The 72089-nt window shown below is 41.8% G+C and overlaps 1 long non-coding RNA gene across 1 annotated transcript; it reads left to right on the top strand.

Moving 5' to 3' along the window:
• Positions 1-16017: 16017 nt before the first annotated feature.
• On the top strand, positions 16018-48254 carry LOC115100901. The gene is made up of 3 exons (XR_003859205.1): positions 16018-16141; positions 45950-46130; positions 47430-48254. It is a non-coding gene; the product is annotated as an uncharacterized LOC115100901 (long non-coding RNA).
• The last annotated feature ends 23835 nt before the right edge of the window (positions 48255-72089 follow it).

The following is a 72089-nucleotide window of genomic DNA, read 5'->3' as shown; positions in this document are numbered from 1 at the left end:
CTGAGCAACTGGCTCCAGATTTTCTGGACACTTTGATCCAGTCCTGGTTTTATCCCATTGCATTCTCTAAGAAAAAAGCAAGACTATAAATACCTGCATGTGGGGGGGAGGGGGGAGAGTAAAACCAGGACTGGATCAACCTGACCTGAAAGCCACTTGGCAACCTTATGGCCAACTAATACAAACTAAGCCTTTCTCATGAAGAAAATATTGCTTTATATTGCCTGAAGAGCTTTGAAATTAAGTCGGAGGGTGTACAGAAAAGCAGTTTTTTCTGCTTTTCTGTACACTTGCCCGGTGCTGGCCGAAATTAACAACCTGCCTTTGGGCAGGCATTAATTTCTAATAGTACAATGTGCGGCTTGACTGCACATTTTACTTTCTGTATCATGCGGGACTAACTAATAGGCCCATCAACTTGCATTTGCATGTTGAGGGCGCTATTAGTTTCGGGGTAATAGCGCGCGTGGAAAACGCATGTCCAAACGGGAGCTAACGGTGCGCTCGACCTGAGCACACCGTACTGAATCGGCCTGATTGGATGGAAGAAGGAAGCTCTGATGCTGGCATTGCAACAAGGTGGAAATGACCTGGATGAGTGCTGATTGTGTAAAAGACGATATATCAAGTACATATATAATGCATGGAAAATTCAAGTGTTTTATATGAGCGCAGGCTGAGTTGTTAGAACTATGTTTGCACAATTGGATAATATTGTCTAGTCTCATATGAGATTTTAGCTATTCAGCAGCAGTACAAGTTTCTTTCATGAATAAAAAAGACTTTATAAGTACATTCATATGTTAATCTTCTTTTACGACTTATGCTTGTCAGAATATTCCTGGAAACTAGATTTCCCATGCTAATTTTCTCTATGTGCTAGAGAGCTTCACCAACTCTGCATCTAAAAAGGAAAAATGCTGTCATCTTGCAAATATTAAATACATACTCATAGGCCTTATTAAATATGTGAACATATCCTGAAGCTCCTCACGAATTTCAGATATTAGATCCAGCTCCCTCCTCCAGACCTTCCTAAATTTGGCCTTTAATTCCTCTACTGAACAGGAGGTATAGAATCGCCTGGAACATACAGCATGATTTATAATCAAATTAGAAAATGCCACCATCATGCAACATGTTGCGCTTGGAGGTGGACCCTTGTTCTGGAGCAGTGTAGGGCGGCTCCCTGGTCGGACCCAGGAAGCACCTGCCACCGTGGTGGAGCACAGGAGGAGACAGAGGTTAGCTGGAGCTTCACCATTGGAAGCCTGCGGTCCCCCTGGGTGGAGCCCTTGGGGATCCGGGCCGCTTGGACTTAGGTGGGCCTCGCAGGGTCTCCCAGAAAGGAAGTTCAAAGGTGTGCCCACCAGGATCAAGGGTGCGCGGTCGATGTCTAGACTGGAGGCCTGAGGAATCAAGGAAGGCCAGTACAGTGTCTGCAATGACAAGGCTAGGAGCAGGGCCAGAACCCAGGAGGCGTGGTCAGTAGTCGCAGAGGTCAGGTTCCAAAGATCAGTCCTAGAGTAGTCAGCCAAAGCAGGGGTCAGGTTCCAGAGATCAGACATGGTCAAGGAGGCAGGCAGAGGTCAGTATCTGGGCAGCGATCAGTGTGGTCAAGAGCAGGCAGAGGTCAGTACCAGAGAGTCAGTCCAAGAGGTACTACCTGGGGGGACGCAGGAACAGACAGACGCTGGAACAGGAGGATGCTGGAACAGGACTGGAACAAGACTGGAACAGGCGATGAGACACGGAGGCAAACTAGTACACACACGGTGTTGACCCGATTGCCAAGGCAAGGAAGTGCAGGCAGGCACTTCCTCTTGTTCTCCGTTCAATCAGGGCGTGCAGCGGAGCTTGGACCCGCCCCTGGCCCTATAAGGGACCGGGCGGTCCGCGCGCACCAAGGGGCGGGGTCGACACCACGGAGGACACCGAGCCCTGCCATGAGGCTTGGTCCGCTGAGGAAGACCTGGCGACCGCCGCTGCGGGACACTGAGGCCTGGGGGAGCTTGCGGCTGCTGCTGGAGAGGCCGACCCGGGACCTGCAGAGGAGTTGGAGAGGTGAGCAGGCCCATGCATGGGCCGAGCGCGGACAGGGCACGCAACACAACATTGATCATTTCTTCTAAACATCTACCAATATAAACTTTGTTCATGTAAGTTTAAATGTTCTGCTACATATACCACTATCGCATTAACAGATCTTTGGAGTTTACATGTCCAAATAATTTCCACATTGTTATTCTCCCCCATGCAGCAGATTTCTCATCACCACTCCTCTAAGTAACACAATGTATTTATTTATTTACTAAATTTTCTATTCTGCACATTCCATTTCAGTTCTAAGCAACTTACCCTCTTAGTAGATAAAAAAGTTTGTACATATATAAAAAAAATAATACAATCATATACAAGTACATAAAAATGAACACGAACATGCTCAACATGAACATGAACACCAGGGATTTCCAAACTTATCCTGGGGATATCCACAATGAATATGCTTAAGAGAAATTACTGACTTTCCATGATATGCAAATTTATCTCTGACATCATCATTTTGATTATGCAGAAAACCTGACTGTCTATGGGGTCCTGCATAGCTACTTCAGAATGTTCTATTTGTTACCCCTGTCTGCCAGCACACATGCTCTTCAGAACAAGCCTCACCTCTGTTACACTCCAGATGCACATGGGAACATATGGCCAACTTTTGATCACTGACACATCTTGCCCCTTCAACACCTTTATGTCTTCCCCTGATGCCACATCTCCTAACATGCAAGCATTTTCCAACCCCTTCCCTAAAATTAACTAGCCCATTAGAATGCAGATTAACTGGTTGTAAGCCCTGGAATTCATCTCCCCTACAACTGACACTCTGCCTTTTCCCACTGTGTCATACATGTACCCCTGGAAGTACTAGATCCTTACCTATTAAAAGCCTTCTTTATTTGATTCCAGGCTTTAGTTCTGTCCTGCAGGATCCCTCTGCTGGGACTAGGAGAACAGAGGATTTGCTCCTCAGGAAGAACCAGCTGAGCCAAAAAGTCTTTCTCCTCATCAAAAAAGTTAGGTTTTCAACTTCTGGCCGCCATTTTGGAAAATGATAACACATTCAGCAGAGGGCATGCATCTTACACATTTATCTGGCTATGTAAGTGAGTTAACTGACTATCTGGCAATATGCACTACATAGGCGTACAGGTGACTTATCTGGCTACCCGGCGATATTCGCTACATAGCCGGATAGATTAGTTATCCGGCACCTGGTGATGTTCACTACATAGGCAGACAAGTGAATTATCTAGCTATATACAATATCATTGTTTAAACGCATAACTTGCATATCCGTCTATGTAGTGAATATCATCGGGTAGCCAGATAACTCACCTATCTGGCTATGTAGTGAATCGCCAGGTAGCCGGATATATCACCTATCCGGCTATCTGGCGATATTCATTATATAGACGGATAAGTAACTTATCTGCCTAGCTAGTGCTGTTCATAGCACAAAATAGCCATCTATAGTTTTATCCAGCTAAAGCAAGATAGTTACACATATCCAGACAAGTTTTGGGGTTTTAAAATTGTTAGCTCTTCTTTGACCATTTTATTTTATCTGGATATGTCAGCATTAGCCGGCTTACTGAATATTGACCTCTTTAAGATCTGGTAGGGTCACTGCACTGCAAATCTAGTACGTGAGAGAGCCTACCCATGCAAAGTTTTGACCATGACTTCTGGTTGCCATCTGAAACTGTACTGCTCAGAAATACATTTGAAAGATCAACACTTCATATTTTATTTGCAGCAAAATATGGGAGTCAGTATAATTCTGCTTTTACTTTCCTTCTGAAATTATAACTAATAGGGAAAGTCATAAAAGGCATAGTGCCATGAATAAAAATGCAATTCTCCTCATGTGATGAATTAACCTTGATAATTAAAAATATTTCCAATATAAAGAAGAGTGAAGCCCTGTCAAAACCATGTGTAACTTTTAACTGGTTTGAATCTTCAGCAGGCAGATATTTGAGTTAAAAAAAAAACCAAAAACCATAAATTAAAGGGAAAACCACAATTATCAGTTAATAATTTGAGGATCTGCCTGGCTCAGTAGAAATGATCACAAGAGGGCAGCAGAGAGCGTCTCATCCCCTGTGAAGCTAAAGCATATTATTGCATTTCTTTGCGTTTAAAAGAAAACTCAGGCTGTTGGCATTAACTCTGACTAATTGACTTATGAGTGATCACTGACACATCTTGCCCCTTCTTATGAGTGATCTTGCCCCTGACTGATGAGCGATAACCTCAATTTATTAATCAATCAATTAGTACTTATATGTTTTCTTAAACTATATTTAGGATATTTAGTAATTCAGCAAAAGTAATTATTCACCTTTATTTTCTGAATATAATAAGAACTTAAAGTTTTCATCTCAGCAAGTTGCTATAAATCAGGAAGAGTAAAAACATCTCTGCCTATTGCAAAATCTTCCTCTCCAAGAAACCCCAAAAGACCCATTTATGAAACTTTTTTTTTTTTTCAGTAAACAGCCCTCTTTTCATACGTCTCTGTCCCACAGTCGCAGCCCTTTAACTAGGCCCCTAGATTCCTGCAGCAGCTTGGGGAAGAGTCTGCAAAAAGAGTTAGGAAATCATGCCGCAAGCCTGTGGTACATTTCCATACATTTATATCACTTTGCATATTAAATTGTGTCAATTCACATTTGCATAATAAAAAGTTCTTTTCCAAACTTTGTTTGTGCATAATTTATTTTGTTCTTGTAAGCGTCTTGTCAGTGGCAGATCTCACGTATGGATGCGGGGAAAGAGAAAAAGGAGATCTCAGGGATGGTGAGAGGGGAGCAAGAGAGGATCGGAGATAGGGAGAAGAGGGGGCTTGAGAGAGGAGGGATGATTGGGTTAGAGCAGGGGTGGGCAAGTCCGGTCCTCGAGGGCTGCAAACCACTCGGGTTTTCAGGATACCCCTAATGAATATGCATGAAATAGATTTGCATACAACTGAGGCAGTGTGTATGCAGGTCTCTCTCATGCATATTCATTAAGGATATCCTGAAAACCCGAGTGGTTTGCAGCCCTCGAGGACCGGAATTGCCCAGCCCTGGGTTAGAGGGAAGCTCGAGGTTAGGAGAGGGGAGAGGATAGGAGAGGGCAGGGGATGGGGACAGTGACGGATTTAGGATTTTGCCACCCCTAGGCACTAGTGGTGCTGTCACCCCCACCCTCCCCTGGATAAGGAACAACAGAACAGAAGGTCTAAGGCACAGCCTTCTTTGTTATACTTTATCTGCTTCATGCTCCCGTCCTCCCCTAATGTTTCTGAAGGACAGGGAAAGAGGGACTGGTTTAGGGAGCAGAGTGGCTTTTCTTTATTCCCTGGATGGAGATGAGGGGGCGTGGGGTGGTGGAGCCTACAACAGGGAGTAGAAAAGTGTTTCTTTGTCCTGTCCCTTCCAGCCTCCTGTTCTCTGCTGATTGAGATTCTGCACAGAAACCTTCAGCCGGCCTGCTGCCTCACAGATTTTTGCTGCCCTAGCCCAGGCCTAGGGTGCCGCCTGGACAGGGAGGGTTAAGAGTAAGGGAAGGAGGTTCTGGGCTCTTGGAAAGGGATTCATAGAGGGAATTGTTCCTACCCAGACTCTGGCACTGTTCCCCCTTGCATTCCCACACCAGTCCTTTCTCTCCCTTTCTTTCCATACCCCAAGTGCCCATATGCACATACCCCATTCTCCCCTCAGCTACTCTTCATATACACTCCGATTCCCACAGCCCACTTTCACTTAAGCCCCTATATTCTCTTTCACGAGACACCTATCCCCAGTTCCTCTTTCACATTGAATCCCCTCTTTCAGATTCTATTCCTTCTCCCATAAACACATCCTCAGTTCCTCTTTCACATCCGATCTCCCACAAAAAAGAACCCTATCCCCCAGCTCTTTCACAACCCTCCCCCCATAAATTGCCATCCACAGGTTCCTGTTTCTCTGACCTTCCCACCTCTCCATCCCTCCATAGGCAGAACTGGATTTTGCAGCCTTTCACATGGCATTGCAGAAAACACAGGGCCTTCCCTTTAATAGATGTACCTTAATCAAAACAATAAAATAAGGCTACCAGATATTTAAAAACTCAAAATATTGCATATCAGTATTGAGAGAAATAGCTTTGAAATGAAAATTGTATAAATTGTATTCCATGTGCCAGATCAACAGCAACCTGTATCAATTAAACATTCAAATCTCAGTAGCTAATGTACTAATATCAAGCATGCATTTTTTTAGAGTGAGTAAACTAGTTTTTCTAAAGGTCAAGAGAAAGCTGATTCAACAATGAGTGCTGACGTTGCCAAAATGAACAGCAAAGTGCATAATGTGAAATGTTAGAAGTGCTAGTGGAAGCAACAATGCTCATGTAGACGAGTCCATCTGGCAGGCTATGCAGGGACCTATGAGGCTCACTAGTAATGGGAGCTATGTAGAGTAGGCTGTGATGATAGAATCAAACTAGTAGGGTCTGATTTGCAGGCTCCAAGTACAGAAATATCTAGCAGGCACCAAGGCACTCATGTAGCCAGATCTGTCTGTCCGGCTAATCAGAGGAACTAAGAAGCTGAATGTTCAGGCAACAACTATGCTAGTATTTCTCGCTATTTAGACTGTTATGGAGCTTTGAAATTATACAAAGCTGGGGGAAATAAATGGCAATTATGCTCATCTATCCATGCTCATCTATCCAAGATGATGACGTACAAATGGCAATTATGCTCATCTATTATGCTCATCTATCCAAGATGATGATGTACAAATGAGAAATCAAAAGACTGTCCTGGGTAAGGCGAGATATATTGCAGGAGATCATACTCTGTGACTAGTAGCTGAAATATACCCTTAGCAGTGTGGCTAGAATAACCTGGTAGAGAGGATGGGCTGATTAGACTTTTTCTGCTGCCATCTACTATGACGCTATGTTACTATTGAATTGATGCGGTAAACTAATGAGATGCATAGCGCACTAATGCGTGAAACACGTGCTATTTAAAGTGTACCAAGCATAACACTGGTGCACGATGCATAGGGACAAAAAAAAAGTAATCACTCTACTCTCCAATTCCCGCATCTTGATCTGCAAAAGAAATCTCACCTCCAGCCCTGCCCTCCCCACCCACCTGATCAAAGAACAAGACTCTGCACCATCAATTTCATCTCTTACCCCAAGGTGGTACAATAATACCCCCATGCCTGATCTCTTCTCCCATCCCCAGGATCCCACAAAAGTTTTTAACACCAGCCTAACAAGAGGAGATGCCTTACCTTCCACTGGACCAGTATCCAACAATGCTGCAGGCAACTTACTAGGGTCCAGAACTCCAGACACCCAGTAGGCAGGGTCAGGGCACTGCTGAACAATGGGAAGATGCACCCAGCCTCTGGCACGTCCAGTAGTGTCAAAGCAATATTCACAATGTATTAATAAATTAATAAATATAAAACAACATAAAAGCAAAACTCACAGTTATGAAACTAATCTACCCAAGGGAAGCACATGAAAGGAGGGCAAATTTCTTCCCAATGCGTGAAGGAAGGGCTCATCAAGGAAATGAATGGCACCTCAATATAGGCAATAGGAATATAGTTAAATGGAACCCTTGTTGAGGCAGAAAAAAAGTTAGAAAGGTTGTCGGCAGCCTTTGTTCATGCAGGAATTTAAAAAAAATTGCCACCTAAATAAATAAATTTTACCAAAGACGCAATTCAATATTTAAACTGAAAATACATTTTTCTTCCTTTGTTACCTGCACTTTTCTCCTCACAGACAGTTCTCTGATTCTCCTGTTTCTTTTTTTTGTCTTCTCCATGTCCCCACCCCATCCTCTGCACACACAATTTAAAATTAGGCATTTATAATAACAGATTTTACATTAAAAAGGATATTCTGAAGTAAAAATATAATATACGGTATATATTGCTGTGAGAGTTACATGCACTGCTGTAGAGCTAACCAGAAAACTCTGCAAAAAAAGTCACTTAGAACCCATATGGTATTAGGCATATTGTAATATGTTGGGTGTGGGTTTGGCCCTCCCATACCAAAACAGCACTAATTGCCAGCACTCAAACAGCAACAACCCTACCTATGAAAAGGTACCTGCAAATATTACACCAGATTGTAAAACACCAATACACCTGCTATTAGGAAAACAGAACAAGCCAAACTGCTATAGCTCCTTACACAGAAACTACATGCTAGAAGAATACCTTATCTCACCAAACATGGAGAACACAGACCCTCACCAAATGCGGAATAAAAATACCATAATGTATAAACAGAAACATGCAGACAAAAACTGAACTGGAAACCGTAACAAGCCAGTCTCCGAATCTATACAGTACAGGAATGGAAAAACAGAAACATTACCATTCCTCATAAAACATCAAGCAATAAAATCAAGAAATATAAATCATTAATCATAATTGTAAAATCATACTAATAAAAAGAATATTTCAAAACAATTGATAAATATGTTTCACCCATCAGTCGCAGACAGCTGCGACCGCTCTTGCTCACCTATTTCTTTATAGCATTGACTCCGTTGGGTAGACTTGTAGCCTCCGCCAGCTATCTCCGGCCTGCCTACCACTCTCAGGTCTCCCTGGATGGCACGGACGCTGACGACCACCATCTTGCCCCTGGAATCCCTTAGGCGTGCGCGCAAGCGCGCATGGGCCAGTCTTAAGCACATCATGGTGGGAACCTCGGGGGCGTCCCCTCGGATGACGTCATACCACCAGGATACTTAAGCCGGCTGGCCCTGCTTACCAACGACTTGGCAACAAGTTCCCTCATTGCTGAATCCGCTTCGCTCACTACAGACTTCTCGTTCCTGTTGCTGACTCTTCAGCTTGAGATGCTCTGGGTACCCGCTCCTCAGGGGCCCTTTCCTTGTCTTTGGCTAATCGCTCCTCCGAGGGCCTAATGCCTTGGATTGCTACCTGCCCCATTCCCCGGGGTTTCTCTTAGAACCTTCGCTACTGTGAGTACCTCTGCTCTACGGACCATTACCATACCATCTCTAGTGCGGAACCCTCATCAGTGTACCCCACGCTGCGGACCACTACCTTACCATCTCTAGTGAGGAACCCTCATCGGTGTACCCCGTGCTGTGGGCCACTACCATATCACCTCTACTGAGGAACCCTCACTGACATACCCTGCTCCATGGACCTCTACTGTATCATCTCTACTGCGGAACCTCATCGGTGTACCCCGCTCTGCGGACCATTGCCATGTCTTCACTACAGAGGTATTCCCTTTGGGTATACCCCGTCGCACAGACTCTGAGACTTTCTCCTGCACTTCCCACTCCACGCCTCTCTATCTCTTAATAAAGACTCTAATCTATAGCTGTGTCTGACGTCACTGAGACCTCACTTCCCAACAGTGAGGCTCACAGGGCTCCTCCCTGTGGGTGGCTCCATCTCTCACCTCGGCCCAGGGGCCCACATACCTACAAATCCTAGCAGAATACAATACATTCCAATAATTAAAGGCTCATACAAATTTTGAAACATTTCCAAATACCAATAAAATATTTCAAAACAGCAGAAAATGCCCCATATGTAGCACTGGAACCAGTCACCTAGAAACTTACGCTTGCAGTATAATCATCAGTTACGGCTTCCATCTGTTAAAACTTTTCACCATGTTAAGATGCAAAACAGATTGTTTTCTATGGTGATCTCTAAGTTATGGCTTGATCTACCTTTGTCAGTTAGAGAGGAAATGGATCTAATTTGGTTTTGATGAAAAGTGAAGACTTGGCTACTGATGTCTGAGGTAGGTACAGTTAGATCTAGAGAAGGAGGGCATGTTACAGAGGAACAATACTGTACATATAGGTTATTGTTTTTTATTTTATCTTGTTTTTTTATTTTCTTTTATTTTTACTGTATGTGTGTTAGGATTGTAGATTATATGTATTATATTATAATACTGCTGTGTACATTGCTTTGAGCAATTTTATTGTAAAATCTGGCAAGTGACTTATACATTTTAATAAATAAATACATTAAAAACTTTCTCCTCTCTCTCTCATATATACACACTCTCCAATACACATGTTCTCTCTCTCACCCATATGCCCATATGGTCTCTCTCTCACACACACACACACACACACAAACACACACACATATATACATGCACTTTCACATGCTCACACACACAAATGCTTTTATTTTTCTTCCTAGAAACATGCTGGCAGCAACAGCAACTTTCTTCTTGGGCCCTCATTGGAAGACATCCTCTTTCTTCCTTGTAGAACAGACACTGCTCCTCCGCTCGATCGTGTGAGCCTGGCTGCCACTCTTCTTCACTTCATCTATGCGGCCTTACCACTGCTGCTGCTGCTGCTGCTGCTCCTCTCTTCAGCCAGGTAGGCTTGCCAAAGCTTCTCCTGCTTCTCAAAGCTAGGTGGACCAGGTCAACATTGCAATGCTGTGATCTCAGAGTCCCTTCTTCCAACTCTGTGGGACCTATATCTATTGCTCCTTCCAGCTGTGATATTCGGGGCCTCCTTCTACCTGCCCAGGTGGGCCCACAACACACTTTCTCTTCTGACCCCCATAGGCAGGAAGGAGAAGGCTTAATTGCTATGGTCTTATGGCTGCCACCAATGTCAGGAGTCTTGCTTCTACAATTCGGAGGAGGACCCATGGAAGCAGTAGGCAGCCATCTCCAAATCCGTGGCACTCAAGGCAGTTCAACTAGTGCTTCTATCAGCCCTGCTCTCTAGATTCCTTTTCTCATTCTTTTTTTGGTTGTTGTTGTTATCTTTTCTTATATGCATTGCTCCTCCTTTCTTCATTTCTCCTTTTCATCTCTCATTTTTGTTTCTCCCTCTTTTCTCCCTCTCCACATATTTGTTTCTCTCATTGCTCCCTATTTCTTGCTCCACCTTTGTCTCAGTCTTCCATGGCCCTTTCTCTCTCTCCGTCTCTAGCTCCAATTCTCACCCCTCTGTCTCAACCACATTCCGTTTCACCGTCTCTCTCTGTTGCTGCTTCTCTTCCTTCCTCTTCCTTCAGGCTGCTGCAGAAGCATCTACAGCCATCTCGGAGGCATTCCAGCAGCAAGATCAGGTAGAGAAACTGTAGGCAAGCCACAGTCATGGCAAGGGGACACACCTAGAGATTCCTACTCCCTGAATCTCCTCCTCCTTCTCCTCTTCTCACACACTTCCTGTTTAGAGAGGAAGCACATAGCATTGGGAAGGAGGAAAAGGGGCAGGGACAGGGAGTGCTACTCTTTAACTGTCCTGAGCTGGCAGTGACAATTTCTGCTCCTCAGTTCTCCCACTGATCTGGGGCTATGGGTCCCAGTCAAGAAATCAAGAGGTGAGGGGAAAATGAAACAGCCCAAGAGCCGTACAGAAAATTCACAAGACTGTCTGAAATGACCTCTTGTTCATATGTTTAGTTCTCTAGAATGGGAGATTTCCTGTTAAAGCAGTCAGGCTTTAAAGCCTATTTTTAAACATACATTTCTTGTCAATATCTAAATTAAATCAAGCACGATGATTTGCTTTTACTAGGAGTGAACTCTGTTCTGAAAGTGAGTGTTAAATAATCCTTATGCTTTCATTTGTGCAATCACGTTGATGACTTGGATATTAAATATGGCTTGTTCAGATGTCACATATTGATATATGTGTCAGCATTTGGACTGGGAATAATTGGATTCATATCTATGTTATGTTTTCAAATTGCTGGGTCAGATCTGGGGCTCCTGCTATAAATTCTTCAACCCTGGTCCAAGTAAAAGGAATGTGACAGATTTAATACCCAGAATAAGTTATTAACTGCAAGGATGTATAAAGCAGTGGCACAGTTGAACACAGACTGACGCCTTTCAGAGTACTGAAAATTTAGGGAAGGAATTTACTTTTTTCATTTGTGAGTCTAAGAAAGGAATTATTTAAATTATCCCCAAGAAGTATTCTGTGTCCATAAAATACAATTCGTTTCCTTTCTTTTCTCATAGCAGTTTTCTTCTGTTGATGTTGACAGCTTCCCTTACAATGCTAATAATTGATATTTATTGAGGGGTTGCACTCATGAAAAGTACAATTACAGATGGTGCCGTGCATTAGAGGTCAGTTACTGAGTAAAACTTTGGCCCGTGAAAGGCGAGGGATGGGAATACAAAAGGCCAGTCCAAAATGAGTGCGCTCCTGTGAGCACATAGACATCAAGAGCCAAGATTCTCCATGGCATTTTTTTATTTTCAGTTGTTACAATAAAAAGTTTTGACATCTCAGACTTTCCTTCCACTAAAGAATTTGGCAGAATCCGTGCCCAATCACCTTACAGGATGGTGCCCATTCATTGAATACAAGCGGAAATCAGGGTTTCAGTAGCAGCACAAGGCCTTGTTACCCTGAGTCAAAGCCACAAATGTAGACCTTCAAAATAAATTGGAAGCTTGGGGGAGGAAAAGCTAAAATACTTGACAATGGCCGTCTTGTACTGGCTAAGGGGCCCTTTCTTTCTCCATTGCCCGTTCTGGTGGTTCCTTCCCTACTGGTGTTACAGTGGTAAATGGTGCCAGCAGAATGAAGTCGGCACGATTATCAGTGTCTCCCATTCAAGAAAATGCCACCAACCTGAGTTAAACATCAGTCGTGCTGAACTTAAAAGGAAAAAAGAGGAATTGTAAAACTAATGGTTAAAACTAACTGAGTTTCAGAAGTGACTGCCTATACAGAGCATTAAAAATCCAATCAGATCTGAACTGTAATAATTTGGGGGTTGATTAAAAAAAAACCCAAAAAAACAGTGAACAAAATGTGCTCGTATGAGCCACACATGAAGTACTCCTGAGAACCTATGACAACAAAGAAAGAAAGAAAACGTATAAGGAGAATAACATTGTTCTGAAATGAACGCAAATCAGTTATGCGTATTTTATAGAAATAATAATTACCGAATATCAGTTTTTCCTTTGCAGTTGTCGTCCAGGAAGTGTTTGTTTATTTGTGTTCTCTTTCGGACACTACACTGAAGATGGGCAAACAAATAAATATAAGGAGAAAACAGGCACAAAATAAACAAAATGCCTATCAAGGAGAAAAAAAATACATAAGAATTAAATAATGAACAACTTGTGCATATCTTCTAAATATTTCCCTAAATCCTCCGTGTCTTGACATAAACCTATCAAACCGAGTAAAAGAAAAGAAAAAATAGAACCAACTGTAATGGAGTATTTATTCCTCAGGGAAGGAAGATGAGAGATGAGAGGGGAATTGTGGGCAGGGCTCACCTATAAGGATTGGCAGAGGGCTCTGAGGGAGAAGTCCCAGGAACAGGAGGGCAGGGCGTGCCAACTCAGAAGTGAAGAAGGGAGCTGACGGAAGTGGAGCAGAGAGGCTGCAAACTCTCAGACTGGAGATTATAAATTGCCCTAAGGATTTACACGATTGATTACAAACTATGGTTTTGCACACTGTGCTAAAGGAGGTTAAAGACAAACAGCAATGGAACAAAAGCTCCACAAACTAGAACCTGGGACACAGGTCAGAAATACAGACAACTCCACAGGAGGAAGGAAGCAGAGTCCTGCAGAGTGGATCTGGCAGAGAAAGTCAAGCCTGTGTTTGAGGATCATTAGCGTGAGGAAGGCACCTCACCACACCAACCAATCATAAAAATAAACTCTTTCACCTAGCAGGTTTTTCAGCTGTTCTTGGAAAAATAAAATAAGATTCAATATCATAAACTGCTGTAAGTTAATACTTGTAGAAATGAGATATAATATCCTGGCCAGGTTCCTTTATATTGTGAATCAATTGAAAAGAATAGACCCAATCTACCTGAATGTACTTGCTTCATCTGTTAATTTTCCACTCCTGTCTTTCTCCCTAATCTCTGGGGACGTTATTGGTTGGGTGGGTCATTCCAAATCCTCAAGAACACAGTAGAAAGGTTGGGTTGCGGTACGGTGTAGCGATTCCCCAGGTTTGTTTCCATTAAGGGGGTAACTGCGATCAGCTTCTTAAATAAAGTATAATAACCTCATACTTACTTTGCCAGCCACCATTGAAAATGAGCTTTCAGTTAATCTTCCTTAAATTAGGATTCATACTACATAAACACAGAACTCTACTGGACCTTTTCCGTTCCCCACTGGGAGTTAGTGGTTAGTCCTAGTCAGATATAGCAGCATGCTCAGTCCTAACTGAATTTCTTGCAGCTACCACAAGCACACGTTTGAGGAAACCTGCAAAAAGTAAACTTCATAGGCATTTACTAAATAGTTGGTTTGCAACACAAACAACGAACAGATGAATAACAGTTTGCATAAGAAGCATGATCTATTACCTTGGTTTCCAGAGCAAAAGGTATATATGAATTCTTTACTGGCTCCTTAGAAACTCTCTCCAGTAAACTTACCTCAAAGCCTCAAAATTAAGGTGTCCCAGCCTCATACCGTATATCTGTTTGCTAAAAAATATAGTATCCCCCTTGTTTGGTAAGACAGTCTCCTTTATGTCAAAACTACAGTTGAAAAAGTAAAAGGAAAAAAAAGAAAAATCCCACATAAAAGTGATATCAGAGAAGTCAAGTGGTTTAAGATAAATCTGGTGCCTTTTGCCCACAAAGGGCTATAGATATTACCATCTGCAAGCACAGCAATTAAATCATTTACCAATCAAAAAGGTATTCTAATGTCTTTTCATATTTTTTTGTTCTATCAAAAATCATGGAAAACTCCATTGTTACATACAAAACAAATCTCAGTTAACACCAACCAGTAAATAAAAAATAAAGAATAATATTTATCACAATACAATTAAAGATTATCAATTCTTGATGTGGTATAAAAAAAAAGGAGGATATTCCTCACGCCTGTAATGAAACCAGATATAATCATTGTCCACAAATAAAGAGTTTGCATGGTAGTAAATACTTATTACAATGCAGTTCTTGATGTAATATGAAAAAGGGAGGACTCGTGCCTGTAATGAAACCAGATATTATCATTGTCTAAAAAAAAAAAAAGAGGCTTGTGAAGTAGTAAAGGCATCTGACGATAGTGACAAGCTTGCAAAAAACACTGCCGCTTCCTGAAACCGGTCACATCTGCAAAAACAAACACCCATCCATACCTGCCTCACGGGTCACAAAATAAATGTAACTAGGAATCCCCCCCCCCCCAATAGAAATACTAATGTCCAAATATCAGCAGATGCCTTATTATCACACAGTTACTCATTATTTTTTCGTTTACTGGTGGTGTTAACTGAGATTTGTTTGGTATGTAACAGGGAAGTTTTCCATGGTTTTTGACAGAAAAAAATATATGAAAAGACCTTAGAATACCTTTTTGAGTGGTAAATGATTTAATTGCTGTGCTTGCAGATGATAATATCTATAGCCCAATGAGGGCAATAGGCACCAGATTTATCTTAAAGCACTTAACTTATCTGATACCACGTAGGAGGTGGTTTTATGTGGGTTATTTTGGGGTTTGTTTGGGGGGGGGGGGGTTGCCATTTACTTCTTTGATTGTAGTATTGATTCATGATAAAGGTTTGGTGGTTTTTTCGCTTTTGTTGTTGTAGTCTCCCCGTATGTGGAAATGTACCAAAAGATAAGATGTGCCATTCTCCCCTGGGTAGTGCTTCTTCCTCCTTTCACTGATCCAAGCTCTGTTCCCAAAGGTTTCAACTTATAGCATTCCACAACCTTCCGAGGACTTTCTTGACTACTTTTTTTTTTTTTTTTTGCTGGACTGTGGACCACTGGGGTCAGCTGGCTATACTCCAAACCCTTCCATCATAGCAGCAGATTGGAGAGGGGGACCCTTTCCCTACCTTTTCTGCCAGTCTCTGTTCACCCTTCTGCTTGCCCCCAGTATAATTCTCTCCCACGCTCTGACCCCACCTCACTTGGAACACTTTGAGCTTTACTCCCAAGTCAGTCCCAGCACTGCCCCCATGCTCTGACCTCTCTCCCATTGCTGGTGGATGTTACTGTTCCCTCTTTCACTGGCTCCTGGCTCTCCGCTACAGAACTTTTATCTCTGCACTGGCATCCTGCTACTGTCTCAGGTCAGTCCATTATTTTGTGACACACTGCACACTGATTTGAATCACTGCCTTGAATATGGCTATTCTTGGCTGTTCCTCTGTCTCTCATTAACTATTATGGTGGATTTATATCTTTAAAGAAAAAAAAAAAAAAGCACTCCATGCTTTCAACTCGACAACTTCTTTTCATAGATTAACTAAAAGAAAGAAAGTTGTGAACCTTTCAGTAATGCTTTTGTGTGTTAAGTATCAGAGCAGGGGTCTTTAGTTCTGAGAATTTGAGGGAGGATCAGATGTACTTAAGCCTAAGCGTCAGACACTGAAGTGCTACATTTTATCTTTTAATGGGTGGAGAAAAAAAAATCTTTGCATATGGTTCCTTTTCATGTGTTTACTGCAGTTTTCATGATGTCATCCTAATAGTTTAAATATTTTTCAGAAGGTTAACAAGCTTCAGTGGTTAGGGAACCTGTGTGGGATTAGGTGAAAGCTAATTTGATCAATTACTTGGAGTTGTAGAGGTCTCTGGATGAGACAGAAGCCAGTGTACACACTTTGGCAGATGACGAATCATTGTGCAGTCAACACATGCCACAAACGTAATGAACATTATTTCAGACTTCATTTTTCATCCAGAGGAGAGCAGAACAGAATTAATCCACATAGCAGCTACTTTAAGCAGTGGTGCTGATAACTGGGCATGTAATACAGATTTTATATATAGTAACACAGTTAATGACGGCAGATAAAGATCAAAGATCCATTCAGTTTGCCTAGCAAGTTGCTTATTGTAATAACTGCTGCTCCGTGCAGCTTACCTCTGCACCCAATGTTAAGGATAGTAACTGCCACTCCGTGTAGATTACACCCTTTCCTTCTGTTAAGGGGGGTAATAATAACTGCTGCACTAGGCAAGTTACTCCCATGCAGAAGTGTTAAATCTAAAGTTAGCATAGGTTACCCCATTTTTTCATTTCCATTCTCTAGCCCACCTCTGGTGGTATCATCCAGCTGTATAATAAAAGACAAATCTCTGTGTTTGCGTGTCTCGAGTCTAGCCTAGTACTGCGGTTCCTCACGAAGCTCCTCCCCATGGGAGTGGCCATCACTGCAGTACCCAAAATCCACTCCAACACCTCAAAACCATAACAGGCCCTTTTTTGTCACCAGCCGAGCACCTTACAGAGCTACACATGATTTAGTGTGTCGGTATAGCCTATCTGGTATAATTTATTTAATTATGTATTTAAGAGTTTTTATATACTGCGGCATGTTTGGAACATCACCTCGGTTTACAAGAAACATAATGCAGCAACAGGCTTTACAAGAAACACGTAAGAGATATAAAATAGCAACAGGCTTTACAATGCAAATTCATAAGTTAACAGGAACTGAATAACAACGGAAATATGTACAGAACAATATGGTGATAATAGAATTGCTTTACCAGGTGGGGTTACAGTAAGAGCTATCAGGGGAGAGTAATACCAGTGAATTAACAATTTGGGAGAGTTGAGTTAAGTGTTAAGTGCCAGGAGGTCCGATATGAGGGGGGAGGGGGGGGGAGTGCGGGTGCGTATAGATCAAGTGTATGCCTGTTTAAACAGCCAGGTCTTGAGGTTCTGTTTGAATTTTCTGGGGCACGATTCCTGGAGAAGACTGGGGGGCATCTTGTTCCAAAGAGCTGGTCCTGCTATGGAGAATGAGCGTTCTCTCGTGGATACAAGTTTAGTGAGTTTAGGCGAGGGTGTATGTAGTTTCGCTTGATGCTGAGTTCTGGTGGGTCTGTCAGGTTTGCGAAATCTAATTTGCTCTGTGAACCAATGCATGTTTTGATTGTGTAGGGATTTATGTATGATGGTGAGTGACTTATATATTATCCTGGAGGTGATAGGCAGACAGTGTAGGTGTTGGAGGACAGGTGTGATGTGATCATGATGGTGGGTATTTGTGAGGATATGGGCAGCTGCATTTTGTAGCATCTGCAAAGGTTGTGTTGCATTTTTTGGAAGGCTTAGGAGGATGGCGTTGCAGTAATCAACTTTGGCTAGAATAGTGGCTTGGAGAATAGTGCGAAAGTCATATAGGTGTAAAAGAGGTTTTAATTTTTTTAGAATATGAAGATTGAAAAAGCCATCTTTAAGGGTGGTGGTGATGAACTTTTTTAGATTGAAGTGGTTGTCCAGGTTTACGCCGAGTCTGTGTATATGCTGAGAAGAGGTGGTGGATAGAGATTGTGTGTAGGGTATGGGTGGGTTGAGGGTGATATTGTGGGGTGAGATGATAAGGAGCTCTGTTTTAGTAGTGTTAAGTGCCAGGAAGTTGTCTGAGAGTAGGGTGCTGATGTCTGCGAGGGCTGAATCCCAGGTCTTCATGGCATTAGGTAAAGTGTCAATTATGGGAATGAGGATCTGCACATCGTCGGCATAAATAAAGTGCAGAAGACCAAGTTTGGAAAGGAGATGGCAGAGAGGGAGGAGGTATATATTGAAGAGGGTAGAGGATAGTGAGGAGCCTTGCGGTACCCCTTGCGGTACCCCTTGCGACAGGTCAATAGGTTTTGATTCCCAGATATGATTGGAACCAGCGGAGGGGGAGTTCCAGAAATGCCGATTTCTTTAAGGCGTTTTATTAGGATATTATGATTGACTGTGTCAAATGTGGAAGAAATGTCCAAGAGGGCCAGAATGTAAGATTGCCCTTTATCAAGAGCTTTCAGTATGCATTCGGAGAGGGAGATGAGAAGGGTTTCGGTGCTATGGTGTCTGCAAAACCCATATTGTGAGGGGAAAAGAATGTGATGATCATCAAGGTAATCCGTCAGCTGTTGGTTAATAATTTTTTCTAGGATTTTTGAAAGGAATGGAAGGTTGGAGACAGGGCGATAATTGGCAGGTTCAGAGGGATCAAGAGAGGATTTTTTTAAAATTGTTAAATGTTAAATGTAACTGTACCTTCCGTCACCACAGTTCTAGTTTTTGTATATAATGCACTCCTGTTCTATGTAAACCAGCAAGATATGTCTTCATGATTGCCGGTATATAAAAATCCTAAATAAATAAAAATAAATAAAATAAAAAATAGGTTTTATTATGGCGTGTTTAAGTTGGGTTGGGACTGGGCCGAGAGATATAGATTTATTAATGATGTTGGCTATGGGTTTGGATATAATGTTGGGAATAGTGAGAAGGATCTTGGTGGGGATAGTGTCTAAGGGATGCACTGCAGGTTTGATTTTCTTGAGGGTGGATTCTATTTCCATAGGGGCGGTGGTCTCAAATAAGTTTAGTATAGCAGTGGTGTTTGCTGCTTGGGTAGTACTGGGCATGTGAGAGGTGGACGTGGTGCTTGCCGATAGGGTGTTGGTAGGTGTGGGGGTGGAGGAGAAGCGTGACATGAGTTTCTCTATTTTGCTGTGGAAATATAGGGCCAGTTCTTCGCATTTGGTTTGGTTGTCAGTGTCGGGGGAGGGAGTGTGAGTGGTTTTAGTTAGTGTAGAGACATAGGGGTAGATTTTAAAAAATTGCACGATTGCGTACTTTTCTTCACGCACCAGGCGCGAACAAAAGTACGCTGGATAGCCGCACGTATAAAAGTACGCTGGATAGCCGCGCGTATCTTATAAAATCCGGGGTTGGCGGGAGCAAGGGGGAGCACATTTGTGCAACCTGCGCGCGCCGAGCCCAGCGCGCGCTGCCTGTTCCCTCCAAGGCCGCTCCGATCCTCCGCCTCCCGGTCTGCCCCAAGGAACCCTCCTTACAGGCCGGTCCAAGGGTCCACCCTCTCTCTACTTTAACAATAACACATTCACATGCACATAGGACCTTCCATTATAAAGGAAAATGACTACATAAGAACTGCTGTCTATCTTCAGGGAGCAGGAACATTTGGGCCAGGAGCACACATGACAGGGTTCCTTCCGCATGTGAGGTTGAAAATGCGGGGCGCTGTTGATGTTTTTAAGGCCTCAATGTGGTAGAGATGGCACTGAGTGTAATAGCAGACTTTATTAAATGTCTGTTAATAGCTGGCACAACACATGGTGGCAGCCACATGTGTAGCATGTCTTTATAACTGTCAGTACTTTATTAGAAGTACACTGTTCACCTCCAGTTGAAATGAAAATCATCTGCATCCATGTCTGTTACTATGGTACATGCTGACAGCTGACATGAGCCCAGAATTGACAGAAAGGCAATGGAAATACACGACATCAGCAGCTAAATGCCCTAAGCTGCACAGAGGCTTGAGAGGCTTCACCTCTCAAGCCTCAATCTGGTGCTCAACACTTCCAAGACTGAACTTTTGCTAATCACTCCAGAAGGTAGTCCCTTCCAACACCATCTGCAAACTAACATACAAATATCCCACGCCAGAGACCTGGGAGTCTTCATTGATAGCCACCTGAACCTAAAGCAATTTATAAAAATCTCCACAAAGGAGTGCTTCTATAAGTTACAAGTACTCAAAAAACTAAAACCGCTCCTATTCCATTATGACTTCAGATCTGTCCTCCAAGCCATTCTGTTTTCCAAGATCGACTACTGCAATTCCATTTTGCATGGTCTCCCGGCGTCCACTATAAAACCCCTCCAGCTGCTCCAAAATGCAACTGCGAGAATTTTGACGAATACCAATCGGAGAGCGCATATCTCTCCTATTCTATAAGATCTTCACTGGCTCCCAGTACACTTCAGGATTCTCCATAAATCACTCACAATTATACACAAATACATTCACCAGCAGACCCCTCTTGATCTGCTACACCCTCTCAAACTGCATTCGACGGCCAGACCTTTAAGGGATGCCTACAAAGGTTCCTTACATGTACCTTCTATCAAAGTTGTGCACCACTCAAATATCAGAGACCGGACATTCTCTATCACAGGTCCCTCCATCTGGAACGCCATGCCTCCGGACCTTAGGCAAGAAACTTGTCTACGAACTTTTAAAAAGAAACTAAAGACATGGCTGTTCTGTCGAGCCTTCCCCGCTTCTTGTCCAACAGCGTGACTTAAATTATGACAATAGTATTTTTAAACAACTCAGGATAGCTGAAAATCAGAAACTGTCAAAATACAAAAGGATCCAGCTATGTATAGAACTCAATGTAAACTTACTTTGCAACCGTCATACATAGCCTCAGTAGTATAATGGCTTATAGTGTCAAGCCCTTGCAACTCTGGGCTTGAATAATCATAGGTTGCTGTAAGAATTTAAGAAACAAACACTGTGTCAACACTACAAATGTTTGCTCTTGACGTTTTCCACCAGCCAGGGGAGTAATGTCTTACTTCCTGAAGTGCACGCTCCAACACGGCAGTGTTTCGGAGTGTCAGACTCCTTCCTCAGGGAACTTCAGGGAGGTGATTTGCTGGTGTAATTCTGTGTGGAAATACAATAAAAGAGTTCTAAAGATGCCAAAGGCTAATGGTTCAAACAAATGGCAAGGATTTGGAAGCAATGAAAAACTTACTTTGAAATGATGTTTCTGGTCAGTCAAAAAGCGGTGCAAGACACTGGCTGAAATCGCTAAAAAGACAATGCATGAGAAAAAAAACGCATATGGGGTACAGACAAAACCTCCTCAATAGGAAAACTAGTACGTTGAAAAATGTAATTTAACATCTGTATCAGTCTCAGAGTCTCTCAGTGTTGTCATTGCAGTAACCAGGTAAAAAAGTTAGAAACTTACGTGCCCCAAAAGTGAGCAGCCTTGCCGAGATTCTTGCCGCTAAAAGTGACAGAGAACCGCGGGTAAAAACGCCGGTTTTAAAGGGGACCTGTCGACTGAAGTCAGTGCTGGCAGGAAATGACGAATGCACCTCCAAATTTGGTGATGACCATATTAGGTTAATGACGTATGTGGGAAAATACTAGCCCAGCTGAAGTCCATATATGGGCAATGACGTCATGCGGCGGCCATTTTGAAAAAACGAAACAGATGCAAAATGAATCAAAGATGCAGGGCATCGCGTGGGGGAAACTCCATACTTACTAGGTAAAAAAATTTTCCTGGATGGCCCATAATAGAATTAAAAGGCCTGTGCATGGCTCATGTAATATGAAAAGGAAACCGTGTTATAGTAGTAACTGTATAGTCAAAATTGAAAACCATACACAGATTGTGGTATTTAAAAAACACCTTATGAAGTATTGAGAAGGAAAGAAAAATCCATGTGAAATGTAATATTAAGTGAGGGAAAACCATTCTACTCTTTCATTTAGTCCCTGTGGTTCTGTGGAACGCAATTGAAAAATCCAACGATTTTCTTTATAGTTGAGCTGAGATGTTCTATCGCCTCCTCTCCAATGCTGGGGAATGTGTTCCAGGATAGCCCATTTGTATTCATCAAATGTGTGTGTGTGGGCTATGCTATGTTGGACTAATGGAGCTTTGATGTCCTGAGTGTTGATCCTACTCCGGTGTTCCACAAGTCTAATGCGGATCTTGCGTCGAGTGCGTCCTATGTAAATTTTATTACAGGGACACTGAAGTACATAAATTACAAAATCTGTGTTGCAATCAACATGATGTTTGTGAACAATCTTTAAACCTGTATGAGGATCAGTCCAATGGGAACCAGTCAAAGCTTGATTACAACAAGAGCATTTTCCACATGTTGTAAATGACCCTGGTGAAGAACCACATTGAGAGCGTGGCGCTGCTCTGACAACCTTCTGTTTGATGTTGTGTCCTCGAGAATATGCAAACATGGGGGGTTCGTGAAACAGCGAATGGGGACTGAGAACGTGCCAATTATTCATAATGGCTTGTTTGACGTGAGTAGTGAGTTCTGTGTATGGCAGAACGCAGATGATACTGGGAGATTCATTACGACGTTTATATTGTAAAAGCTGAGATCTGTCAGAACAAGTGGCCCTTTTATAGGCTCTTCGAATAACTCGGGTGGGATATCCTCTTTCTAAAAACCTGTTGCGGAGATGTCCAGCCTGTATATGAAAGTCTCCAATGTCAGAACACAGTCTTCGAAGTCTGAAGAATTGGCCCACTGGTAAACCTTCTTTAAATTTTCTAGGGTGGTGACTCTGAAAGCGAAGGTAATTGTTACGGTCGGTGGGTTTCCTAAACAGCGTAGTGCTAATACCTTTTGAATCCTTCATAATCTTAATGTCTAAAAATGCTAATGAATTTTGATCATAGACAATGCTGAATTTTAAATGTGGATCAATGTGATTGAGAAAATGGTGAAACTGTAGCAATTGTGCTTCTGTGTGAGTCCAGATGAAAAATATATCGTCAATGTAACGTGACCACAATTGGACGAATTGGAATTGAGGAGATGGATAGACATATTTTTCCTCGAATTGAGTCACATATAGATTAGCGACGTCTGGTGCTATAGGTGAACCCATGGCTACTCCATGGGTTTGGAGATAAAACTGCTGTTCAAACGAGAAAAAATTGTTATAAAGAATGATTTCTGTCAATTCTACCAGAAATTCTGACGGAATGCGCTGCGGTCTCATCCTGTTTTCAACAGTCTCTTGGACAAGCTTGAGTGCGTCCAATTGCGGGATGTTTGTGTACAAAGACTCAATGTCTAAACTGACTAGGAAATAACTACTGGGTATGTGACTGACCATAGATAGTTTATTCAGCATGTCTGAGGTATCTTGTATATATGAAGTGGCATTTTTGACTGAGACTCGAAGAAAAATGTCCATGAATTTGGCTAAGGGTTCCAAGATGGAGCCGTTAGCTGAGACTATGGGCCGACAGGGCGGGTGTACTAGAGTTTTATGGATTTTGGGAACCCCATAAATGACAGGGGTATGTGGATATTCTACCTTAAGAAAATTGTATTCCTTAACAGTAAGGAAACCTTGTTCAAGTGCAATCTTAAGCAGGTTGCCAATCTTGAGAGATAATGGGGGGGTAGGATCATCTTGTAATAACTGATAATATTTTTGGTCATCTAGTTGCCGTAAGATTTCTGTGCGATAATCCTGTTGATCCAGAATGACGGTAGCTCCGCCTTTGTCAGCAGGTTTGATGATTATTTCCGGATTGGTGGATAATGCCTGGAGAGCCCGATTTTCTGTGGATGAAAGATTGAAAAAAGTGTGGTAATGTCTTGATTCTATATCCGACACTTCTTGGAGAACAAAGGTTTGAAAGGCCTTGATTTGTTCGTCAACCATACCCGGTGGTATCCAACTGGATTTTTTCTTGATAATAGAGGGATCCAGAGATGTATGTTGTGGGCTTTTAGAAAAATAATGTTTAATCATGAGGAATCTGAAAAATTTGTATAACTGGATACGGCAAGCAAAAGAATCATGACGATTGGTGGGAACATAAGACAGCCCTCGGTTCAACACCTGTTCTTCCGCTGTTGTCAAATGATATTTTGATAAGTTAATTATCGACGATTGTTCTGGTTTTGTGACCGTGTGAACGGTTTGTGCCACTGTGCATCCTCTTCGGGAGGAGGTTGTTGATGACGTTTTCTGCCGTAAGGTCTTGGGGGACGGGATGGATAACGGCGTTTTTCTAAAAAAGTAGGCATTGGAGAGGAGGCGATAGAACATCTCAGCTCAACTATAAAGAAAATCGTTGGATTTTTCAATTGCGTTCCACAGAACCACAGGGACTAAATGAAAGAGTAGAATGGTTTTCCCTCACTTAATATTACATTTCACATGGATTTTTCTTTCCTTCTCAATACTTCATAAGGTGTTTTTTAAATACCACAATCTGTGTATGGTTTTCAATTTTGACTATACAGTTACTACTATAACACGGTTTCCTTTTCATATTACATGAGCCATGCACAGGCCTTTTAATTCTATTATGGGCCATCCAGGAAAAATTTTTTACCTAGTAAGTATGGAGTTTCCCCCACGCGATGCCCTGCATCTTTGATTCATTTTGCATCTGTTTCGTTTTTTCAAAATGGCCGCCGCATGACGTCATTGCCCATATATGGACTTCAGCTGGGCTAGTATTTTCCCACATACGTCATTAACCTAATATGGTCATCACCAAATTTGGAGGTGCATTCGTCATTTCCTGCCAGCACTGACTTCAGTCGACAGGTCCCCTTTAAAACCGGCGTTTTTACCCGCGGTTCTCTGTCACTTTTAGCGGCAAGAATCTCGGCAAGGCTGCTCACTTTTGGGGCACGTAAGTTTCTAACTTTTTTACCTGGTTACTGCAATGACAACACTGAGAGACTCTGAGACTGATACAGATGTTAAATTACATTTTTCAACGTACTAGTTTTCCTATTGAGGAGGTTTTGTCTGTACCCCATATGCGTTTTTTTTCTCATGCATTGTCTTTTTAGCGATTTCAGCCAGTGTCTTGCACCGCTTTTTGACTGACCAGAAACATCATTTCAAAGTAAGTTTTTCATTGCTTCCAAATCCTTGCCATTTGTTTGAACCATTAGCCTTTGGCATCTTTAGAGCTCTTTTATTGTATTTCCACACAGAATTACACCAGCAAATCACCTCCCTGAAGTTCCCTGAGGAAGGAGTCTGACACTCCGAAACACTGCCGTGTTGGAGCGTGCACTTCAGGAAGTAAGACATTACTCCCCTGGCTGGTGGAAAACGTCAAGAGCAAACATTTGTAGTGTTGACACAGTGTTTGTTTCTTAAATTCTTACAGCAACCTATGATTATTCAAGCCCAGAGTTGCAAGGGCTTGACACTATAAGCCATTATACTACTGAGGCTATGTATGACGGTTGCAAAGTAAGTTTACATTGAGTTCTTTACATAGCTGGATCCTTTTGTATTTTGACAGTTTCTGATTTTCAGCTATCCTGAGTTGTTTAAAAATACTATTGTCAGAATATTCTCATTTCTGCAAATGGCTTCATCAGATTGGAAGGACATTTTCAGCTATTCAGCAGAACATGTTTCTAATATAGCTCAAGAGACATCTCTTTTTTCAGACACTACACCAGCAACCACTCCACCCGATAATTTGGGTGATTTATTGATTCTACACAAAAGGAATACCCGCGCAGAGCTTCATGGCATTACGATGATAGAGTATGTCAAGCAACAAGTCATCCCACGAGGACTTCGCATTAACAAAGCACCACTCATGTTTACAGACAGGCCTGACTTTCTAGCCAAATGGGCCGCAATTTTGAATAAGTGTTCTTTAGATTTAATGCTTTTAATCATCGAATACACGAAAGTTATCACTGAAGAAATCCAAGCAGAAATCATTGTGGTGGAAGATGACTTTAAAGCCTCTACGGATGTGGAAACGGCGCAACAGTCCTTGGAAGAATTACAGGGCACCATTGAGAAATTCAAAACTGACATCAAACGCAACAAAGTCACTAAATTTAAACGCCACAAAAGTGACTATGACAATGGCAGTATTTACACATGGCTCCATAAGAAGGATGACAAAGATACTGCTTCCAAAAAAGTTGCCTTCGCATCATCGGAAGACTCCTCTAATGGATCAGAAGACCATCCAGTTTCCCGTGGTTCACGCCCGCCTACTTTTTTAGAAAAACGCCGTTATCCATCCCGTCCCCCAAGACCTTACGGCAGAAAACCTCGTCAACAACCTCCTCCCGAAGAGGATGCACAGTGGCACAAACCGTTCACACGGTCACAAAACCAGAACAATCGTCGATAATTAACTTATCAAAATATCATTTGACAACAGCGGAAGAACAGGTGTTGAACCGAGGGCTGTCTTATGTTCCCACCAATCGTCATGATTCTTTTGCTTGCCGTATCCAGTTATACAAATTTTTCAGATTCCTCATGATTAAACATTATTTTTCTAAAAGCCCACAACATACATCTCTGGATCCCTCTATTATCAAGAAAAAATCCAGTTGGATACCACCGGGTATGGTTGACGAACAAATCAAGGCCTTTCAAACCCTTGTTCTCCAAGAAGTGTCGGATATAGAATCAAGACATTACCACACTTTTTTCAATCTTTCTTCCACAGAAAATCGGGCTCTCCAGGCATTATCCACCAATCCGGAAATAATCATCAAACCTGCTGACAAAGGCGGAGCTACCGTCATTCTGGATCAACAGGATTATCGCACAGAAATCTTACGGCAACTAGATGACCAAAAATATTATCAGTTATTACAAGATGATCCTACCCCCCCATTATCTCTCAAGATTGGCAACCTGCTTAAGATTGCACTTGAACAAGGTTTCCTTACTGTTAAGGAATACAATTTTCTTAAGGTAGAATATCCACGTACCCCTGTCATTTATGGGGTTCCCAAAATCCATAAAACTCTAGTACACCCGCCCTGTCGGCCCATAGTCTCAGCTAACGGCTCCATCTTGGAACCCTTAGCCAAATTCATGGACATTTTTCTTCGAGTCCCAGTCAAAAATGCCACTTCATATATACAAGATACCTCAGACATGCTGAATAAACTATCTATGGTCAGTCACATACCCAGTAGTTATTTCCTAGTCAGTTTAGACATTGAGTCTTTGTACACAAACATCCCGCAATTGGACGCACTCAAGCTTGTCCAAGAGACTGTTGAAAACAGGATGAGACCGCAGCGCATTCCGTCAGAATTTCTGGTAGAATTGACAGAAATCATTCTTTATAACAATTTTTTCTCGTTTGAACAGCAGTTTTATCTCCAAACCCATGGAGTAGCCATGGGTTCACCTATAGCACCAGACGTCGCTAATCTATATGTGACTCAATTCGAGGAAAAATATGTCTATCCATCTCCTCAATTCCAATTCGTCCAATTGTGGTCACGTTACATTGACGATATATTTTTCATCTGGACTCACACAGAAGCACAATTGCTACAGTTTCACCATTTTCTCAATCACATTGATCCACATTTAAAATTCAGCATTGTCTATGATCAAAATTCATTAGCATTTTTAGACATTAAGATTATGAAGGATTCAAAAGGTATTAGCACTACGCTGTTTAGGAAACCCACCGACCGTAACAATTACCTTCGCTTTCAGAGTCACCACCCTAGAAAATTTAAAGAAGGTTTACCAGTGGGCCAATTCTTCAGACTTCGAAGACTGTGTTCTGACATTGGAGACTTTCATATACAGGCTGGACATCTCCGCAACAGGTTTTTAGAAAGAGGATATCCCACCCGAGTTATTCGAAGAGCCTATAAAAGGGCCACTTGTTCTGACAGATCTCAGCTTTTACAATATAAACGTCGTAATGAATCTCCCAGTATCATCTGCGTTCTGCCATACACAGAACTCACTACTCACGTCAAACAAGCCATTATGAATAATTGGCACGTTCTCAGTCCCCATTCGCTGTTTCACGAACCCCCCATGTTTGCATATTCTCGAGGACACAACATCAAACAGAAGGTTGTCAGAGCAGCGCCACGCTCTCAATGTGGTTCTTCACCAGGGTCATTTACAACATGTGGAAAATGCTCTTGTTGTAATCAAGCTTTGACTGGTTCCCATTGGACTGATCCTCATACAGGTTTAAAGATTGTTCACAAACATCATGTTGATTGCAACACAGATTTTGTAATTTATGTACTTCAGTGTCCCTGTAATAAAATTTACATAGGACGCACTCGACGCAAGATCCGCATTAGACTTGTAGAACACCGGAGTAGGATCAACACTCAGGACATCAAAGCTCAATTAGTCCAACATAGCATAGTCCACACACACACATTTGATGAATACAAATGGGCTATCCTGGAACACATTCCCCAGCATTGGAGAGGAGGCGATAGAACATCTCAGCTCAACTATAAAGAAAATCGTTGGATTTTTCAATTGCGTTCCACAGAACCACAGGGACTAAATGAAAGAGTAGAATGGTTTTCCCTCACTTAATATTACATTTCACATGGATTTTTCTTTCCTTCTCAATACTTCATAAGGTGTTTTTTAAATACCACAATCTGTGTATGGTTTTCAATTTTGACTATACAGTTACTACTATAACACGGTTTCCTTTTCATATTACATGAGCCATGCACAGGCCTTTTAATTCTATTATGGGCCATCCAGGAAAAAATTTTTACCTAGTAAGTATGGAGTTTCCCCCACGCGATGCCCTGCATCTTTGATTCATTTTGCATCTGTTTCGTTTTTTCAAAATGGCTGCCGCATGACGTCATTGCCCATATATGGACTTCAGTTGGGCTAGTATTTTCCCACATACGTCATTAACCTAATATGGTCATCACCAAATTTGGAGGTGCATTCGTCATTTCCTGCCAGCACTGACTTCAGTCGACAGGTCCCCTTTAAAACCGGCGTTTTTACCCGCGGTTCTCTGTCACTTTTAGCGGCAAGAATCTCGGCAAGGCTGCTCACTTTTGGGGCACGTAAGTTTCTAACTTTTTTACCTGGTTACTGCAATGACAACACTGAGAGACTCTGAGACTGATACAGATGTTAAATTACATTTTTCAACGTACTAGTTTTCCTATTGAGGAGGTTTTGTCTGTACCCCATATGCGTTTTTTTTCTCATGCATTGTCTTTTTAGCGATTTCAGCCAGTGTCTTGCACCGCTTTTTGACTGACCAGAAACATCATTTCAAAGTAAGTTTTTCATTGCTTCCAAATCCTTGCCATTTGTTTGAACCATTAGCCTTTGGCATCTTTAGAACTCTTTTATTGTATTTCCACACAGAATTACACCAGCAAATCACCTCCCTGAAGTTCCCTGAGGAAGGAGTCTGACACTCCGAAACACTGCCGTGTTGGAGCGTGCACTTCAGGAAGTAAGACATTACTCCCCTGGCTGGTGGAAAACGTCAAGAGCAAACATTTGTAGTGTTGACACAGTGTTTGTTTCTTAAATTCTTACAGCAACCTATGATTATTCAAGCCCAGAGTTGCAAGGGCTTGACACTATAAGCCATTATACTACTGAGGCTATGTATGACGGTTGCAAAGTAAGTTTACATTGAGTTCTATACATAGCTGGATCCTTTTGTATTTTGACTTAAATTATGCCAGCAATTATGTAAATAAATAACGTTCCAGCAATTATGTAAGGAAATAAACACTTAATCATGTTACTAGTTACCACGAGGACGGCTCCTTGCCCCTCACATATTCTCTTGTATATTGCACTTTATCTTCGTTCCCCCTTTCTTGTTTCCTACTCCCAGTTAAAGCATCCTTGTTATAATGTAACTTTATACTCCTTCAAACTGTCTCTTGTTGTTTGGTTGGTTATATTTACTGCCTAGTTCGATGTAAACCGAGTTGATTTGATTTGTATCAAGAAAGTCGGTATATAAAAGCCTTTAATAAATAAATAAATAAATAAATAGATATGCTTGAACAGTTATAGGAACGTGACCCATATCAGATAAAGTGTCCCTGTATAAGGTGTTGCCGAATCTGCCTGCCACTGAGCGTGCTCTCCTGGTGTCCAGCAGGAAGACAAGGGTGATCGCAGGGCAGATCAGGACGTATGTCCTTTGGTAGTTCATGCCGTAAAGCCACATTATGGAACATGCAGCAGAGCACAACAATCTTTGCCACTGTTGGTGGGACATACTTTAAAGCTCCACCCGTCTTGTCCAAACAGCTAAACCGACTTTTCAGAAGGCTGAAGGTGTGCTCTATGACATTACGGGTAGCACTTAAGGCCTCGTTGTATCTCAGCCCTGCCGGCATGTTAGGCATGTGTATGGGGGTGAGTAGCCAGGGCCTGCAACCGTACCCTGAGTCTCCTGTGGCAATGACAGAAGTAAAGCATGAATGTTACTGGCAGATTTCACTGGCAAACCACAACATCCACTAAGTGTATAGAAACTACCCAGTCCCTTTGCTGTGGTGTGAAACGTGATGAGGGTTGGCAGAGACCATGTTAGTATTATTGTTCTTTGCTACACACGTTGTCAACATGTACACAAAGGGAGGTGATGTGTGCATTACAACAGCATCTGATGTTAGCAATGCAGGTATTGTATGACAGGGCCTCGCAACGCAGCAAAGGGTACAGATGTGTAGGTGCCTGCCAACCTTTAACACATGCATAAGAGTACAGAAACGTGTTGTACCAGCTAATGGGTTTCTTCAGGCAGTGGCTGTTATTTGCCATCATGGTAATGCAGTGTGTGCTTCATTGAAAACCATTAGACAATCCAGACACAGAAAATAGAGCACCACTGCATACTTAGTTCCGTCCACCCATTACACGCTATCTCATACGATGTATTCACTTTGTTCTAGTTATTGAGTTATCTTTCCACTTCTAGCTTCTTCTTCTCCCTAGTTACGTCTCCCCTGTTCAATGTAACTTTCATCGCTGCATGTTTGCTTTTGCTATTGTTATTATGATTATTTTGCTATTGTTATTATTGTTATCATACCCCTGTTCTATGTAAACTGATATGATATGATTTTTTTCATGAATGTCGGTATAAAAAAGCATTAAATAAATAAAAATAAATAACATGCAGTGCATACTGCTTGTGATAAATGTGTGTGATGCAGTACAGAAAGTATAGGGCACAATGTTCTTGAGCCATCAACAACAGGCCATATGTGAATGTGCTCTGCTGGCAGTGTATACAGTTCATGGTTCGCATGCACATGCAAGTTCTTACAGCTTTGAAGGGGAGGATAGGAATGGGAACTTGTAATTTATAAATACATGCAATGCATACAGTGCATTCATACTTTACTGCAAGTGCTTTCTGCTCTCACAAAAATTTGCCAGCACTTACAAATTTAGGATAAGAAAATAACCTTGGACAATGTGGGGCATTCATAACAGAAAACCAGATGTGTTATGCCACTGATTGCATCCTCCACCACAGCTAGCCACTGCCTGTTTGTTGACATGGCCCACATATGGAAAAGCATTGATGTACCTGATAAAGGAAACAGTGTCTTACTTATAAGCCAAGCCTTACCATACAGGCCAGCCTCAAAATTGTCAAATAGGCACGATTGCCTAAGTATAAAGGAATCATGGGCGGCTCCTGGGTACCTTGGCACCACGTCCGGGATGCGCATTTGAGTGTCGCACACCACTTGTACGTTGATGGAGTGGAACATTTTTCTGTTGCGGTATGTCTTCTCCCTCCGACAGGGTGATATGATGGCCACGTGAGTGCAGTCGATAGCTCCAATGACATTGGGAAAGTGTGAAAAGGCATAGAAACCTTTTTTCAAATCCATCAAGTGCTGCCTGTCACAAGGAAAATATATGTATCGATCTATGTGGTCACTTACAGCTGCACTGACCAAGTCAAGACAGCGTGAGAAGGTTGTTTGGGACATTCCCCCCACTACCCATACAGTGGTTTGGAAGGAGCCACTTGCCGTGAAATGGAGGACGGCCAACAGTTTGGTGAGGCCAGGGCCAGTGCATGACCTTGCCGTCACTGGATCCAGATCCCCTCGGAGGTCTTCATATAACTCCAGGATTGCCCAAGAGTTGAGATGATACCTGCTAACCACAACATCATCAGGCATGCCCAGCAAGGATGTACATGGTTGAAAAATATGCTCACTATATCTCCCTGCAGGTAGCTGGGCACGTGGATGTCGCTGCCCAGGACCAAGACCCCTCCGCTGCGCTGCCCCTCTATGTGCTGCTGGTACTTCCCTGGGATGTCTTGGTAGTGGCCCTGGGTCCTGTTCTGGTTCTTCGTCTTGCACATGTGATCGCAGGCATCGACGCTGCTTAGGCATGAAGAATACCCGTACCGGTACTACTGACACTCACAAAAAGCAATCAGGAAGGAGGACCTGCTAAAAACATAGTTTTGTCTGGTCCAGGAATGCTTGGTAGGTGTGTTTGTATATATTGTTGTCTTTATCGTGCGCAATATGCGCCAGAATAATATCGTGCACCACGATTGTGCACGGTATACTGACAACGGCAAGAAAAAAGCTGTAGTTATCCATGTTACCAGCCCATGATATTATGTGTTCTACCCCCTACTTTAAATTAACTCCGCCAAAACTCCTCCCACCTGAATACTAAATTAACTGTTTGACTTCGCATTTCGCGAAATGCCGTTAAGGCACGCGTTAAGGCATTATCGCACGTGATGCGGTTAGATTGGTTACTAGGCATTACAGAGAATGCCCTGTTAGTGACCTTAGATATCGAGTCATTTTACTTGAACATTCTTCAGGCGGAGGCAATTCAGATTGTTGGGGAGACGCTCAAAAGGCGGCTTAATAATTCTCATGTTCCTACTAGATTTTTGGTAGAATTATCATCTTTAGCACTGACTAATAATTTGTTTCTTTTTCAGGGAGATTTTTTCCAGCAAGTAAGGGGAACAGCTATGGGGGCCACGATGGCCCCCTTTATAGCTTGTTTATATATTTCAAATTTTAAGACTACTTTTCTGTATGGTTCTCCTTTTTGGTCTCAGGTCATGGTGTGGCTGCATTACATCGATAATTTTTTGGTGTGGCATGGAATAGAGGATTCCTTATCTCAATTACTCTTGTTTTTGAATGTGTGTGCTAATAACTTACGGTTTTATCACAAACTGAATACACGATGTGTCTCATTTTTGGGCATCAAGGTTTCATGGTGTGGGGCACAATTTGTTATTGTCTCTTTAGGAAACCTACTGATTGTAATTAGTTTCTCTGATTCAATAGTTGTCATCCTTGACGGATGAAGGAAAACATTCCTGTTAGCCAATTGTTTTGGCTTTGCCAAGTTTGCTCTAAATTGGATGATTTTAAAGCATCAGCTCAGATGATGTGGCAATCTTTTGTAGATTCTGGCTATCCTAGGCAGATCATTAAAAAAGCTTATAAAAGATCTAGGTTTTCTAATCAAGATGTGTTACTTAAGAAGAAAGCTAATATCTCTACAGATAGGGTGGTCTCTGTTCTTCCTCATACTCATACTACACGTGATGTTGTATGGATCATTACAAATCACTGATCTATTTTGGGAAAATTTTCAGTTTTCTACAAACCTCCATTGTTTGTGTATAAACATTCCAAAATTTGAGAGACTGGTATCGTCTTTTTTGTCACAGCTCAGTTTGCCTCACAACACATCAAGATCTGGACATCATCCGTGTTGATCATGTAGTGTATGTGAACTGTTGCTTTCAGCTACAACTTTTGTACATCCCACTACCCAATATGTTTTCAGACTGCAGGTTTCCACTATGTGTTGATTGAGAAATGTAATCTATATTATTTTATGCCCTTGTCAGCTGCTTTATGTTAGGCAGACAAGTTGCCCTTTGAAGACACGAGACGGAACAGTTTAAATACTGTCTGAATGGAGGTGCCCTTAGTACAACATTGAGTAGAGGTAGGCCATTCTTCTCAAGATTTGCGGGTTTTGGCAATTCAGCAACTCTCTCCATATCCTCAAGGGGAGAATTTATCCCATCATTTGATACAAATTGAAAGAAGTGGATCTACTGCATAGACTCTGTTAAACCAAAGGGTTAAAATGTTAGAACAGAGTGGGGGATATTTTTATGATTAATAATATATTGGGGTTATGTTCATGGGGTTGCATTCTTTGACTGCTTTGTTTGTGATCAATGATTGCTAGATTGCCATTGGCTATAATCATATGGATTGCCATTTACTTCTTTTCTGAGCGGTATGATTGGTTTTGTTCTCTGGGTGTGTGTTAGTTGTTACGGGTTGGCTATCTTGATGGCAAGGGTAAGCACTGATTGGTTGGTTGGATGGAAACCATGTGTTCAATTTAAAAGCCTTGTGAGTTATGTAAAGCAGTCAGTATTTTACCACCCTTTCAGTCAGCAGTTGTGTCTCCCAGGTTGGATCGTTTTGAAAGACTTGATCTTGAAGTAAATATTTAGTGTTTATTTTGTGGATGTGATTAAGAACATAAGAACATAATAAATTGCCATGATGGGTCAGACCAAGGGTCCATCAAGCCCAGCATCCTGTTTCCAACAGAGGCCAAAACCAGGCCACCAGAACCTGGCAATTACCCAAACACTAAGAAGAACCCATGCTACTGATGCAATTAATAGCAGTGGCTATTCCCTAAGTAAAATTGATTAATAGCCATTAATGGACTTCTCCTCCAAGAACTTATCCAAACCTTTTTTGAACCCAGCTACACTAACTGCACTAACCACATCCTCTGGCAACAAATTCCAGAGCTTTATTGTGCGTTGAGTGAAAAAGAACTTTCTCCGATTAGTCTTAAATGTGCTACTTGCTAACTTCATGGAATGCCCCCTAGTCCTTCTATTATTCGAAAGTGTAAATAACCGAGTCACATCTACTCGTTCAAGACCTCTCATGATCTTAAAGACCTCTATCATATCCCCCTTCAGCCGTCTCTTCTCCAAGCTGAACAGCCCTAACCTCTTCAGCCTTTTTTCATAGGGGAGCTGTTCCATCCCCTTTATCATTTTGGTTGCCCTTCTCTGTACCTTCTCCATCGCAACTATATCTTTTTTGAGATGCGGCGACCAGAATTGTACACAGTATTCAAGGTGCGGTCTCACCATGGAGCGATACAGAGGCATTATGACATTTTCCGTTCTATTAACCATTCCCTTCCTAATAATTCTTAACATTCTATTTGCTTTTTTGACTGCTGCAGCACACTGAGCCGACAATTTTAAAGTATTATCCACTATGATGTCTAGATCTTTTTCCTGGGTGGTAGCTCCTAATATGGAACCTAACATTGTGTAACTACAGCAAGGGATATTTTTCCCTATATGCAACACCTTGCACTTGTCCACATTAAATTTCATCTGCCATTTGGATGCCCAATCTTTATCCTGTTGGACTCTATACCCTCCCGGACATAAAGTGCCACACCCCCACCAAGTTGATCCTCCGTATCATTGCGATATAATTTGTATCCTGATATAGCACTGTCCCATTGGTTATCCTCCTTCCACCAAGTTTCTGTGGTTGATTTTAGATGTGACTTTTTGAGGGATTCATTACATTATAAATGTTTTTAATAGATATTTTTGAAAAACACTATCTAAATTTTATGTACTTGCAGTTGAGGTAAGTTGTAGATATTTGTTTTTTGTCGGGTTTTTGGTACACAGTTATTTATTTATATGTGTTTTGTTTTTTGTTTAGTCTGATGTAGCCTCTGGATTGAGGTGAAACATGAGCTCATGTCGGGTGATATGAATGAATTGTACTCAGGAACATTATTATTAAACAGCTCATAATGGCTTTTTGAAGATTGTTACAGACAGCGCTGACATTATACAATCATGGTCCCCTGAAGATTGCTCTGTCTTACTGTCTGATGTGGAGAAATTGATTCAGGAGAAGAACAGTATGGCACCTTAATGTGGTTCTGTATTTGAGTAATTAACACGTTTTGCTGCAAAGATTTTCTGGATGTAACAAGCATAAAATATTGCTTGAGTGGGTTGGGGGGTTGTGTTTGTTTTTATTGTTTTGTCTATACAATATTGTATTTTTATTGGGTGGATTTTGTTTAAGTCTATTTACTGTGTGTATGTTGTAGTTTATGGGGGTGGAAATAGATGTGTGGGTTGTTTATAAATAAAATTTATTTAGAAAAGTATTTGAATTGTTATATTAAATGGTATTTGTAAATTTTTGGTTTTTCTAAATTGTGATTATGATTTTTGTTAAATAATTGTAATACATTTTTATTAAAGTTATTGATGTATTTATATGCATATATATTGTTTTATAGACACTTTCCATGAGTTTTTCAGATTATATTTAGTTGGATTGGTATTGAGTTAGCCAGTCGTTGTTTTCCTGATTGTTTTTGTTATTCCTACCTTTGTGGATTTTTCACCCAGATTATTTATTTGCTGGGAAATGACAGCCCAATTCCATCATCTTCCAATAGCCACATCAACTCAAGTTCAGATCGTACACTATTGTCCATGTATAATCTGAACTGTTCAGTTATGACCATAGGTCCTTATTCAGAAAGATGCAGTCATCGTTTTTATAAAATCTTTTAGTCCTGCAAATGAAGCCCCAATCCCCAGGAAATCCATAACTCTTCTCCTTACACCAGAGAAAAAAGCATGCATTGAAATTTCTTGTATGTATATCCTTTTTGTCCCCTTTGCATAGTTACACCTCAGAAAAGACCATTATTCTTGACAGCTTCCTAAGATACTCCCTGTGTCTGTCCTGATTTCTTGACTGTTTCTGACTCTGATGCTTGAATCACTTGATCCTTGGCTTCATACCTTGCAGCATGCCTATGATATCCTCTATGCAATGCTTCTCATCCCTGTCCTGGAGGCACACCTAACCAGCAGGGTTTTCAGGTTATACATAGTGACCATGCATGAGATAGATTTACATACATTGGAGACCCAGGGTATGCACATCTATCTCATGTATATTCATTGTGGCAATCCTTTAAACCCGACTGGATAGGTGTACCTCCAGGAGAGGCGTTGGAAACACTGCTCTAATGGACAGGTAAAATATTCTATGCTGACTTTACATCAAAATACAACAAATAACATAAAGGCTTATTTGATGCCCACAGCAGCATCAGAATCTGAACCCAGAATAACTGTTAACAGAAAGATTCTAAGTTTACTTCTTTTTGTTTGTTTTTCACCTTTAAAAAAATCCTAAGTGCTCTAATTAATCACTGTACAAATGGAAAGTCAAGCAGAATGAGTGAATTATAATTTGAAAGGCTGTTCACATGTACCATGTGGTGCAAGCCCAATAAACATTAAGCCAAAAATGGCAACTGTAACAATAAATAAGTGATTACCAGAATTTGATTGTCACCCCTACAACAATGATTTATTGCAGACTACCAGGATGTGTGATTTCACACTATGGGACGTACAACAAATACGATGAGACGGGAAAAGAGCCAGGATGGAAGCTGGAAGTAATGCAACTAATGCCTGTGACAGAAGACAAACAATCTAGTTAGACAAATGAGTCGAAGAACATTACAGCACAGTCAAACCAACGTATGCAATATATCTCCCAATCAGTGTAAACAGAGGTATAGGATCACTGGATCTATCGTATCAAATAACAGTAAAAAGTCACATTAATGGGCCAGCCATTGTCAGTAAGCCATTTGTTACTGCAGATTTCCTGTCCTGTTCTAACAGCCAGAACATAACAGAGAGAAGAAAAAGGGAACGTAAAAGAAAATATGCAATTAACTTGGGATTTAAATTGTAGATGGACTGCCCCTGTTATTCCTCGGCTCCAAAATGGACTTCATTTGGCTACATTTGCCCAGCTACCGATTGCATAGCATAATACAGCCTTAGATTTAAACCCATGGAAAAAGAATAAGGTAATATTCTTCCCAGCACACTTGACTGGCTGCATGTCAGCACATGTGTATGCTGACCTTCAATGGAGCAATGGAGGTGAGGGGATTGACCAAGAATAGGAGTATTGCATATGTATAGTTTTATTGTATAAACAAGAAATAAAGGTCAACAAACATATTGTATATGCTGCCTTTTTATTGGGATAACTTAATATATTTGTGACTAGCTTTCAAGAACACCGGGTCAGTATATGGCAGGGGAAGGCAACTCCAGTCCTGTAGTACCAGTAACAAAACTAGTTTTCAGGATAGCTGTGAATGCAAATATATCTCATGTATATTCATTATGGATATTCTGAAAATCAGACCTGTTTGTGGAACTCCAAGACTGGAGTTGTCTACCCCTAGCATAGAGCTATGGATGATGTTGCCTGGGGCGTGATGTGTTTGTAGGAGATTAAGAAAGCTGAAGAAGGAAAAGAGAATAATTTACAGCTATAGGAGGACTCTAGGACCTATGTACAAATGGGTGCTTGCATTAATACCCCGTCAATGCTGGCATTAGGTAACATGATATTTACTTTTCTTTTATCATTATCATTGGTCACCCAGTGGTAACACTAATGAACATGCAAATAATGATCCTTTTAAATCATTTTAATAAACTCATTAGGTATTAATGTTGGATATGCTATCCAGTATTCATTCTTTTTTTTTTAATTAACTTTTTATTCATTTTCATTCTTTACATCACATTCCATATTCATCAATTTGTGAATGAAAAAATAATTTTTAAGCAATAATGGGGGCGCGTATAAAGCGGTTCCTCAAAGGAAATATCAAATATTTCTAAAACATTAGCACACCTTGTGACGTCTGAGAATCATTATTTACTGCATCAAACCTTAACCGCTAAACTTTTGGGTGGCCATCCAAAAACTTAAGTAAATCTATTGGATCAATAAAGATATATTTGTTATCCATTTAGGTCAAAACACATTTGCACGGGTAATCCAGTATTCATTCTTAATGAACTTAATGTGGTCTACTAATGCCATAAAAGATAACTACTCCTCAGGAAGTGAAATTCATTTGAGCTTCCTAAGTAGAAGAGCCCCACTATCCAATTCCAACAGGCACTTAAGGACTTCCAAGGCCTCCTCCCCCTTATGTTCCTGAAGGAACAGTGGGGGTCAAGTAGACGTAAAGTCCTTATGTGTCTGGGGATATTTCAGAGAAGGATTTATTGGGCTTGAAGGCCCTTACTTGTCTAGTGGAGATTGAAGGTCCATAATGTTCCTGGGGATGGAAGGGCAGAAGGGGACAAAAGGGGCCACAGTCCCTTATGTACTCTAGAGAATAGAGGAGGTTAATCATGCTAACCAGGGCGTACACTTTGAGACAGTTAAAATCAGCTACATGCACTACTGAATACAGCAATTTTAACTTGGTTATGCTGCCTTTAACATGTCTATGGGAATGCTATAGTATCATGAATCTCGTTAGTATTGTTCATCGGGAAGTAAAACCCAACATACCAATGGCAATAAAACCAGCAGGTAATGCATGTGATGATAAAACCAGCAGGTAATGCATGTGATGCCAATTTTAAAACTGGTTAGTCCTTGGGTCTCTATAGCGAGTAATCCACATTCCATTTTACGTCCCTTCTGTTTGTTTCAAAGTGTTTGATCATTTTAATTTGAAATATCTTATGTTCTTGGATAGTTTTAAAGTTCTGCTATGGTAGTTTGGAAGTTCTTAATAGAGATGCGCTTCGGGTAAAATGTTCATGTCGGGCTTTGTTTTGGGGCCCCCCACCCTGCGGGAATTTCGTTTTTCCCATGGTTCGGGGTTTTTTTGGGGGGGGCCCTGATTTTCGGGTTAGTGCGCACTATCGGGAGTTAGTGCGCGCTAACTCAAAAATGAATTTTTTTCCGAAATTTCAATCGTTTTTCGGTTCTTTTGAACCATTCCAAATTAGGCAATTTTGTTGACATTGCCTAATTCAGGAAAAATGGTTTCACATCCCTAGTTCTTAATTGAATATCCTCTGGCAGGAGTAAACAGCTCAAAGTATTAACTGAATCCTTTAAGCAAAAAGGCTAAAACCCTAAAGTCATCTCCAAGAAAATTATGTCTCCACTTAAAACTTCCAGGGAAAAACATACCCCAGTACAAATAGAGGAAAATCAGAGCGCAGGTACCCATTGGTAGTAACATATAACCCAGAGGTAGAAAAACTAAGGAAAATCAGAAAAGACCTACAGCCACTTCTACTGGAAAAGGAATCACTGAAAGAAATGATCTCTGCTTCTCCAGTTTTTACTATCCAGCAGCCACCTAACCTCAAGCAAAAGCACAGCATGAAACTCAAGGAGAAGAAAATGACATGAAACCCTGCAGTTACCAACATGGGAAAGAAATTCAGCATAAAGGAATTACATTCATACTCTACTGACAAGGGAGTTTATATCATCCAATGCAGAAAATGTGGAGAGAAATGGGTCAGACATTAAAAACATGAATGAAGTCTGACAGATCTAAGACAACTGGGAAAGCACCGTTCCAGGTCAGTCCACGGCACTGACAACCTTATGATAAGGATATAAAAGGACCTATTTAATAAACAATGCCGATGTCTATGCTAACATTAGCCAGTTATGCCAGGTAAAAGTAGGCTGGTGCATGGGTTTCAAAGACCTACATGGATGTGTAGTTTAATAAGGAATTGATTATGCAAATGAGGTCATCCGCATGGCAAAAAAATATTACACGATGCTCACCAAAGTGTACAAGAAAGTGCAACATAACAGGCATTTTCACACCCTTTTTTTTCTGCCTGGGGAGCTTAGGGACATTTCAAAAAGCATTTACTGGAGTAAGTGAGCTTTTGAAAATTGCTACAATATACACCATTGGATTGTCCATAGGATTTACTCGCGTAAGGGCTTTTGAAAATTGCTACGATAGCATCTTACATTTATGCGTGCAACTCCTTTCAAAATTACCCCCTTAGAAAGGGAAGACTATTTTCTCCCATTCAGCTACCCATGGGAAATGTTCTCAGTACTGGAGGAGGAGGTGGAGGACAAAAGACTGGGCAGGAGTTGGAGAGAAAGAGATGAGCAATGCTGACAGGGAGAGCAGGAGGAGGAGGAGTGCAGCAGTAGTGCAGAGGGTCCACACAGCTGAACCAAATAGAAACCTTACGCAGCCACACCATAGGATACTCCTGCAGGGTCTACAGGAGGGAGAGGTAAGCCACATGAATTGGCTGAGCTCAGTTGACATTATGGAGTTTTATGAGGTGCTGAAAGCGCCAGAATTTCGAAAAATGTCCCATTTGCTTTAAACAACAAATTCCTTAGCTCTTGTTAGGTGTTCCACAGCATTACTCTTTGTAAAAGTGGCCTAGTAATGAAGACCTTAAGACACAAAGAGGATCTTTTCTATTCTAAATTTCACAAAGGAAGACATCAGTCCTCTAATAGGCAGATCACTGATATTTAAATAAAAGACAGCATAGAAGCCTAATAAATGATGGCAGAGAAAGACCAGCCAGCCAATCCAGTTTGCCCAGTTATCACGTCCATACTGCTAAGGACACATCCCAGCTGCCAGCCACAGGATATGACCTCCTGTAAGATTTTTCCTTATCTAAAAATGTCTGGGGTTTTTGGGGGTTTTTTTGTCTTCCTTCTTTGTATTCCAATATTTTGGGTAGAAAAGCATACAAAATCCTCATTAAGTTCCCTCCCTAACCTGTAATAATCTAAATAGCTAGCAATACTAGCAATGTTGTTACCCAAACATCTGGCCTCATAGGTCCACTGTGTAGCATGGCAGTCAGACCCAGTTACAGTTAAGTTTCCACTAGCATTTCTAGCTAATTACACAATTTATAGCCTGCCAGACAGACTGTGTTGCTAGTTTATTCTACTTTGACAGCCTTCAGACAGCTGAGCCACGTAGATGCCCGTGTTACTGCTAGGGTGAACAAAATATTTATTGATCATTTCACAGAATGCCCGACCCGGGCCGAGTTTCACCCATCAGCATGGGCTACTTCAAGGACTATATTGTTCCAAACTGTTTGAAGAGCCAAGTTGTAATTATGGCCAATATTTCTCGTTCAGAAAAGTAAGGCACAACTTCAACTCAGTTTTAGGATGTGCAGCAGCGATGCACCGGCCGGCATTACTGCAGACCGGAAGCAAAAGAAGAAACTACTAATTCAACTTTGGACCTGCTTTTTGCGTGGATACTTTTTTTGGTAAAGTTATGTGAATACTTTTGAAAATGTATGTGCGTACTTGCGAGCTCCTCCTCAAACCCGCCCTCAGAATGCCATCTTTTGCCACGGGTAAAATTAGGCACATTCTGGTACGAGACTCATAATTTTACCTGGAAATAGGGTGAGTCATTTTCAAAGGCCCCATTCCTTTGGGTAAAGCACCCAGATGTTTTTGGATAAGGAGAAATCTTACAGGAGGTCATATCCTGTGGCTGGCAGTATGGACGTGATAACTGGGCAAACTGGATTGGCTGGCTGGTCTTTCTCTGCCATCATTTATTAGGCTTCTATGCTGTCTTTTATTTGGCTTTGAAAATTACCCCCCCCCCCCCCTTACCACAGAGAGCAGAAAGCACGACTTAGTGACAAGCATTTAAGCATTCATAACGCCGTACTCACCTGGTTCAACATCAGGTGTGGAGGCTTCCAGAATATATGGCAAGCAGGTTAATATGAAAAATAGATGTCCTAGCAGTAACACAAAAAAAAGCACGGAAGCCGATCCAATATAGCAGAAATGTGAACAAAACAGAATTGAATCAGTGTCGGGGTAAATAATAGGCAAAGAAATGACAAAGAAAAGACTGGAAATATACCTATAGTGCTTCAAGGGATATACAGCTGTTTATCATCCGCATAGATATAGTGTATTACACCCAAACTTTTTAGGAGTAATGCAATTGGGGATACGAAAATATTAAAAAGTACTGAGGAAAGCACAGGTCCTTGGGGGTACCCCTATATTTAGGGGTCTACAAGAAGAAAAGTCATTTCCTGCCCTCAGTTGCATCAGTCTACCAGATAGGAAAGATTTAAACCAACGTAATACTGTGCTCTTTATGCCAACCTGTTTTAACCGAGTTATCAATAAATCATATTTTATTGTGTTGAAGGCAGCCAACATGTCAACCTGTTCCAATATGACAACTGTACCTTGTTCAAACGTGTAATATAGATCATCCAAAAGAGAAGTCAATAATAATTCTATGTTATGTCCCTTTTGAAATCTGAACAAATGGCTATTGAGAACATCATGTTCCTCCAAAAACTCCTCTAACCGGACCAAAACACATTTCTTGAGAACTTTTGCTAATGTTGGGAGGTTTGATAAAGGGCAATAATTTGTTATGTCATAACAAATGAGAGGCTGCTGTTTTTCTACATGGGCCTCACAGTTACTTTTTTAAGGAAATCTGATACTACTTCTTTCAGTGATTTATTTATTATTATTGTCATGACTTCAAAGGAAATATCCTTCATACCTTTAACAACAGAAAATGGACACAGGTCTAGGTGAGAAAACGTAGACCGTAACTTATTCACTACTATGGTAAGTTCTCAACCTGACCCGGACCTAGAAGAGGTCCATTCTACTATTTGAGTGCTTTCATATAGATTATTAACAATAATGAAGGAAAAGATGGTACCCCCAAATTATAGAATCAAGGGGATACCCAATTGTATTTAAGTTATATATTATGGATGCAACCAGAAAGACACGTTTAAAATACCAAACTATTTCTGTTAAAATATTTATTCAGTAAAGTTTTATACTGGAGCAGCAACAAGGAGCTCTGATTATTTATTGATGTGCCCCAGATAAAGTCACAGTCAGCACCTTGGGTCTTGGAAGTTAAGCCTTCCTCCCATCAAAGAATCCACATCAGGGCTGGAAGTGAATGAGTCAGGGACTCGGCCTGTGTACTAAGCATGAGCCTCTTTTCCAAAGAAGAAGCCTAGGGAGGGATTACACCCAGGAGGTAAAGCTTCCACAACTGGAGTACTCCATGTGAGGTCTCGCCAGGGACCTATACAACAGCATGGGCATGTATTTTCTACTAGCTATACTTCTCCACAAGCACCCTAGCATTCCTCCAGCTCTGGTCATCGCCTTGTCATGCTGTTTCCTTACATTGCAATGATCAGAATTAAATCATCCTAACATCTTTCTTGTTTGCTGGACATTAGTGACTCAAACCTTATCGTATCGCACTCCCTTGGATTACTGCACCAAAAATGCATAGCTCTACATTTTTCATTTTGAAACATAGCTGCCAAGCAGCTGAGCATTCTTCAAGCTTTCTCAAATCACTTCTCATTTTTTCCACTGCCTCAGGCATTTCCACTACATTTCATATCATAGTATCTGCAAAAAGACAACATTTTCCCCCAATCTCTCTGCAATATCACTCACCAAAAACAGGACTGACCCCAGAACCTGTGGCTGAGGTACACCATTGATCCCCTTTCCTTCCATAGAGTGAATTCCATTTACCGCTACCCTTTGTCATCTATCACTCAACCAGTTTCTAATCCAGCCCCCATCTTGGGGCCCATTTTCAGATTGCTCAGTTTATTTTTGAACCTCTTGCAGTAGAAAAAAAACTTTGTTGAAATCCAAGTAAACCACATCCAGTGAAAATATGCTTCATCCAATTTTCTAGTCAAAGAAATCGATCTAATCAAAGAAATCTATCAGATTCATCTGATATGATCTGCCTCTGGTAAACCTGTGCTGGCTTGGATTCCCACAACCAGTGCACCTTACGTTTACCACCACCAAAATTAGACTGATGGGTCTATAATTTCCAGCCTCCTCCCTGTTACCATTTTCAATACCACTAGGAGGGATGGGAATTATTTTAGAATTAATAATTAGGCTGAGGAAGATGGGAAGTATAACCCCTACTGGCGGTTTGCATAGGTGTAGGGGCACATAGGGCTCTTGGGGCTATTCTCTGCACTCCACTCACTCTCACACAGATCTCATGGATCCAAGGATATTGTATCTTATTTATTTATTTATATTCACTATTTCTATTCTGCTGATCCAACAATCTAGGCGGATTATAGTCAATATACACAGTAAAGCATAACAAAACCTTACGCAACATAAAACGTAAACATGCCAAAACAACTAAAAAGCAACATTGCTATACATCTCTTGGGGGAAAAAAAATAAACATAGCTCAAGCAATACGTAGTCTGGGAACGCTAGAGAAAAGAGATAATATGTCTTGATACAGTTTCTCCGAATGGACATAACCTTGAGATAAACTGGTACTCTCTTGTTTTAATTTTAATTTTCCTTTTGCAGTTTTTCCAGTTTTTGATCTTATCAAATATGTATAGATTGGTATATATAATGGATGTGCTTCTGGGTTAAAATTTGGTGCTAATTATATAGAAAAGCTGATAGAATCAGGTCGGATGCTCTTCAACATTAACTATTTTTCAAAGGATTTTGGGCAAAGTCATTTTTAATTATCTGGGCGCTTAAAGTTTTTTTAATAATCTTTTTTCAGATTTGCGCTTTTGAAAACATATGGCAATGGACTTACAGGATATCCCAATTGTGTGCACTGTATGCAATTGCAGCGAATACCCCACGATGCAGAATTCTCATTCAAAACAGGGACTGTGTTGGGGTTCTTTCAATTACATTGTCATCCTTCTGCGGATGACTTCTTGAGATCATCTTGAAAGGTAAGTTGTTTTTATTTACAATAATTAAAAACAGATTGTCAAAAAATACTGCGGATAGTCATACTAATGGACTAGACCTATGATTAAGCATAAGACAAACGAAGGCCATTTAAGTTTGAGCCGGTAGTGCTTATTTTGAAGGTCTATATAAATATATATATATATATAATATATATATAATAATATATAATATATAATAATATATATATAATGTAAAAATGGTACGACTTCCGTCATGCTATTATCCTGTTACAATGTAAACTGATGTGATGTACCCCAACAAATGTCGGTATATAAAAGCAAATAAATAAATAAATAAATAAATCTATAAGTAATCTATATTATATCATATGTGTATGTAGGTCTTTATTATTTGATTCCAATAATCTCCTCTCACTGAGTAGGACATTGTTGATTACCTCAGTGGTGTTTAGTTATCACCTTGGACTGGGGTTACACTAATTTCTCCAAACTGATGGCCCTTTTCACTGTCTACTCCAGGCTAATCTTCTTCACTGCTGTCTCTGAATGGTAGCAGGGGAAGGGCTGAATTAGGAAGCAGAGTAGCACCCATTTGCTCTGCAATGTCTGCTCTAGGCTCACCCCCTCCCTCTCCTTCTGATCCCTGCACGCTGTGTAGGAGGCGAGGGGCCAGACACAGGCTGTTATTTATAACATGGTCATGCAGATGCTTGTTGGTTATTATCAAAAAAGACTCACACTTGATGGCTCTTCAGTCAAGTTTAAGAAGTTAAGTGAATGTTATTTCCACAAAACTTGTTTAAAAAAAAAAAGTGAACTTTGTTTGGTAAGGGACCTATGATTACGATTCTGGGTTCACTGCAGACGTTTCCAGCATTCATTGTTATGCTAGTCCCATTATAAGATTTTTCACAAACTTTATTCTCGTTTATGACTATGTTATAAATAACAGCATCTGGTCTAGCCAGTCTGCCTCCCTAAAATAGGAGGACACATTTTAAAGTGGAAATCTTTTTCTTCCTACCTTTAAACTGAAGTTCTGTTTACCTTCTAGATATTAACGGTCTCGTCATTTTTTCCTTCCGTAGGGATATAATCCTAGTTTCCTGGCCAAATTTCAATATGTACTGTATAGTCTGATATACTTAAATTATCTCTGTAAAAAAACTGAATGAGATAAAAAGAAATGTTTCACTTTTTAAAAAATATACATCAAAGGATTATTCCCATCAGTATTTACTGTTTTCAACTAATAAATTACTGAGAAATGTATTTATCTTAAAAAGCTAAGAAAAATGTATTGTCTCCCTTTTTCAGCTGTTTCTAACTGTATTTACTAACAGAAGAAAAATTAAACACTTTGATGGGGATGAAGAAACTTACTGGGGAGACTGGATGGACCATTTTGGTTTTCTGCTGTCATTACTATGTTACTATGATGTGAAGGACTTCAAAGAGGTTTATAACAAGCACTTAAACAGAGTTAACTCCAGAAGGCATTTCCATTGAATTGCTTCCCATATGTTACAAATATATGAGGCCATCTACCCTCCGGTTACAATAATCTTTGTAAGTAAATGATACTGTCTGTGTACTTTGCAATATTTCAAAAAGAAATAGAATAAGCCATAAATAATACTTACTTTCTACCATTTTAACATTTTTGTGCCTTATCAATTTTCGTAACTCTTTAAATTGCTCAAACAAAGTTATATCTGCTGGAGATTGAATATATTAAGAAGAAAATCATAAATTAACCCATGTGGAATGAGAGCCGATTATTCCATATAGTCTGCAATATGATTTTTATGCTACTTTTAAAATAGACCAATCAAATACAAAGAGTGTATGCAGATTTGTTACTTTTGCTAACCTGGCTGCTTTCAGAAGTGCAGAGGAATTGTGGGTGTGTGCAGATCTGCCAAGTGTCCTGCCAAGGCAAATTTTTGTTCATGCCATGCTTTTTGAATTTATATTTCAGTGCTTCCTCATACTCATAGACCTGCTTTTTCACATTTGAAATCATCACTGTATGTACACTGCATGTACCAAAATTTATCAAAAAGGACTAAAGGTTTTCCTGCAGAATCTGGATCATTTGCTAATTTGAGGAATGATTTGAAGAATCTAATATCTAATGATTTACCAGTAACATTTTGATCTGAAAGAATAAGAAATCCTTCTTTTCTGCATTTTGAAATACTACACCGTACACAATGGGTACATCATTTCTAGAATTCAAAAGTTAGCTATTGTGTTTCTTCTTTTACTGCCCTTAATAAACAAAAGATAAAACCTTTTTCTGGGTATTGTGCTACTGTATAACCAACGAGTCTATCTCCCCCTACTGGGCCTATTAGAAATAAAACCTGTACTGTCTTCCTGAATATCTTCCTGGTTTGTTACAAGAAAGATTTGGACATCCATCACAAAACATCAAAACCCTCTGAAGAATCATTCTTCAAATGCTATACTAAGTTCCAGACAACAGGTGAGTAAATTGAAGGGAGACATGGAAACAATGAAAGAAATTGATATTTTTTAACCTTTCAACAGTAAAATGTCAAATCCTGTGTAATGACGCCAAAGTTAGATTGAAGTCTATGATTCTGTATTGATTTTAGGGAGCTGAATGGAGTTACAAATTTGATATGTATCCCATGTCCAGAATACATAAATAATTGTAGTCATGGGTAAAGCAAAATTCATCAGTATACTAATTTCATTAGAGCACCTCTTCTCCTTGCATAATCACCCAGTGAGTATACTATATTCCACACATTTGGAACAATGCTATATGGGACCCTCACAACATTTTAGACAATGATGGAGAAAATCTGAAAATAATTCAGTTCCTATGTAACTGCTTTATTTTGTCTATGCAGTCATTTATCATCTAACTTGGGAATGTTCTAAGGTCTTATAAAAGTTCAAGCAACTGTACTTCAGATAAACATAAGAAATGTGCATTAGAAAGACTAATACAAGCACCTGGATTCCCTCTTGAAAATAGAGTAAGTAGAAAAGCCTCCAGTTTCCAATAAAAGATCATGACCAAAAACCAGGATGTATATTCTATTTTTCATAGGGCTGATAGAATAATATAGAAGTTTTGTACCAGATTTTAGTTCTATTTCAGCTCTTCTGACAGATTTATTAATATCCAGATTCTCAAAGATAAATTGGACACTAGAAATTTAAGACTCATTCAAGGTCCAGGAATATGCTTGCAATGCAGGATATTAAAGCAGTCTTACATATAAACCTGCAGCTTGTACTGGGCAGACTAGATGGGCAATATGGTCTTTTTCTACTGATATGTTTCTATGATTCATACATAGCATGTTTCTTCTTTCATTGCATGTGTAATTGTATTTATGTTTGTCTGTTTATAACAATAAAATGATTTGGACACAAAAAAATACATCTACAGCTTATGCTAGAAATATAGGGGTAGATTTTAAAAGGGTTACGCGCATACATTATGCGCGTAACCCTTTAACCCCCCCCCCTGCACGCGCCAAGCCTATTTTGCATAGGCTCGGTGGTGCGCGCAAGCCCCGGGACGCGCGTAAGTCCCGGGGCTTTCCTGAGGGGGGCGTGTTGGAGGGCGTGTCATGGCAGCACGTCATCTGGGGCATTCCGAGGGCGTGGCCACGGGCGTGTTACGGCCCGGGGCGTTCCGGGGGCGTGGCTGCGGCATCCGGACTAGTCCCCGGACCGGAACCTGGCAAGAGGGCAGCCAGCCCGAGCAGGCATAACTTTGTCGACAAAGGTAGGGGGGTATAGATAGGGCTGGGGGGGGGTGGGTTAGGTAGGGGAAGGGAGGAGAAGGGAGGAGAAGTTGGGGGGAGGCTGAAGGAAAGTTCCCTCTGAGGCCGCTCCGATTTCAGAATGGCCTCGGAGGGAACGGGCAGCGCGCGCAAGGCTCAGCGCGCGCAAGGTGCACAAATGTGCACCCCCTTGCGCGTGCCGACACCGGATTTTATAAGATATGCGCGGCTACGCGCGTATCTTATAAAATCTGGCGTACTTTTGTTTGCGCCTGGTGCGCGAACAAAAGTACGCGTGGGCGCACTTTCATAAAATCTACCCCATAACATTTCTAGAAATTTTCTCAAAAGTTCAAATTTTTACTTAGTGAGCCGTAAAAACAAAACTAGAAGAACTATTTTTCTAGATCCTTAAAGCTCTAAACTGTTTTCAGTAGAAAGCTGCTCCCTAAAGAAAGAAGATAATTTCATATAAAGAATTATCTGGGCATTAAATAGACACTTTAGTTTGTGATATTTCATGAAAAGAACATTCACCTTTCAAACAGATCTCTGGGGACTACAATTTCCAAGTGGGGATAAAAATACCAATGCAGAATTTTAAAACAAATATTCAGTTTTCAACCTTAGAAATTCTAGATTCAGCATGTATAGAAATATTGAATGAGGCAGCAGGCTATCTTTCTAGACAAAAAGACTTATGCACCACTGAATTGGATATCACTAAATCTGTTAGAACCCAGAGATCTTTTTTAGTTATGATACCTTTTAAAAGATCAATGATAAATAGTTTGTACAATATGAGCTTTCAAAACCTTGCAGGAGGAACCAGAAGCCAGTCAGATTTTGAAAGCTCATGTCTACAATTTTCAAACAGGCCATATAGTTGAAAATTGCAAAAGCAATTTTTATATGCATACTTTACACAAAGCTGTAAGCAGAAAACACCCACATTGTTTCTCTTTGAAAATTAGGGATGTGCACTTTCATGTTTCATTTTAGTGTGCACTAAATTGTAGCAAGAAACAAGCATGAAATAAAAATAAAACAAGAACAAATCAACAAAAATTCAAACAACAATTTTCTGCTCACACATCCTTATTGAAAATTTGCAAATTCAAAGAATTGGCATTAAAAGCTTCGAAGTACTGCTATTCGAGAAGGCAGGGGAAGAGGGGAGCAAAATAGAAAATATACTTCTGAAAATTGAATGAATGTGCATTGTTTCCTCCCGCAACCTAAACATGACCACAAGAACACTTCTTGCTAATGCAGTTAATATTATGAGCGCTAGAAAACCCCACATACTTTTAGATGCATTTGAGGTGAGCAATTTATTTATTTGAGGTGAGGCCATATTATCTGGGTAGTTATTTAGCCTGACAAATGCATTTGAAAATTACCCATTTAAAAGATTTCACAATTTATAAAGACTAGTTTTTTCTAGAATCAATAAAGCTACTAAAATACTACACCATAGATTTAAAACGTTCTAGAGTAGTTCTATGGACAATGAATGGATGAATATTGGTTCCTGTTTGCATTTCATTGTCCGTATGTTCATTCTGACCAGGCAGATGATAAAATACCCCCAATGCTATTTTATCCCCCTTTCCACATGGAGTTTCTATCCATAAGAATTCTACAGTGCATTTTGTTTCCTGAAGAACATTTATCCTGTTTGACTTAGTACCCTCTTCAATATAGACTGCCACCCCTCCATTAATTTGATCTATCCTATCATTATGATTATAATTTGTACCCTGGCATCACAGTGCCCCATTGGTTATTCTCCTTCCATCGGGTCTCTGAGATGCCAATTGAATCTACTTTTTTATCCAGTGCAGTACAATCTAACTCTTCCATCTTATTTTATAGACTTCTAGCATTATCATACAGACATTTCAAAGTATGTTTTTTGTTTATATTAGCAACCTGCTTATCAGTTGATCAGTTGACGGGGTAATTTGAAATTTTTCAGCTCTGTCTGCCCTTTACTTAAAAGTTACCTGATCCACTTTAGCATGCCATTTTAGCATGCCCTAATTTCCCTGTTCTCTTAGTATCCTTCAAAGATAACTCCAAACCATGTGCTTCTGAGTAACTGTCGGCTTTCCCCCCATCATCTAGTTTAAAAGCTGCTCTATCTTCTTTTTAAAGGTTAGTGCCAGCAGCCTGGTTCTACTCTGGTTAAGGTTGATCCCAACCTTTCAGAAAAAACTCCTCCTTCCCCAAATGTTACCAAATGCTCTTTAACTTACTAGCTGTATAAAATAATGTGATTCAGGGAATTCAAGACATGAATCTTCTTCTGAATTAGTTATTGCAAATATTGCTTCTATTACCTCAAAAGCAGTAATCGTGGAGGAGCATGGTCCTGGTTTTGGGTGCTGCAATGCTACAGCCCTTGTCTTTTGCTGTGGGATAATCCATTGAAGGCTAAATACCAGATGAGACCAATAATCACAAGAACAGTAAGGGAACAACATTTGAAGAAAATGTCTAAGAGGTCATGAAATCATTAAAGATAATTGGGTGGGTTAGCTCTGTGTAAAGCATTAGATGGCCAGGGTAAGACCAAGAGTTGGCAAGTATCATAGGGGAAGAAGATTTGTAAAGAAGCTTGAAAACAACTGGAGCAGAGGAGGAAGCACCCTAAGGTACCAAGACTGGCTTGGAGCAACAGTGGCAGCAAGGGCACTTATAATTGCAAACAGAAATGGTAGGAACAGAGCAACACAGCAAGAAGAGAGGCTGAAAAATCCCCCAAAGTGTGCCTTGAAGGCTGAGATGGGAGGAAGAATGGTATCAAAAGGCCAAGGCACCAAGAGGGACAAAGCAGTACCAGGAATGTCATAAAAGGCCTAAGGAGTGGTGTAGCAAGCATGCAAAGCAATGGATGGCCAGGTCAAGACCAAAACTTGGCAAGTACTGTAGGGGAAGGGGATTTGGACAGAAGCTTGAAGGCAGCCAAAGTAGAGGAGGAAGCATCCTAAGGTCCCAAGATTGGCATGGAGCAGTGATAGTAGCAGTGGCACTAGCAATTAAAAACAGAACCAGTAGGAGTAGAGCAATGCAACAAGAAGAGTGGTTAAAAAACCCCAAGGTATACCTTGAGGGTGGAGGTAGAAATAAAAATGGCATCAAAAACTCAGAGTAGTGCAACAAGTGTGCAAATAAATGGATGGCCAGGGCAAGACCAAAAGTCAGTAAGTTCCATAAGTAAAGGAGATTTGAAAAGAACATTGAAGACAGCCGGAGTGGGGGATGCCTATCCCAGTCAGAGGCATGGCTACCTGGTTGATCCTACCAGTAGCATATGCTTCTGTCAAAGATTAAGCCATGCACCTCTTAATTACATCGGCCAGTACAGTAAAATTGTGAATGGCTCATAAATTCAGTTATGATTTTATTTGTTACCAGGATAACTGTGATAATTGTAGAGCTAATACATTCCAATGAGCACTGAACCCAAAGACATAGTCTGAGGTATCCCAAATAATGTAATGCCATCAGAACCCCCCAAGGCGGAAAGTGCGGGGAATTGCAAACAGCACAAAGGCATCATAACCCTCAAGGGATACAGTACAGTCGATTGCAAACAGCACAAAACTGTCATACCCCCAAGGCATAAAGTGTGTTTATTGCAAACAGCATAAAGGCGTAGATGGTAAGATGAAAAACCAGAAAAAAGGAGTGGAAAGAGAAACTTGCATTTTTTTTTCTTTCTTCACATTTTTATTTTGGGAACAAAATACCCCAGTATAACTAAGAAAGAAGCAGGGTGGGAAAACTAGGCTGGGATTGTAGAGGGTTAGAACAAAACTGTAAGGTAGAGAACCAGAAAATAGGTGGGATGGGAGGAGAAACTTGCATTTTTTCTTTTCCCACATTTTTATTTTGGATGACAAAACACTCTAGTATAACAAAAAAAGAAATAGGGTGGGAGAACTAGTGTGGGATCCAAACAGCAAACAACACAGAAACACCAAAACTCCCAAGGCGGTGTGGCATTTGGTGGCTCATGGAAGGGTCTCATGAGCCGCCTCACTCACCCCTGATATGGCTGGACTTGTCCCTCAGTCAGCAAACAGCCTCCTGCTCTGAATGTCATTCAATGTTGAGGGAGGCGCTGCTCCTACTGCAGTTCCATAGGCATAAGCACATATATATGTACACATTATATAGCCCCACAGCATGAAACGCTGAACAGTACCCTCCAATGAAGTCAGTATGATAGAGGTCTTTAAGATCATGAGAGATCTTGAACGAGTAGATGTGAATCGATTATTTACACTTTTGGATAATAGAAGGACTAAGGGGCATTCCATGAAGTTAGCAAGTAGCACATTTAAAACTAATTGGAGAAAATTATTTTTCACTCAACACACGATTAAGCTCTGGAATTTGTTGCCAGAGAATGTGGTTAGTGCAGTTAGTGTAGCTGGGTTCAAAAAAGGTTTGGATAAGTTCTTGGAGGAGAAGTCCATTAACTGCTATTAATCAAGTTTACTTAGGGAATAGCCACTGCTATTAACTGCATCAGTACCATGGGATCTTCTTGGTGTTTGGGTAATTGCCAGGTTCTGGTGGCCTGGTTTGGCCTCTGTTGGAAACAGGATGCTGGGCTTTATGGACCCTTGGTCTGACCCAGCATGGCAATTTCTTATGTTCTTATGTACTTAATCAAGGGCCTCGCAGTACTACCTTGCCTCAGCAATGGGTCTCCTGCCTTTGCAGTGCGTGTTGCCTTTGAGTTCCTGGTTCTTGTTTCCTGCATTCCTGATTCTCCAGCCTTGCCTCATCCAACCTTCCTTGTCCAGCCTTGTCTTGTATTGCCCATCTCGTCTAGTGTCATTCATGTGTCATTGTCCACCCTTGCCTGATTTCCGGATCTGACCTCTTACCTGGACCTGACCACAATTGCCTGCTGCCTGGACCTGATCTCTTACCTAATCTGACCATGATTGCCTGCCAACTGGACCTAACCACCCTAACCTGCCAAATGGACCTAACCACCCTTGTCTGTTACCTGCCCCGACCTTGGCCAGTCTCCAATTTCATTAGTCTGTTGCCTGCCCTGATCCTGGTGTGGCATTGGACTCTTGGTCTAGCCACCACCCTAGTAACTAGCCTAAGACTTGCCAGCTGCCAGAACCCAAGGGCTCAACCTGTGGGGAAGGCCGCTGGTATAGGTGAAGTTCCTGTTTGTCCTGCCTCAGGATAAGTTTGCCAGCTGCCGGAGTAGGCATCATTGGTTCATTTGTGAGGTTGCATCAACTGTGCCACAACACAAAGGACTCATACCCATGTCACCCTTCACAGATTGCTGAGCTCATGAGCTCGGCGGACTGAGCTCAGACCTTTGCCATTATCAGGCTAGCGCATAAGCTTCAGCGGCAGCAGGGTCAGCTGAATACCATGGCCAGATTCCTCCAAGGTATGGCTGCTGGAACTGCTCCAGCTTCTGCTCTAGCACTCATTATATAGCCTACTACTCCCATCCTTCACTTGCCTCCGCCAATGATGTATGATGGAGATCCAGTGAGATATAGAGGCTTCCTAAATCAATGTCAGATGCATTTCGATTACAGGCACCTTTGTTTTACACTGAGTGAGTCAAGGTGACTTATATTCTATCCTTACTAGGTGGCCCCACCCTGGCATGGGCCTCACCTCTCTGGAAAAGAGATGACCCACTCCTGGGAGAACTGAATTGCTTGCTTGCAAGAATTCCAGTAGATCTTTGATGAGCCTAGTCACAAGGCTTCCAAAGCATCTGAACTCCTGCAGATCAGAAAAGGTTCTGAGTCTGTGGGGAAGTACGCAATTCACTTCCGCACCCTGGCCTCTGAACATCAGTGGGGCAGTGACAGTCTGACTGTAGTCTTCAGGCAAGGGCTCTCAGTGCGTTTAAAGGATAAGCTGGCTGCCAAGGATCTGCCAGAGACATTGTAAGGCCTAATCAATCTAGCCATTTGGCTAGACCTATAGTTCCAAGAACGGGCCCAGGCAAGGGGCTTGGCCCGCCATCACATCTATCTTGTCCCAAATTTCCAGTGGTGAGTGACTTCCTATTCACCTCCTGAGCCTGGACTGGTACCAGTAGAAGCCATGTGGGTTACCCCTTTAAACTGTTTGTGGAAGAGAAGCAAAGGCACCATGATATCAACCTATGCTTGTATTGTGCTGCATCTAGGCACTTCACAAGTCACTGCATTAACTCAAGGACCTAGGCCTGGTGGGAGAGACCACTCTAAGTCACCCCTACACCTCTCCACAACCACTAGTACCAGTATATCTCTCTATTGGTGCAGTCTCATGGACACTTTTGCCTTCTTGGATACTGGTACTGGCGGAAGCTTCATCCATGAGGCTTTGGTCCATCACTACTTGATACCGACAGTCCCTTTAGATACTCAGTCTCATCCACATACAGATAACCTTTGCATGGACATGTTATGAGAGCCACCATACCCTTCACCATGTACAGAGGGATTCTGCATGGCAAGCAAATCAATCTTTATGTGTTACCCAAAGCAATCAATGAAGTCATCTTGAGCTTACAGTGCTTCATACTAGATGAACCCCACATCAATTGGGCCATATTACAGATCATCCAATGGATCTCTAGCTGTCATGTCCAATGCCTTGTCAAAGTTTCACCTGTGATTTCCTTGGCTCAGACTGTTACCTCAGAGCTTTTGGGTCTACTGCTATAATAGAGTTTGCAGATGTGTTCAGCAAACAGCAGGCAGGGGTCTTGCCACCCTATCACTCTTATGACTGTTCCACTGCCCTGGTCTCTGGCAAGGTTCTGCCTAGAGGTAGAGTATACCTACTCTCTGCCCACAGAGGCTATGACCAACTATATTAAAGAAAATTTAGACAGAAGCTTCATTCACCCCTCCTTGTCACCTGCTGGGGATGGATTCTTTTTTGTAGGGATGAAGGATGAATCTTTATGTCCCTGTATTGACTATTGTAGTCTTAAGTCCATTACCAAGAAAAACAGCTATCTTCTTCCCTTGATCTCCGAGCTCTTTGATTGCCTTTGGGGTATGCAGATATTTACCAAGCTGGACCTTTGGGGGGCATACAACCTGATCAGGATCTCAGAAGGTGATGAATGGAAGCCCGCCTTCAACACCCATGACAGACACTATGAATACTTAGTGATGCCCTTCAGGTTGTGTAATGCCCCCGCAGTCTTCCAATTTATGGTCAACGAGGTCTTCCGAGAACATCTCTACTCCCATGTAGTAGATTTCCTGATATCCTAGTCTTTGTTAATTCTTTGTTAGAGCATTGATGTCATGTAAAAGATGTCCTCCAGAGACTTCGTGAGCATTATCTCTACACCAAGTTAGAGAAGTGTACATTTGAACAGGAAGCGAAGTCCATTATTTATTATTTATTTTATTTTTTATTTTTATATACTGACATTCTTGTATAATATACAAATCATACCGGTTTACATTAAAACAGGAGATGCAGGAAAAAAGTTACCTTTGTCAAATACATTTAACATTAATAGCAATGAAAATTGTTAACAAGGGATAACAACTATGAAAAAAGAGAAAGGTAAAAAAAAGTGGAAGAAACATAGAAGTTAAAAAGAAAAAAAGAAAAAAATGAAAAAAAAAAAGGTAGCACCAAGGGTTGCACGAAGAGGTACACAAAGGGGAGTGCCCCTTTGTCGTGCCCCCTTCGGCGCGCGACGCCCGGCGCGTGACGCCAGGTGGAATGGCACTGTTTACCGGCTCGACACTGGGCTGAATGACATCACAAGGGGGCGGGTCTCATGCTCACTGTTTTTCTTCATAGCGATCTCCATTCACATTTTAAAGCTGATTTTTTTCTTTTTTTTTTTAGCTTTTCTCTTCAGTGAAGCATCTCAAAAGTGCCCGGTGCTGGTGGGCAGCCCCCTCTGCCTCAGTGCCAAGTGGAATGGTGCCATTTACAGGCTCGACGCTGGGCTGGATGACATCACAAGGGGGCGGGTCTCATTAACTGCTATTAATCAAGTTTATTCAGGGAATAGCCACTGTTATTAATTACATTAGTAGCATGGGATCATCTTAGTGTTTGGGTAATTGCCAGGTTCTTGTGGCCTGGTTTGGCCTCTGTTAGAAACAGGATGCTGGGCTTGATGGACCCTTGGTCTGACCCAGCAAGGCAATTTCTTATGGTCTTATGTTCTTCGGATATATTATTTCCTTCCAAAGTCAATGGATGGATCCAGACAAATTAAAGGTCATACTGAAGAGACCTTGGTATATGGGCCTCAAGGTGCTGCAGCGCTTTCTGGGGTTTGCAAATTACTATAGGCAATTTATTCATGATTATTTTTTCTGCTCACAGCCCTGACCAAAAAGGGCATGTACACTAAAACCTGGACCACAGACGCTATCCAAGCTTTTGAGAGTCTCAAAGAGGAGTTTACCCTTGATCCGTGTCTACACCACCCAGACCCATCTAAGTCATTCATTCTGAAGGTAGATGTGTCCATTCTCAGGGTAGGCACTGTCTTCCTGCAGCAAAACCATAACAGTACTCTTGTGACCTACTCCTATTTCTCAAAAAAATTCTCTCCAGCAAAGAAGAACTATACCATTGGCAGTGGTGTAGCCAGAACTGATTTTTTTGGGGGGAGGCCCAAGGTTAACATGGATGGGCAATAGGCATACAAGTCTGAGCCCTATACTCTCATCCATAAATAATGTCATAGAGTGCACTTGACAAAGAATTTCTAAGTAGCCCGCAACAGCTGTTATGTATCATGAGTGAAATGTTACAATATCTGAATGTATTTCAAGAGCTTACCATTAAGAATACCTTATTAATCTGTATTAATTTTATATTTATTGTAGTTTATAAATACACAAAAATATCATGTAAAAAGCAAAGAACATAAACATCAGACCCAATCAATCATGTAATAAAATAAATATCATTGTATTCTTTTCTTTCATGAATCCTTTTCCTAGAAAGAATCATAAGAATGAATGCAGAGCAGAATGAGGACAGTTCACATTAGAACCCAACATGCAAAAATAAAATTATTCAAATTCTAGTATCACCTTAGCAAAACAAAATCCTTCCATTGCTAAATATTTTGTGACAATCCCTGCAAAAAAATATAACACACCTAGAACCTTGCCATTCCATACAACCATAGCATTAATGCTCAGGAATCAAACAGCACGATTATTTATGAAAAGGCAGCAATACAAATACTACACCAGGCCCTAGAACACTAATACACCACCTACTGGGAAAACAGAAAAGCTGGACTGCTTCAAATCTCTACAGAGAAACTACACACTAGCCAAGATACTGCACTTCTTTTACACGTGCGCAACACAGACAGATCCTTACCCAATACAGATATAAGGGAAAGCCTGAGAAGCCAGACATTGAATAGTGGAAATCTAAAGAGCAAATTAGAAAAATATAAGACATGCACATTCCCAAAGATGGTGGATTCCAATCACTAAAAATGTTACTTTTTTTTTTTTATCTTTATGGTCTGATCTTTTTATTTTTCTAATCAGTTGGTCCTGGTCTCTTTTTTCCCCACTTTCCCCTTTTCTGACTTTTCCTAATTCTTTTCACAAGGTCTGTTTTGTCTTTCTATTTCTTCTCCCTCTTCTTATCTTTTTCCCTTCCTCCCTTACAGATACACACACACACACACACACACACACACACAGGCTCTTGCTCACATGCTGTCCCTTCTCACACACAGGTTGTTACATACACACATAAACTCTTACTCTCACAGGCTCCCAAACAGACACACAGTATCTCGCTCTCTCAAACCCAGTATCCTGTGTCCAACAGTGGCTAATTCAGCTTATAAGTACCTGGCAAGATCACAAACAGTAAATAGATCCCATGCTGCTATCATGCAATGATAAGTAGTGGCTATTTCTTAAGTCTACTTGGTTAATAACAGTCTATGGACTTCTCCTCCAGGAATTTGTCCAAACCTTTTTTAAGCCCAGCTATGCTAACTGCCTTAACCACATCCTCTGGTAATGAATTCCAGAGCTTAATTCTGCACTAAATGAAAAATAACTTTCTCCAATTTGTTTTATGTATGCTATTTACAAACTTCATGGCATGCCCCCTAGTCTTGGTATTTTTGGAAAGAGTAAATATCCAGTTTACATTTACCTGTTCTCTTCCACTTATTATTTTTTAGCCCTCTATCATATCCCTCCTCAGATGTCTCTTCTCCAGACTGAACAGACTCATCCTCTTTAGCCTTTCCTTGTAGGGGAGTCATACCATCCCCTTTATCATTTTGGTCACCCTTCTCACTGTACCTTTTCCAATGCAGTTATATCTTTTTTGAAATGTGGCAGATCAGAAATGCGCACAGTACTCTAAAGGGGAAATTTTCAAAAGTCTTTATACACTTATTACTGGTTTTACATGTGTAAATGCACTTTACACACATAAATGGCTTTTGGATATTACTATGATAGTATGTTACATTTACTCATGTAACTTCTTTGAAAATTACTGCCTCAGTGCAGCTTCATAGAGAGATAAAGAGGCATTATGACATTTGCCGTTTTATTCTCCATTCCATTCCTAATAATTCCTAACATTCTGTTTGCTTTTTTGACTGACACCATATACTGAATAGAGAATTTCGAAGTATTTTCCATTATGATGCCCAGGTTCTTTTCCTGGGTGGTAACTCCTAGAGATGTGAATCGAAACCGGAATCGGTTCAGATTCCAGTTCGATTCACATCGTGGTTTTTTTTCGTCTGGCCCGATCGCAGTTTTGTTTATCGGCTGCGCCCAAGCCGATAAACAAAAAACCCACCCTGACCCTTTAAAACTAATCCCTTAGCTTCCCCCACCCTCCCGACCCCCCCAAAAACATTTTACAGGTACCTGGTGGTCCAGTGGGGGTCCCGGGAGCGATCTTCCGCTCTCAGGCCGTCGGCTGCCATTAATAAAAATGGGGCCGATGGCCTTTGCCCTTACCATGTGACAGGGTATCCGTGCCACTGGCCGGCCCCTGTCGGCCTGATCGCGGTTTTGTTTATCAGCTGCGCCCGAGCTGATAAACAAAAAACCCGCCCTGACCCTTTAAAATGAATCCCTTAGCTTCCCCCACCCTCCTGACCTCCCCAAAAACATTTTACAGGTACCTGGTGGTCCAGTGGGGGTCCCGGGAGTGATCTCCCACTCTCAGGCCGTCGGCTGCCACTAATAAAAATGGGGCCGATGGCCTTTGCCCTTACCATGTGACAGGGTATCCGTGCCATTGGCCGGATTTTTAAAGATGGCCGGCGCCATCTTTAAAAATGGCATGGGCCATCCAGTGCTCCTACCATGTGACAGGGGCCGACCAATGGCACGGATACACTATCACATGGTAAGGGCAAAGGCCATCGGCCCCATTTTGATTAGTGGCAGCCGACGGCCTGGGAGCGGGAGATCGCTCCTGGGACCCCCACTGGGCCACCAGGTACCTGTAAAATGTTTTTGGGGAGGGTTGGGAGGGTGGGGGAAGCTAAGGGATTAGTTTTAAAGGGTCGGGGTGGGTTTAGGGGTTATTTTTGTGTGCCGATTTTCCCGCCCTCCCCCAAAACGATAAGAGAATCCCCACGAACAATATCATGGGGTTTTCCTATCGTTTCGGGGGAGCCCCCAATTTCTGACGATTTTGAAAATATCGACGATATTTTCAATCGTCCGAAGCCCGATTCACATCCCTAGTAACTCCTAATATTGAATCTAATATCTCTCTCTCTCATACACAAATACACAGACACAGGCTCTTACTATCGCATGTTTTCCCTCACATGCAGAAAGGTTCCCACTTTCAGGCTCACACACTCACACAGGAGTCCCCAATGTTATCTCTCTCTCTCTCTCTCTCTCTCTCTCATACACACACACACACACACACCCCTATACTCTCATACACACACACACACAAAAGAAATGAATCTCACGCTCACCCTTCACTGCCCCCCTATCTTCAACAGTCTCACAGTCATTTTCTCACTGCCAACCTTGTTCCTGCTCCTTCCCTCTCACTCACTCCTTTCCTCCATCCTTCTCATCCACCCCTTTACTCTCATCCACGGTCCTTCCCTTCCCCCTTACTCACTCCTCTTTGCCCCTTCCCTCTCACTCATTCACCCCCTTTCCCTTACTCTCTCTACTCCTCCTTTTCCTTCCCTCTTACTGCTTTCCCTCTCACTCAATCTTCCTTCCCTTCAATTCCTTCCTTCCCCTCACAGCCCCTTCTCTTTCACTCCTCCATTTCCTTTCCTTCCCTTCCCTCTCACTAATTCCCTTCCCTTCTTTACTCTCACTCACCCCTTCCCTTTCCCCTAACATTCATTACCTTTACTTCCTTCTCACTACTCTTTCCTTTCCTTCCCTCTTACTGTTTTCTCTCTCACTCACTCCATTCTTTTTCCTTCCCTTCCCTCTCACTCACACCTCCCCATCACTCACAATGCCCCCCTTCCCTTCCACTTATTTAGCTCAGTTCCCTTTTCCTCCCCTCCCTTCTCAGTAAGAAGGAAGGTGAAGGGAGTGAAGGGAAGAGAAGATGAGGGAGTGAGGCATATGAAAACCTAAGCAATGGGGAGAGGAGGCAAAGGAGTGAGCCATTCACTCCTCCTCCCTTCCTTTTCACAGGCCCACTTCTTCACCTCTGATGGCCTGTCACATCACTGTAGTCATCTTTAGCACTCTGGAGATACTCTTGCAGGACAGTTTGTGCTAAGCTGTCCTGGTCCTCTTTAGTCTATGGGAGGGAATCCTCACGGGCAGGTCTTCAAATGCTACACTGTGGTTCTACTTATGTGCCCGCAGAGAGTGGGATCTCTACACATCATCATTGCACTACCGCAGTTCTGTTCAGGTGCCCATAGATGGATAGCATCCCTGCAGACACGTCATCATCCCGCCACCATTGTTGCACTCATGTGCCTGTGAGCAGTGGAATTCCCATGGGCAGATCATCACCTCGCTGCTGTGGTGTCAGGCAGCTTTGTTTGGGTGGACATAAGCCCTCAGTGGGTGGGCCATAGCGCACCCAGGCCCATCCATGGCAACGCTACTGCCATTGGCAATTATGAGCTGCTAGCAGTCAAGCTAGCCTTAGAGGAATGGCGAAACTTGTTGGAAGGAGCTAAGCATCCAGATTTCACTTATACGGATCACAAAAACCTAGAACATCTGGCACAGAGACTGAACCCCTGGCAAGCCCACTGGTCATTGTTTTTTTAATCGGTTTGGCTTCAAGTTGTGGTACCATCTGGCAGAGAAGCACTGATGAACCGATGCCCTCTCTCTTGTTCCTTTGATACTGAGGGCTCTCAGGAGTCTCCATAGTATATCATTGATCCTGCAAAGATTGTAATCGCTGCATGCATTATATAGGCCCTATGGCGGGAAATGCTCATCAGCGCTCTCCAATGACATCAGGCTGATCAACCCACTTATGTAAGGGTCTCATAGTACTACCTCACCTCAGCAACAGGTCTCCTGACTTACCAGTGTATGTTGCCTTTTTTCTTCCTGGTTCCTGTGGCCTGCATTCCTGATTCTCCAGCCTTGCCTCGCCAGTCCCTCCTGGGAAGACTGTGGTTCTACAGCATCTACATCAAGAAGTCCTTCAGCGAGTCACCCAGGTATCACCCAAAACTTGGAATTAATCTTCTGTTACTACTGGTGGCCTCAGATAAAGACCGATGTAAAGCATTACATGGAGTCCTGTCCCACATGTGCCATTAATAAACGTATGCAAGCTCAACCTTGGGGGTTGTTATAGCCGCTGCCAGTCCCCAAGAATCCCTTGACCCATTTGCCACTGACTTCATCACTGACTGCTCTCTCTGGTGGGAACACCACCAAATGGGTGGTAGTAGATAGATTTTCTAAGATGGTGCATTTCATACCCCTTCCAGGCCTCACGTCAGTGCCACAACTAGCTAAACTCTTTGTCCAGTATATCTTCCATCTGCTCGGACTCCTTCTTCACATTCTCTCAGACTTGGGAGTACAGTTCATGGCTCACTTCTGGAAAGACTTGTGCAGGAATTTTGGAATTATGTTGGATTTCACTTCAACTTACCACTTCCAGAACAATGGAAAAACCGATTGGGTAAATCAGAGTCTCAAGGCCTTTCTATGAGCATATGTGAACCAATGGCAGGATAACTGGGCCTCCCTTCTCCCATGGGCCAAATTCTGCCAAAATAACCATGTAAACAGTTCTACTGGCTCATCGCTTTTTTATATAGTGTTCGGACGTCATCACCATACACCAAGACCTGTTCCGATTTCAGTCACTAGCCCAATAGCTAACCTGCACCTGTGTCATAGCAGGAGTTAAGTGTAAGCAGCTGTCTGAAGGTCAAAAACTTAAGTGGAAGAAGCCAGGAGAGAGGTCAGAGAAGGAACAGGCACATATCAGAAATGCTGAATGCTTTTGTAGTCCCTTCAAAATCTCTGCTGTATTTTCACCGGCATCTGCCATTATAGCTCCCACACAGTCAGTGACAGATCATGAAGGGATTAGACATTGCTCTACCCACCTTCAGCCCCTCTCCCAGATCACTAACTCACTATCATTTTAAAGGCTTTCAACCGAGAATCAATCACAGGTCACCATATTAATGCTGGTTTATGTGGGGTTTATTGTGTAGGGCTTTCAGGACGCATTTTAGCGTGGATATCTGTGCAGATATTTGTTTTGCATGGATTATCTGCACGTATCTCATTTTCATGTTGTTCCCTTATTACATCTCATGGAGGCGCCTGCTTTTGCTGCGCATGCTAAAAAAAACTTTTCGCAGACAACTAACACTGATTTCATTGTGGGACCGACTTATTACATCAGCCCCTATGAGTTTTAACCAAGGGATTTCTGCTTGCACATCAGCAGGACTATACTATGGGAGCTTACCCAATGTAAACACACACACACACACATACACTCTAAGTACATCATGGTTCCAGGTCTTTTTGATAGGTTTATTTAAGCAATAAGAATACAGAACACAGAATAAATAAATAAGATCAGATAGTACAGAAGAGTTAATTGCAGATAACAATTACTAAAGAGTATATCTAATACTTAGATTTCCAAAGGATCAGTCTGCTCTATCATGTCCAGGAAGGGATCTCACTTCTCCTCTAGCTATTATCATTCAGTTCAGTGCCTATCCCCACCCTTCCATATATCTGAAACTATGAAACTGAAATTATGTTAAGAGAAATGCATACAGTGTTCCCAAAATACAGTCTAGGTTATCTCTTGTAATTCTGACTCTGTCACATCAGATTGCACGCACCTGGTATGTCTATATGAGAACTCTAAGTTCACTAAAGACCTAACTTCTAAATACATCCTCAGCTAGTGTAGTCAGATTTAGGCTAAGTAATTCAATTACATTGCCGCTGCAGATGCATGGCACGAGGCTGCTGGCCTGCTACTTGACTACTGGAAGGGGCTATAGGAAATGTCTTCCTCTTTTCAAACCCTTTCCTCTGGTTTTCACTTTAAGTAGCAGAAGGGGTCTCCAGGCTAGTACTGCCACTCTCCCGTGATGGTAGTACTGCCATCCTCCCCTGACGCCAAAGCTAATGTATGCTGCTTATGCAGTTGATTCTGCATATCAGCATTTGTTAGATGGCCCATTTGCTTCCCTCGACTGATTTTCTTACTGCAGCAAATACACTGAGCAAGAAATGGGTCCTCCTTCCTTAAAGTGTCTCCAGATCAGGGATATCTTCCGCATTCTCTTCTCTATATCTTTGATGCTGGCACTAGTGTTCAGGTTGAAAGTAAACCCTGAGAAAAAAGGGCACAACTCATGTTCTCTACCTACACTGCTTCCTCTTCCTGGGGGTTACTTTACTATCAATATCATCTATCTCCCCCATCACTGCTACTGACTAAACCTCCCAAATCTTCTTCAACTATTTAATTTCTGATTGAGAGAATCCTAGACAAGATTCTTCCTCAGAATCAGTTGTTGAAAATACTGCTTTGATTGCCTCAGAAGCAGTAACCAGTGTAGAGCAGAATACTGCTGGTTTTGACTGTTGCACTTCTGCTGCCCCAGTCCATGCTCCTGTTTTGCTACTGCCAGCCTTGGATGGCTCTCGCCCTATTCCATCTCTCCAAGACAAAAGGGAGAGGAACAGGCAGTGGTAGCTCTCCAGATTTCAATTGTCTCTGACTTGAGCTGCCTTGCACGTCTGCCATTCTGTAGCTAAAACAGTCTCTTTTTAGTTTAGAGGTAGGACTTCTAGGCAGGGCTGATGATGCAGCAAATTATCTACTTTTGCCAAGGCTGCCATTTCCTTCTCTGTCTTTTCTTTTCACAAAGGAATATATGTATTGATACTGTTCTCCACTCACAGTATCATTCTACTATATGCAGAAATGTCTGTCACACATACATATATGTACACATTGTATGTGTGTGATGTGCAGTGCACTGCTGATTGATACCATTTCCTTTCAAAAAAATGGTTAGAAAGTTAAACAGAACCAACAAATCTGGCAGCCTTGCAAGATTCTTCTTAATCTTCACTTGTCAATACGCTAACCTCACTGCACTGCAATAGACACTCAGAAAAACAGAGACAAAAGCACTGCTTTATTTCCACATTCCTAGCTTCCTCCAATGAACAGAGAAAGTGAAGTGCCACTATCTTTCTCTTTCAGCAAGTGAAAGCACTGCAGCAGAGAAGATCAGAAACAGCCCTTTACCAGTCACAAAGCCAACATTTTTAAAGCTTCTTTTTTAGAACCTTCTCTACTAACATCTTGAAAGGAAATAGAGATTTTCATGCACATGCTCAGACCTTTCAGTGGAAGGATATCAGAGTCACTTGATCTAGACAGCAACTATAGGCTAATTAAATAAATGCTTCACCCTGACATGCCCTCTATTTGATCTTCTTGCCAACTTATCCTGCCTCAGGTCCCAGGAGGCTGTGATGTCACACAGGTAACAATTGGTTGCTGCACCTATTTCTTTGCACACAGCATAGCCATAGATTTGAATGGAAAATAAATGAATGAGAGGAAAATATTTATTTAAATTCATGACCACAATCCATCCATTTTGGGGGTTCACAAATGAAACAAAGATTGATTCATTTGTTGCATTTTACCCATTCACTTCAAACAAATGCATATTTCTAGATTGTAACATTAAAGAACTTGAGCAGGAAGGTGTATACAAATATCGAGGGGTGGATTAAGGTGCAAACATTCAGCATAAGTCACTGAGAGAAAAGACTAGTAAAGAATATTATAGGAAATTCAAATTATTTTTGAAAAGTGCTTTAATAACACAATATAAGATACAAGCTATCAATCAACTTACAATTTACACACTCTCCTTTAATTTTGGACTAGTAGACTGATCCAGAAAAGATCTTAAATAAAAGAATGTAAGAACAAGAAAACATTTCCATGCCTATCAAGTAATTTGAAAGAATCAGTGCAATTGCCAATGTGAAGCCCACCATGGGAGGGAGACCTCATAAATAACTCTACCTTTCAGCTGTGTGATTTGGAATGGGTATGTTTAACAAGTCTACACAAATAAATGTTCTCCCATGGATGGGGAGGAGAGGCTGGAGCAGAAGAAAAAATAAAATAAAATAAAAACACAAATTATTATTGTTGCAAGTAGAATATTTATTTTATTTATTTATTATTTATTTAAAGGCTTTTATATACCGACTTTCTTGATACAAATCAAATCAACTCGGTTTACATCGAACAAGTAGAAACTATAACCAACCAAAAAAATAGAGACAGTTTGAAGGAGTATAAAGTTACATTATAACAAGGATGTGTTAACTTGGAGTAGGAAATGAGAAGGGGTACGAAGAAAGAGTATAATATACATTGGAGTATATGAGGGAGGCAAGGGGCAGTCCTCAAGGTAATTTGAAAACGTCCTCATAATAATTTATATACATGATTTAGCGCTTGTTTATATGCATAATAGCTAGAACAGTTATAAGTCAGGCTGTTGGACTGGTGTCGGTGAAGGCTCGGCAGAACAGCCAAGTCTTTAATTTCTTTTTAAAAGTTATTAGACAAGATTCCTGCCTGAGGTCCGGAGGCATGGCGTTCCAGATAGAGGGACCTGTGATGGAGAATAAATTTTATTTATTTATTTAAAATCTTTTCTATACCGTCGTTAAGTTATATACCATCACAATGGTTTACAGAAAGGCACAAATAGTAATGTTGGGAATTGTATATGGTAATATGTTTTATAAAAAGTGCCATTAAGGTCCGGTTACATAATTTCATAATAAAGGCTATTTGATGAATGTAATAAATCTTGTCCTTTTATACATGTATCAGTTTTTTTTACATGTATAGGCAAAATTAGTGCATGCATATTTATATAAGACATTTAGGTCTAGAGCCACTAAGCCAAGATGTTTTTTCAAGAGAGGGGTCCCACTATTGGGGGGGGGGGGTGTCACCACGATAGTGGGACCCCTCACCCAAAAAACATTGTAGCTGTATGGAGTGTTCTTTTGTCTCATTGTCGAACACCATGGGACAAAAGAACACAGCAAGCAGACCTTTAAGTGAGATGGTGACCCCAACCTCAAGGTACTGTTATCACCTTAAAGGGCCGCTACCTAAAAAAACAAAGTTGCCTCAAAAAGGAAAGTTAGGCAGGGGTCAGGGGTGACCCCCGACTCAAACCACCGACAGCCCCCCCCCCCCACCCCCACCCCACCCTCACTCATTTCCCCTCTAAAAGTTTAAAGAAAAGTAATTGGAGGTTCAGGGGTCCCCATCACCCACCCCAAAAGACACCTAAACTTATTGAGGATTAGTAACCCCCTGCCCCCACCCTCCCAAAGGTGTGAAATAAATCATTGGAGGTTCTGGGCATCTGCACTTTCCCACATCCCCAGGCACCCCCCAACCTATGACCCCTCCCACACCCCCCAAACCTTTAAAAAAAAAAGTTGAAGGTCTCTCATTGGGTCCGGGAGACCCCCTAGCAGCCCATCCAGTTGACATCATTTTTCAAAATGATGCCAACCTGACCTTGCTCCTGTCATGTGACTGGGGCAAAATCCAGGGATTGGACCTAGGCCACTATGCCCCAACAAGTTTAGGCGTTGCTTAGGGTGGGAGGGTACCCCAGAACACCCAATTACTTTAATGTTTAACTTTGGAGGGGTGGTGGCAAGCAGCATCATGCCTGGTAGCAAGTCTGCTCCTTCCTTCATAGCCACACTTAGAAAAAGGACTACACCACTTTCTCTTCTAGTCTGTTCTCTCTAGTTTCTTGTTTAAAATCCGCAAAAAGTATAGGATACCTCTCAGCTGTTTGTAGGAAGCACAAACAAGTCTAGCCCCTTTATGGACTAGTAAGATACTGTACAAGAAAGAAAAAAACAATTTGTAAATTTACTGAAGAACTGTGGCAGCAACCCTTCTGAATTAGAAGAGGTTAATGCAATAGGCCCAATCTTTGTCTGTAGGAGAGTTCATGTTTTTAAAGCTAAAAACAGATTTGATTTGATTTAGATTTTTACTGAAATTTGCAATCACAGAACTATAGATAGGCTTTTTTATTTTCAGTTAATTGATAAAAAGTAGCAAGTAAAAATTAAAAATATAGCTAGTAGCACAGGAAACTTATTATATGACTGATTCTTGCTGTGGTTAAGGACCCATTCAGGCTGGGGAACCCTATGAAACCAGTTCAGGGCTACAGGACAAGAGAGAACTGAGCTAGTGAATCTTCAGCCTATACCAGCCACCTCCCCAGCAGGTTCAGCCCTTGGGTTCTGGTGACTGGCGGAACTTAGACAGGGGCTGGTGTTGAAGGTAGTGCTGGGCTGGAACCCAGAATGGTCTGGAATTGGCACTGATGAAGCTGAGCAGGCCTTGAGGTGCAGGCTGCAGAACTGGAAGCTGAGGCCAGGTAGGGCTGGAGACTGAGGCTTGGCAAGACTGGGGATGCATGCTCCAGGAATGAAGGTTAGGGTCAGGCAGGTATGGGGATGCAGGCAGCAGGGGCTGGAGGCTACAACAAGGCTGAGGTTAGGACAATGGCTAGGTACAGGAAAAGGACAGGACCTCACAGAACAAGACATAGAGAAGACAGAGACTAGACCAGACAAATAACAGTGAAGGCAAAAGGCCTGAGAAGGCTGCAGAGCTAGGCTGAAGCCAAAGAGGCCACAGGGCAGGGCTAGAGCAGAAGGCATGGGAAAGCCACAGAGCAAAACTAGAGCAGAAGGTTTAGGAAAGCCATAGAGCAAAATTAGAGCAGAAAGCTTAGAAAAGCCACAGAACAAAACAGGAGCAGAAGGCTTAGGAAAGCCACAGAGCAAACCAGAGCAGAATGTGTAGGAAAGACACTAGACATTCAGAGATGTGGGGCCAGGCAGGGAGCTGAATAGACTAGATGACAAGGCCCTCAGCATAACCAGAGGCAAGGTTAAATAAGCATGTCCCTGCTAAGTCATTAGGTCATGGAGACTATGTCTGAAGAGAGGATTGGAACAGCTCCCTGAGGACCTCTGGTGGTTGGGAGGCTGCATAACAGGCAGAATCACAACAGTACCCCTCCTCTTAAACTCCTCTCCCCCTGGATCCTATTGGACAAAAAGATTCAAGTCTTTGAGAGGCATAACTTGACTGGACCCCTTCTGGGGTAGTAAGACAGAACTGGAACTGGACCCCTCCTGGGTTTGCTGGGCTGGAGTATTCAGGACAAGATCTGAGACAAACATAGAAAGTGGAGCAGGGTTAGAATTCTCTTCAGAAGGTAAGGGCAAGGTTTGGGTGCTGAGTACTAGATCCTGTTCAGGAAAGAGGTTTTTTACACAAGAAGAAAACAGAAATTCTGAGGTGAAGTGTAACACAGGATTTGATCTTAGGAAAAAGTCTGTTTCAAAATTAGGCTCTGGGTAGGTAATTTCTCTGGTTGGCTGAGACTCTACTACAAGATCAGGGCTGGAGGTAACCTGTGCTCCTGAAGTATTCTTCAAAATTTCCTTCACATGGTCAGACTTAGATGAGCCAAACTAAGCCAGGCTAGTGGCAGAGAACTGTGAAGCTCTAACACTAATTAGCTTTGGAGTAGCTTCAGCTGGAGTTTCTAATTTCAGTTCACGGCTTTCAATATCACTTAACAGAGAAAAAACTCAGAAGCACTTGAATCAGATCTCACCAATTCCTCTTGTTCAGAGGCTAGGTTTAAACGTAAGTTACCTTGAGCTGGAGATGTAATGTGTTGTGTTCCGAGCCCATGGTCGGCCACGGGCATGGCCCCCTACCTCACCCACGGCGGAGACCCACCGCGGCAGCTCCTAGCAATTCCCCTGGGCCAGTGCCCGTCACTCCGGCGCAGGTCCCCGGTCTGGCTGCCTGGTGGGGAGCCGTCCCTGCTCCTCCCTCGCAGCATTCTGCAGTCTTTCCTCCGCAGAGGAAATCCAAGATGGACGCCACCATCTTTAGGCGTGAGGCCGCGCCTCCTCCACAGATTTAAAGAGGCCAGGCCCCTTAACTACTCACAGCTGTCTCTAATGGGCCAGAGTAGAGGAAGTATAAAGGGAAGCTTCCTCTGCCCATTCTTCGACTTGGCAACGTCCCACGTAGTCAGGTCTGCTTGCCTCGGTGAGTTCTTGTACTTCGGATCCTTGTTCCTGTCTTGTCTTGGTGTTCCTGGTTCCTGACTTCGGATCGGCTAGCGGTGATTCCTGGTGTGTGACTTCGGATCGGCTAGCGGTGATTCCTGATGTGTGACTTCGGACTGGCAAGCAGTGATTCCTGGTGTGTGACTTCGGACTGGCAAGTGGCGATCCCTTGGTATACGACCTCAGATTGGTAAGCAGCGACCCTCTGGCACGTGACCTCGGACTTCTTCTGGACCATTGTCTCCAAGGGCCCACCTAAGTCCCAGCGGCCCGGGTCCCTACGGGCTCCTCCCGGGGGGACCGCGGGCTTCCAGGGGTGAAGCTCCAGTTAGCCCTTGCTCTGAACTCTCGACTCCTTGACCTCTCAAAGGTCCACCTAAGTCCCAGCGGTCCGGGTCCCTATGAGCTCCTCCTGGGGGGGATTGCGGACTTCCAGTGGCAAAGACTCCATTCTTCTCCTTGATTTCACCACTCTCCGTCTGCTTCCACGGTCGCTTCAG

Source organism: Rhinatrema bivittatum, chromosome 1, assembly GCF_901001135.1.
Source record: "Rhinatrema bivittatum chromosome 1, aRhiBiv1.1, whole genome shotgun sequence".
NCBI classification, from domain to species: Eukaryota; Metazoa; Chordata; class Amphibia; order Gymnophiona; family Rhinatrematidae; genus Rhinatrema; species Rhinatrema bivittatum.
Note: the sequence above shows the minus strand (reverse complement) of the source record. Positions and strands in the feature narration are given on the sequence as shown.